Genomic DNA, 72,089 nt, shown 5'->3' on the forward strand with positions numbered 1-72,089 from the left:
TTTTAGCTACCGTTTTTAGCGTTCTGGAAAAATCACGGTAGTTTGATCTAAACTAGTCCAACCAGCCATTTAAAGTAGGAAAAGCTAACATTTGACTGTTACATGAGTGTTTTGACTCACAGGAAGCTAGGCAACCCCCCCAGCACTCTATAGGAAGATAGTGTGTGCTGGGTCTGTAAATTTAAAGAGACTAGTAAAGTCAATTTAACTTTACATGCTCTAGGAGATGGTAGTCAGTCCCAGAGAAGGTATTTAAACCTGGGGAAGTCTGAAAGACATCCCTGTGCCACTACACTGAAGGTGCTGTGTGACACTCAGAAAAAGATGATGCCTATGGAGTTGTTTTAAAACAACATAACCAACGAACACACAAGTAAAACACACATCAAAATACATGGAAGAGTGGGAAAAAAGGCTCACACTCTTCCCAGGTAAAAAATCAAATCCTAGAAATCCAGCAAAGTTGCTGGGGGTCTCAAAATGTAAGGGAAATTAGCACATTCTTGAGAATTCTCCCTATATCTTCACTTTAACATTCAGAGCACTTTGCCAGAAATCACATTGCGTCAACACCCACCGTGGGCCTTCGCAATGCTTTGTTTTAATTAAACAGTCAGATTCCCCTGGTCCGCACCAGTTCTAAGTCAGCTGCTAGGCATTGGTTGAGGCAGAACTCAGCCCCTATCTATCTATCTATCTATCTATCTATCTATCTATCTATCTATCTATCTATCTATCTATCTATCTATCTATCTATCTATCTATCTGCGTTCTTGTATTGCGCCACTAACCCAAAGGCCTCAGGGTGCACACAAAAGGAAAAGAGAAGGCAGACAACAGAAAACAATGTCAAACAGGAAAAACAAAGAAACAGGGAGACTTGAGAAACCAAACCACACAAAGGCCAGCAAGATGGGGAGATATAGCGGGAAACTTAGTTCAGTGCCAAGAGAGCTGTGCTAAGAGAACAGATGAGTCCTAACCTTTGTCAAACAGGAAGGTCTTTAATTGCTTTTTGAAGGTAGGCAAAGAATCACTATTAGCAAGATATTTGGGGAGTGCATTCCAAAGAGCCGGTGCCCAAGAGTCAAAGCTAATACCCTCAAATCTTTTCAGGGTAGATGGAGGTTGAACCAAGACTGTATTGCTACTTGAGCGCAAAGAACGGGTGACTGGTTTCTTTTTAATCCTAGTAGTAAGGTAGGATGGAACTTGACTGTATAGGCATTTAAACACAATGGTTAAACCTTTATGGTGTAAGCAGTGTTTAACTTGCAGCCAGTGAAGACTACGCCTATCGTCGGAGACGTGCATATTGCCCTTGAGGCCCATTACAGCATGTACTGCACTATTCTGTATAATCTGCAAGGCTTTAAGGTTGACCTGCAAGGTACCAATCATCAGACTATTACAATAATCCAGTTTGCAATTTACAATTGCAGCTGCGATTGAGGCAAGGTTCTCTTTAGACAGATAAGGACGAATCTGCCATAAAAGCTGGATATAATAGTGACAAGAGGATTTAAGGTAATTGGCCTGACGAGTGAAAGATAACTGTGGGTCAAAAAAGACTCCCAACGTTTTTACAGATTTAGATACAGAGATAAGATGTTGACCAATCAGAAAGTTGTCATATTTTGTGTCAAGTTTCTTTAGTCTGTGCTGGGTACCTAGGATCAACAGCTCAGTTTTGGCATTGTTGAGGGCTAGAGAATTTAGCGCCATCCACTTCTGAATTTGAGCAAAGATGGAGTTGATGTACTCTGCATCTTTTAAATACTCACCAGTGAGTTTGATAACAACCAGTGTGTTGTCAGCGTAATTGGCGAAATAAATGCCCATGGCTGACAAAAGGGCGCAGAGAAGACGAGAGTAAATGTTAAAGAGTAGAGGAGAAAGACATGAGCCCTATGGAACACCACATAATAGTAAGGAAGCCATAGAATGAGCATTATCCTTAGTAACTCTCATGTTCAGTGGGCCCAAGAATGATTTGAACCAGGCAGAGGCTTCAGGGGAACATTTACCGATTGCCATGAGTCTATCCGCCAGTAGTTGATGATCGACTAGATCAAACGCGGCGGATAGATCTAATAATAGCAACAGGGCAGTATGACCTTTGTCAACAAGACCAGCAATGTAAGATTTCAAATCTAACAGTGCAGTCTCAGTCCCATGATTGGGACGAAACCCAGATTGTTGTGAGGCTAGTATGTTGTGTTCCTCAATAAAGGTTTGGTATTGGCAGTTTGCGATTTTGTCTAGGATTTTCAACATAAAGGGAACATTGGTAATTGGGCGATAATTTCCTGCCTCTGCAGGATCCAAATTTTCCTTCTTAAGCAGAAGAGTAACCCATGCTTCCTTTATGTTCTCAGGAACATAGGATTCCTGAAAAGATCTATTAACAAAGGTAGTGATCCATGGGGCAAGAGTGATGATATGATCTTTAAATAAGGAGGCTGGAAAGACATCTCCCTTACAAGAGGTAGGTTTGAGTTTAGAGACAATGTCAATAACTTCTTCTGTTGAAACAGGTTTAAAAGTAAAAACAGGAGAACCATTAGGAGAATTCATGCTATCTAGAATGGATGTGGTATTAGTCAATAGTGTCAAGCTTAAGAACTTCCTCCCCCTCCTCCTCACCTGGCTCCTCAGAGGTATACTCTATTGGGATGGTCTCGGTCTTCTTTCTTTCCTTCCGTGAGGTGGGGGTGTCTCTCTTGGGTGTCCTGATCTTCTTTTCGTGCAAGTAGGGTCTGGCCCCTCCGGAGGCCACCTTGGCAGAGAAGAAACCCTAACCGCGGGGACCCCCAGGGGGCCAGCCCTAAACAGGGAAAAAGCACAAAGGCGGAAAAAACCCTGTAAATTCAGATGGGTTCAGTTGGCTGTGATCACTTCCTTGATGACCTGAAGGCAGCCGGTGTTGGTAGAATTCAAGGGACGGTTTGATTGTGGCAGGAGTTTGATGAATAGCTGGAAAAGGAGGGTTAACAAAAATGGAAAGGAGTAGAAGAAAAACCCGATAGTGACGGGGACAAGGGAATCGAGAGAAACAGTCAGAGCTAGTAATAAGTACCGAACAAGGAGCAGTAAGGTGCTTACGGAGCGGGAGACCGCTCAATAAACGAAATTGAGGTGCCGGGACCGGCTGCCGAAAAGGGCATAATAAAGGTAGTCTTAGCAATGTATAAAACAGGAAGACAGAAAACCAGGAAGAGTGTACAAACAACTTTAGAAAGGAACTAGAGAGAAACAGGAGGAAGTAAATAAATAGGACACAGGAAACCAAAAAAAACTATACAGGAAAGACTGGAAGTGGCAAGAATTGCAACGGATAAGGAGCAGGCAAAGGGAGGATACGAAAGGTAGAAAGGAAGTAGACGATCCGACGAGACGGACCAGGAAGGCTGAAAAAGGAAAAGACGGGAAGAGGCAATGAGAATTTCACGGACAAAGCTTCCTCACGAACCGTAGCGTTGGTAAACAGATACAACGCATCGGTCGGTGGGAGGAGTCAGCATATAAGGACTCGTCCGCCATCTTGGGTGAGGACTGAAACGCGCGTGCGACAATCAATGCCTCCAGCGTTTCCAGACCCTCCAATCCAAGTTCCTGACAGTATGCCCCCTTCTTCTCGGAGATCCCCCGGGTTTGCCCGGATGAAGTCGGTGGAATTGTCATACTAATTGTGGGGAATGAACATGGTTCACTGGTTCCCAAGTCCGCTCTTCCACTGGATAACCCTTCCAGTGGACCAGATAGTACAGTCGTCCTTTGTGGTATCTGGAATCCACTAAATGGGATACTTCATATTCGTCAGGAGCAGGAGACACTTGAGTACGCCCTCTGAATACGGGCCTCTCGAAAGGGTCCTCCTTATGTTCTTTCAAAAGGGAAACGTGGAAGACTGGGTGCACCCTTTTGAGATATTCCGGAAGCTTGAGCTTAAATGCCACAGGGTTTATTTGTTGTAAAATTGGAAATGGTCCAAGGAAGCGCGAGGAGAATTTGCCCTTATGAACCCATCTCGGCAGGAATCTGGTGGATAACCAGACCAACTGCCCTATCTTCCATGCAGGATTGCCACTCCTTCCCTTGTCTGCCCATTTCTTTTGCGAATGTTGACTTGCTTGATGTGCTTCTTTGGCCAATCTGTGTACATTTAGTAGGTCCTGTAGAACTCCCTCAAGAGCTGGGATCTTGGTAGAAGGAGGGGTAAGCCAGGGTAAGTGTTGGGGATGGTATCCATATGTACAATAGAAGGGACTCATCTGGATCGAGGTATGCAAGGCGTTATTATAGGCAAATTCTGCTTGAGGGAGAAAACGGTACCATTCTTCTTGTTGAGGACTGCAGAAGCATCAGAGATATTGTTCAAGGCTGGCGTTTAACCTTTCTGTTTGTCCATTGCTCTGCGGGTGATACCCTGAAGAGAGAGCCTTGTGAATACCCAGGATTTGGCAGAGAGAGGTCCAAAATTTGGATGTGAATTGGGGGCCTCTGTCCGACACGATGGTTCTGGGTAAACCATGTAGACGGACTATGTCCTGGAGAAAGGTTGCTGCCATCTCGGAGGCAGACGGTATCTGTTTGAAAGCAGAAAAATGGGCCAACTTGCTGAATGAGTCAATGGTCACCATGATGACTGTCATGCCATAGGATGAAGGGAGGTCTACTATAAAATCAGTGGATATGTGCTCCCAAGGGCGGTTTGGTAAGGAATGCTGCTGCAACAAACCTAGGGGTTTTCCAGTTCGGTATTTGTTCGAGGCACAGACTGAACAAGTAGAAACATACTGATTTACATCCCTTCTTAAGGTTGGCCACCAAAAACCTCTCCGTAGGAGGTCATATGTCTTCCTTATGCCTGAGTGTCCTGTTAAAGGCGTATCATGACACCAAGACAATATCTGTGCCTGTAGTTTCTTGGTCGGAATATAGAGTGCACTTTCATAGTAGTATAATCCGTCCTTGTCTCGGCTCACTTTAGATGGAAACTCCGTGCACATCTGATACTGTGGTACCAGATCTTGTAGGAAGGAAACCGTAGATGCCAACACAGTAAGTTTTGGGAAAATAAGCTCATGTCCCTTATAGGAACCAGATTCTTCTCCCAGGCTTCTTGACAAGGCATCAGCCTTCTTGTTCTCTGTTCCTGGTATGTATGTAATAACGAAATCATACTGTAAAAAGAAATAAGCCCATCTGGCATGTCTGGCGTTGGAACATTCCATCTGCTGCAAAACCCGAAGGTTGCGATGATCCGTTCGAATGGTAAATTGATGGTTAGCTCCCTGTAGTAGATGTCTCCACTCTTGACAGGCCATTTTAATCGCCAAAAGCTCCTTCTCGATGACAGAATAATTGCGTTCGCTACAGGTAAGTGTCTTAGAATAGTATGCTACAGGGTGTTCATATCCATCTTCCTGCTCTTGAAGTAGGACTGCCCCTACAGCTCCTGAAGAGGCGTCCGTCTCCAGAATGTACGGAATGGTCGGATCAGGTTGGACCAAGATGGGTGCTGTAGAAAAGCATTTCTTTAAAAATTGGAGCGCCCTTTGGGGTTCATCGCCAAAAATGAACTTAACACCCTTCTTCAATAAAGAGGTCAGAGGTAACACCTTGTTGGAGAAGTTGGGGATGAACCTCCGATAAAAATTGGCCAATCCTAAGAAGCTCTGTAGCTCCTTGATGTTAACTGGATTCTTCCACTCCGTAATGGCCCTTACCTTGTTGGCATCCATTTCGATACCTTCTTTGGACAAAATGAATCCCAAGTAGGACACAGAGGTAGATTCGAAAATGCATTTCTCTGGTTTAACCAGCAACTGATGGGATTGAAGACGTTGTAGGACCTGCTTGACCAATGATCTGTGATCTGGAAGAGTCTTGGAGAAGACGAGAATGTCATCAAGATACACTACCACGGATACAAATAGCATATCCGAAAAAACCTTGTCCATGTACCTTTGGAAGACTGCTGGAGCATTTACTAGGCCAAACGGCATCACTCTATACTCGAAGAGTCCAAAAGGGGTACGGAACGCTGTCTTCCATTCGTCCCCCTGTCTTATTCTCAGAAGGTGATAAGCTCCTCTAAGGTCAAGCTTTGTAAAGTATTCCGCTCCTTGAACCGCCTCCAGGATATCTCGAATCAAGGGCATGTGGTATCTATCCCGGATAGTGACCTTGTTCAAGCCCCGGTAATCTATACAAGGGCGAAGTTCAGCTGAGTCTTTTTTCGGAATAAAGAACAACGAAGCTCCACAAGCAGACTTAGATTCTTGGATGAGTCCGTTCTGTATGTTTGCGTCAAGGTAATCCCTTAATGCCTTCCTTTCGGTTAACGACAGTGGATACATCCTCCCAAAGGGAACCACTGCATCTGGTGTTAGGTCTATGCAGCAGTCTTCCGCTCTATGTGGTGGGAGTTGTCGGGGTATGGTATCTAGGAATACCTCAGAGAATTCCTGATAGTGGAGAGGAACAGAAGCAACAGTGATCCGTTCTGGGATTCTGCTTATGGAAGACTCCGGGTTCTTTGAAACCGAAGGTAATTCAAAACAGTGAGATTTACAAAACTTGGAGTCGAAGTGCACCTTGTTGGTGGTCCAATCTATATGAGGGTTGTGCCTCCTTAACCATGGAATACCGATAACCAAAGGAAAATGGGCTGCTCGGATCTGATCAAAGACCAGAAACTCCTCGTGGTGTTTTAACTGCATTCTCAAGGGGATTGTCTCCTTAGTTATCGGCCCAGACGACAAGGGTCTACCGTCGACCCCCTCCACGGGGATAGGTGTGGCTTTGGTTCTAGTGGATACAAGATGTTCCGCTGCCCACTTGGAGTCTATAAAGTTCCCTGCTGCTCCACAGTCAAGCATAGCTAATACTTCAGTGGGACCGGCCTCTGTCAGCCAAAGGTGAACTCGGAACACCATCAAACTGCAATCCTCCGGAGTGTTTACTGCTCTTGTATGGTTGCAAGGGTGTTGGAGACTTCCCCCGAAACTTCCCTTGCTGTAGATCGGGGGTTGTAGTTTCCCTGTCTTCTAGGAGGTACTTCAGGACAATCTCTTAATAGGTGCTTTGAAGAGCCGCAATACATACACAACCCATAGTCTCTTCTTCTCTTGCTTTCTTCCTGCGTTAACGGTCCTCGGGTAGTTCCGATCTGCATAGGTTCATCAGGGGGATGAGAAGACCTGGTGGGAGGATTAGATGAGGGTAGAGGGGTTGGTCGAGCTGTGCCTCGGCTTCTTCTTCTTTCGGACCGTCTTTCCTTCAAACTAAACTCTATCTGAAGGGACAATGTAACAAGGTCCTGAAAAGACACAGGTCGGGCTACTCGGGCTAGCTCATCCTTGATATCTTCATGAAGGCCGCGTCGATAAATGGTTTGCTGGGCGGAATCTGGCCAATCCGCCTTGGCTGCCAGTCTCTGAAAACGGGAGAGATAGGTCTGGACATCAGTGTTTCCTTGTTCGACATCTAAGATTGCTTCTAAAGAAGAGTAAAACACCTCCGGTCTGTCGAAGCGTTCCTTAAACACCTCCGTAAAACGATCATAGTCGTCCAAAATTGGTTCATTTCTGGTGACAAATGGTGTAGCCCATGAAAGTGCATTTCCCATTAGATTGGCTATTATAAACCCAACCTTTGATCGAGCAGTCTCGTAGGTGTGGCTACGAAAGGCAAAATATACCTTGCATGCATCGAGGAAATCCTTCATTCCTCCGGGGTGCCCATCATACTTGCCAAAGGATAGAGGCATCGTAGGCAAGTCTCCACGGTCGTCACGATGCATTACAACCTGTTGTCAGAGGGTGATATTTTCATTTCTTAAGGTCTGGACCTCCATCGTTAGATTCTGCATGGCTGCCACTAGTTCCTGATACTGTTCCAATGACGCCATGGTGGATTCTAGGCGTTGTATTCTGTCAAGCTTAAGAACTTCCTCCCCCTCCTCCTCACCTGGCTCCTCAGAGGTATACTCTATTGGGATGGTCTCGGTCTTCTTTCTTTCCTTCCGTGAGGTGGGGGTGTCTCTCTTGGGTGTCCTGATCTTCTTTTCGTGCAAGTAGGGTCTGGCCCCTCCGGAGGCCACCTTGGCAGAGAAGAAACCCTAACCGCGGGGACCCCCAGGGGGCCAGCCCTAAACAGGGAAAAAGCACAAAGGCGGAAAAAACCCTGTAAATTCAGATGGGTTCAGTTGGCTGTGATCACTTCCTTGATGACCTGAAGGCAGCCGGTGTTGGTAGAATTCAAGGGACGGTTTGATTGTGGCAGGAGTTTGATGAATAGCTGGAAAAGGAGGGTTAACAAAAATGGAAAGGAGTAGAAGAAAAACCCGATAGTGACGGGGACAAGGGAATCGAGAGAAACAGTCAGAGCTAGTGATAAGTACCGAACAAGGAGCAGTAAGGTGCTTACGGAGCGGGAGACCGCTCAATAAACGAAATTGAGGTGCCGGGACCGGCTGCCGAAAAGGGCATAATAAAGGTAGTCTTAGCAATGTATAAAACAGGAAGACAGAAAACCAGGAAGAGTGTACAAACAACTTTAGAAAGGAACTAGAGAGAAACAGGAGGAAGTAAATAAATAGGACACAGGAAACCAAAAAAAACTATACAGGAAAGACTGGAGGTGGCAAGAATTGCAACGGATAAGGAGCAGGCAAAGGGAGGATACGAAAGGTAGAAAGGAAGTAGACGATCCGACGAGACGGACCAGGAAGGCTGAAAAAGGAAAAGACGGGAAGAGGCAATGAGAATTTCACGGACAAAGCTTCCTCACGAACCGTAGCGTTGGTAAACAGATACAACGCATCGGTCGGTGGGAGGAGTCAGCATATAAGGACTCGTCCGCCATCTTGGGTGAGGACTGAAACGCGCGTGCGACAATCAATGCCTCCAGCGTTTCCAGACCCTCCAATCCAAGTTCCTGACAAATAGTTTGACCTGAGTGTTAATGTTATTTTGATGAGTTAGAGTTTTATTAGTGAAGCTATTATGGATGTTTTGACACCATGCGCTGTCCGCCGGAGGCAACAAAGTGGTGGTACAACCTTTAAGCTCCTGGAGGATAACAAAAAGCTCTTTAGAGCTAGATTTAGCTTTAGAAATCCTACAGTTGAGGTGCAATTCTTTAGTGGAGAGAATAAGTGACTTATAATGTAGGAGAGCCTGCTTATAAGAGGTAAGATTATACTCAGATGGTTGTTTATGCCATTGTCGTTCCAACGGACATTTTTTTAGAACGAGCCTCAGTGATTTCGACTGAAAATGGAATATAAGGTGCATTTTTTCCCCTTTTTCTGTTAGAGGGTTTAGGTGGGGCTAACATTTCCAATGCAGCATCAAGTGCGGATCTTATGTTAGCTACAAAGTCTCCAAGTGGCATGGTCATCTCTAAAGATGGTAATAGAGGTATGACCGTAGTACGAAAGGCAACTTGAGTGATTTTGCGTATATTCCTTGACATGACAGGCAAAATTGGCTGATTGTTTTTACCCATAATATGATTATAGTTTGTCTGAAAGCTTACAGAAAAATGATCTGACCAGATACATGGATCAATGTTATTAATGGGAACATTTTTAGCTATTACCCAATCCAGTATGTTGCCACCAGTATGAGTAGGGGCTTTGACATGCTGAGTAAAGGATAAAGAAGATACGGAATCAGCTAGGGAAATGGACAAACCATCCAAGGAATTATCAGCCCAGAGGTTAATATCTCCCAGTATAATGGTAGGTGAATGAGGTTTACAGGAGTTGCCAATAAAAGCCAGCAACTGTTCTTCAAAGAGAGGAGTATCAATAGGCGGTCTATAAAGCACTAAGAGGTTAAGAGAAGCTGTTGGGGTAAGGCTCAGTTTGAGAAAAAGAGTTTCACATTGGTCAAAAACTAGTTTAGCAGATTCATGTATATTAATGGTAGTTCTATAAATCACTGCCACACCTCCGCCACGTTTTTCCTGTCTATCAGAATGGAAAAAGGAATAACCAGTTGGAGTGGCCAGTTGTAAAGAGTCGAGAGCAGTGTCATGCAACCATGTTTCGGTAAGCGCACATATATCCACTTTTTTCTGAACAATGAGGTCGGCCACTTCATGACAGTGCTTGGCTGAGCAATAGATTCCAATGCTAAGGTCTGCTCACAGTGCCTATGAGTAGGGTCTGGAGTCATAAGTGTAGGAGCAGGAGCAACGCATTGTTCGATAAGGTCACGTGCGCTCTGCGAGAGCCTTATTCTACGATTACGAGCGATTGAAGAAACGAGGTCACAGCAAGATGCCATGACTGATCAATAAACAGAGATTAAATAAGCAAACAATTCAGTCAAACGGGAGGTGGCAGATACAGATACTAACCACCACGAACCGCCACAAACCGTTTCAGACGCGCCGGCGGTGACGCGCCTGACGTGTCAAGAAGTACAGGGCAAAAGAACTACAAAACTGCTGGTATTTGTAGTTCTTTGTTTCAACAGATACGACGGCTGCACTTACTCTACTGGGAGCAACAGGTTCTAGCAAGGTAAACACAACAAATTACACATTGCGGTCCTGGGAAGAATATATCATGCAGTTAGTGCTATAAGGTTCACGAAAATAAGTATTTTTCGAATGCTAAGAAATAGGCTTCCTTTAAACACGGACTAAAATTCCCTAAGTATCAGGTGAAGTCAATGTAGTCAATTAAAATTCTAAATTCATTAAAACAGACTATGGCTGGGATCATAAGAAGCGTTGGGGGCGATGCCTCGTCCAGCCGCAGTACATGCCCATCCCCGCTTCGCGCCCCCGCCCGACTGACGCAGCCCGTAGTGCCAATCCTTACCCAAAGTTACGGATCTGACTTGCCGACTTCCCTTACCTACACTGTTCCAACATGCCACAGGCTGTTCACCTTGGAAACCTGCTGCGGATATGGGTACGGCCCGGCACAAGGTTTACACTATCACCCCTGGATTTTCAAGGACCAGCGAGAGCTCACCAGATGCCATCAGGACCATGGCGCTTTCCAAGGCTCGGGCCCCTCTCTCGGGGCTAACCCATTCTAGGGTGCCCTGCCCTTCACAAAGAAAAGAGAACTCTCCCTGGGGCTCCTGCCAGCTTCTCCAGGATCGTTTGCATTACCGCAGTGGATGCCATGAGGGTGCCTGTCTCCACCACTCCAGGTTCGGGATCTGAACCCGACTCCCTTTTGATCAGCTGAGGGCAACGGAGGCCATTGCCTGTCCCTTCCGAACAGCGCTCACCCATCTCTTAGGACTGACTGACCCATGTTCAACTGCTGTTCACATGGAACCCTTCTCCACTTCAAAAGTTCTTGTTTGAATATTTGCCACTACCACCAAGAATTGCAGCTGCGGCGGCTCCACTCGGCCCCTCGCCCCGGGCTTCCATGCGCACTGCAGTGGCCCTCCCACTCGTCGCGGCTTATTCCCTGTGGCTCTCAGCGATGGCTGGCTATGGGCCCGACGCTCAAGCGCCATCCATTATCAGGGCTAGTTGATTCAGCAGGTGAGTTGTTACTCACTCCTTAGCGGATTCCAACATCCATGGCCACCGTCCTGCTGTCTATATCAACCAACACCTTTTCTGGGGTCTGATGAGTGACGGCATCAGGCGCCTTAACCCGGCATTCGGTGCATCCCACAGCGCCAGTTCTGCTTACCAAAAGGGGCCTACTGGGCACTCATATTCGATGCCTGGCTTCACGCCAGCGAGCCAGGCTTCTTACCCATTTAAAGTATAGACCACTGTATTCCTACTTATCTTAATACATTAATGTCTAATATGTATATTTTCAAACTGGAAGGGCTAGTAAGATTTAAATATGCATGTGGGTGTGTTTTCAATAAGCATTTTTATTTTTCTATTTTATTAGGCTGCTGATATGATTTAGCCCTGTGGTGACATGAAGGGAGCATTCACAAGTGATCAATTTAAAGGGGGTAAAGTCAATAAGGAGTGATGTAATTCAATATGAACACATTTATATTGAACATGAATGCACTAGCTTATTAAGATGTTGCATTTTCCCATATCAAAGTATGGATAGCCTACACATCCATGTGTTCCCAAGGGTGGACCTTGGTTTGCAGAGTTTTGATTCACAGTTGTGTTAATTTTCTGCGGTACACATCTGGATACAAGGGGACTATGTATAAGTCTCTAATAATAATATTACATAGGTGTTCAATTGATTTGTTATCTGAATGCAGTAGCAGATTAAAGGAGAAATAGGGCAGCCTTTGGCCTCTCCACCTCAACTTGATGGATCCCCCTAATCCCATGTCAGCTGAGGAACCATGTCAGACAAAACATAATCAGATGCACTAGTGGAAACAATCTGTGTGGCGCCAAAATGATGCCCTGTAGCCCAAAATGAGATTGCCTGGCCACTAAAGTCTATGACCTCTGGCTCCAAATGCATGCCTGTTATTTGTGTGTGTGTGTGTGTGTTTATGCTTAGTGTGGCAGGTATCCACATCAGAAGTATGAATGTGTGTTAAAATTCAATGGTTTGCTGATGTATTTTGGGGAGTGAAGCTTAATGAAACCGCATTGCATATGGTCCATAGATGTATTCTTGCTGCATGTCTCTTATGGCAACTCCAGCTTGGAGTGAGAAGTAGTTGTGTGCAATGTCCCCATCAGTAAGTTCAGTTGATTGGATGATAACCTGTGTCAGTTCAAGAAGAAAGATGTAGTATGGGCCCATAAACTACACACATTATTTTAATGTCATCGATTTGGATAAGCAGCACTCCAACATGTCCATGAGGATGATGAGACATTTTCTTTGTGTGTAGTCAATAGCCTGAACATAGAGTGGATATCCAGTTGCCTTGTTGCCATACATATTGAGGGAACCATCATGAAGGTATTTTCTAGTGGTGCAGACTGCAATAAAAAGTGTTTTACAGGGTTATGCTGGCATATATTGTGTGGTATTATGAACATGTACTTTACAGTTGAAATGCTGGCATATATATTGTAGAGGCCATCATGAAAGATAATTTACAGTTTTACTACTGGCACATGGTCTGGTCAGTCAGCAAGAACAAGTGCTTTAAAGTGCCATATTGGCATATATTTGTGGAGCATCATGATCATATTCTATTTATTGGAAAGTGTGGCATTATTTGTGAGCACATCCAAAAGGTGTTTTATAGTGTTAATAATGGCATATATTGGGGAGCAGTCAGCATGAACATGCACGTTGCAGAACCATACTGGCATATATTGTTGGGCAAGGCATCATGGAAATGCGCTTTACAATGTTCATGCTGGCATATATTGTGAGCACTATCATGTTCTGCAGTGGCAATATTGGCATATATATGTTTTAGAGGGCCATGCTGGCACATATTATGGATTGGTGCCACATGAAAATGCCCTTTACAGAAGAAGAACTCGCGTACATTTATTGGAACAATTGTGCATTGTATGACATGGCTTTTCACACAGTTTTCCTACAATGTTGTGCTGTAAAATGCACAATTTCAACCCATTCCTTTAAAAAATATCTGGGGGACAAAAAAAAACCAAAGCCCACTTATGTAACTTCAGGCTTCTGTGCTATGCAGGGTCACTTGCAATAATTGTGGGTAAATATTAGCACAAGACCCATACAAACAAACATTGGAAAAGCATTTTTCCAAGCACTGCCTTTGTGGCACTCCCTGGCCACAACAAGGCAAAATAAGAGTGTGATTATATAGGAACATAATAGCAGTGCCTGGCAAAAGCCTATGTAGTAAGTGAATATAACTTACAACTTTTGGGTTTGTCAGTGTTTGTTTTTAATGGGACTTCAATGCAAGGAACCCATAGAAATGAAGTGGCTGAAGGCAGACTTTGTGCCTCATTCCGAGAATGGCACTATTTGCGCCATAACTGCCTCCAATAACGGGACCGGCTGTTAGGCGGAAACCTGTGCAGTTCCCTCTGGGACCACTGCAAAAGATTTAGGACTACAGGTGTTTGGCGGTGAACCCACTTGGTAGCAGTCTGTACCACACAGATTTACTTGGTAGCTGTGGCTTAGCAGCCAGACTTCTCTCAAGAAAAGTTGAGCAGTATGTGGAGTATACAAAATAGGGCAATTCTTCACAGCAAGACAAGCAAACACGCAACGAGGCTTAGTGTAAAGATATTAAGGCATTTATTTATAACGAAACATCTATGGAAAACACTAAGGCAAATCACGGCAAACAAATCAAACACAATTACTCTACGAAGTAGAAAACGATCAATCCCCCTAGCAATACTTCGACAACTCTAGGTTCTACTGGTACCACTTATTTTCAGACAGAGGTGTATACCTCAACCTAGATGACACTCGAATATTAGTTAGGACGGAAGAGAAAAAGATAGGCAGGTTATGAAATCAACACAGTTCAATCCTATGCGGATAAAATGCAAGGCAGGAAGGCAAGAATCACAATAGATCATAAAGTTCAGAGGCCAGGCCCACTCGGAGAGAGGCAAGGCGCGATGTCCCAAAAGTCTCTAGGGAGATGCATTCAAGTCTTTGTAGCAAATTGTTATCGGCAGATTGAACCAGTTCAGAACAACAAATGAGACAAGCTTGGAGGTGACCCAACGGAACGGAGAGGATTAAGACACCTCACTCGAACCGATCGAAAAGGGAAGACAGGCGGACACGGTACCTTGTTGTGGAGGGCAGCTCCGGCGGGGGCAGTTGTTCCTGGTGGTGGATGCACGTCGGGTCTTTGCCAAGAGTAGAGATGATCTCGTCGTCGAAGAAAAGTGAAGTCCGGTGCACCACCAGGGAAGAGACCAGCCGCGGAGTGCTCCGTCACAAGGCACCACCTTTTGGTCGCGGTACAGTGGTAGTGGCTATCCGGTTGCCGAGTGCTCTGCACGGGCAATTCGACCACTGTGTCCTGAGGTGAATAAAAAGCAAAGGGGACTGGTTGTTCCCACCAGCCAGGGGAAGAGACTCTCCGGCAGGGAGATCTCCTCTGTCGTCGGGAAGTGGTGAGTCGGTTCCTCAGGGCTCCACCGGAGGTGTCGTCGTGCAGGTCGGCTCGGCATTACCCTCGTCGGATTCTTAGGTCCTGTGGCGACTTCTGAAGATCCAGTCCCAAAAGCCCTACTTTTATGCAGAAAACCCCCATTCATTCAGCCTAGCTGTCAATCAACACACGCTAAGTGGTGAGCGGGAAGGCTCACCACTTGGGCCAATCACTCCAGAGTGCGACCGGATTTGGCAAGGCAACTCGGTCCAGGGTGCCTAAACCCCCTCCCACACCCCTGTCGTAACCCAGACAGAATGGCACCACCTTGGAGGGTCTCTGTCCAGAGGCCCGCCAAAAGTGGAACAAAGGGCTCAACCTTTGGTTTAGGAGTCACAGAGACGAACACACATTTTAAAAACCGAGTTCTGGCAGAAAATACCATCCGATAAACTTATTTAAGATAAGTAGACCGGTGGTACGTTAGAGATTAACCAGGAAAAGTATCAATCTCCAACAATGGGACGAATCCCATAGGGTTATGTCCGGGGTCGAACATAATAAGTAGTTTCCACTGCCACCAGCCAAAACTCGACGAGGGGGGACGGGACAGTGCCCCCTCGAGTAACAGATCCAGGAGTAATCGAATTACCCCTACTAGTACGTCCACAATAAGATGGTTTGTACTAGTTCTGTTAGTAAATTTAGGTCTAGTAAAGCCAATGGTGACTTTACATGCCCGGGGAGACAGTAGTCAGTCCCCGGGTATGGAGTCTATGGTGGGGGTCCGCTAGGATGCTCAGTCCTCTGGCACGTAGGGTGCGGTGTAACACACATTGAAAAACATATGAGACCCTATGGAGTAAAAGACGCCATAGCCCATCAAACACATTGACATTTCAAAGGAATTACACACATACATGTCCAAGAGTGGGAAAAAAAGAGTCTCACTCTTGGCAGGATGAAAAAAACAAACTCCAGAAATCCAGCAAAGCTGCTGGGGGACTCACTAGGTTAGGAAATTCAGCCTAAACAGAGAATTCTCCCTAACACCAGCACCGGCCTCTTTCAATGGGGACTTACCGGTGTAGTCCGATCTTTGCAGGACCGGTAAGTCCCCATTGAGAAAACCATTCCCCATTCCCATTTGAGCCCCCCATAGGGCTCAATGGGAATGGGGAAGTAGCTAAAAATGGTACCGCAATTTGCGGTACCGTTATTAGCACTGAAGTCCCTTAGCGGGTCCCGTCCATAACCCCTGGTAAAACCAGGCGTTGAAGGAGGGACCCGCTAAGGGAACTCGTAGTAGGGCGGTAAGGGATTAACGGCACCGGTCTCCTTAACGGTCCGGTATCCCTTACCGCCCTACTCGTAATGATGCCCTTGGTTGCGACAATTTCATTGTACCAGTATCATATTTATGGCAGCAATTGCACAATTCACTCTCAGCGGACTGCTTAAAAATGACACTTACATGCCAAAGTGTGATGCTACTGCTTGAAAGCGTCAGTTTAAGGAGATCCCTGGAGGATTTGTTTTGGTTGGGTGAGGTAGGTGGTAGATGTGAATGGCCACAGGGAGTAGCATGGCCATGGGCACTCAATGGGTGGGTACTTAAGCAAGCAACACCCACAAGTTGTGTGTGTCTCCTTATTTGTCAGTTTGCTCCTTGATATACTCCAATGCATTTTTTATTTGTATTCATGAATTAGTTTGTTACAAACTTTTCATTCTTTCACAATCCCTACATTCTCTTGTAGAGTGAATCAAAAAAACAGCAAAACAAAGCAAAACGTAAAATATCTTTTCAATTTGAAATTTCAATCCAAAACTGCATGACTATAAAAATTAAACTCTTTTCTTCACCAATTATCAATGAAGTCCACCTTTCCTCCAATGTTAAAGGTATAGCGACTGACGGTAACACTTCTTGATATTTCCCTCTTATAGAATCAAGCGCCTCACAAACTATCAGGAGATGGACTATAGATTCTTGTTGAACACTGTTTTTACAAAATCGGCAACTATTAGGCAGACCTGTCAGTTGTTTTGTATGTGCTAGAACCTCTCTCGCTGGTAGAAAATTGAGCTTTAATCGCAAGAACAAATCTCACAGCGTTGGGCATGGAAATAGCTGCAGATAGGCAGGAAGTTGGTTTAATGCACAGGTTTCCATTGCACAATTAATGGACAGTTTGTATTATGATTTCAGCTCCTGAGTCTCAATCCAGTCCTTCCATTGGATTTTCTTCTTGATTGACAGAGGGTTGGACTTCAATAGTTCAATTGAATAGTCCAAAGTCTCTATCCATTGAATGCACTTTGCCATCCAATTATTCAGGATCGTAGTTTGACTATTGGTCGATCATGTTCTCAAAATATCGATATGGGGCACATTGTCGTCAATAACGGTTTTCTGATAGAAATCAAGTGATTTCCACAATACTTATGAGTGCATAGATTGGAGAGCAATTTTAAATCTTAACCTTTGTATCGGGAAAGATTGAGGAAGAGAGAGAACTTACTTCTAACTGGTCCCAAATATGCCATGTTAAACTGAGTATGGCTTCTGCCCCATAGGTTAGAATTGGTACCACATTTTGTCGGTAGAAGGTTTGGACTGGACGCAGAGAAAATGTTCCATATTTTTGTGCAAAATGAGGCCTTGTTGTGCTAACGATACAACTTTCACTCTCAATACTGCGTCCCATTCATGCTCACTGATACTTGAATTTAGCCATACTCCTAAGTACTTTAATGAGTGAATCTGAGTCAGTTTATTAGAATTTAAAAATAGGGAGAAGGCTTTGTTCTTAACTCCTTTCTGACAAGTGAAGATCATGATTTGGGTCTTTGCTGAGTTTATTGTAAGGCCGTTTCCATCAACATAGATTGCTAGAGCATCTACTCTTCTCTGGAGTCCAATCTGCGTTTTATCTAAAAGGAACATAGATCCACATAGATCAGCTATGGAACTGTTGTGCTATTCAAGATTGGTGGGGGAGCTCTAACCCTTTCCTGAGAAGCCGCTATGTCTTAGATATACAGGTTGAATAACATTGCCGCAAGAGGGCAACCCTATTCCAAGTTGTTCCAGGTGGCAATTATCTTTGTGGCGGCTCCTATGGAATATAGTCTCACTTGAACCGAGGTATTAGAGTACAGAGCTTGCATGGCAACTAGTAGATCAGGGGGGCATTTGCAATTCTACAGATTTTTCCACATGTTGTCACAGTCTACACCGTCAAATGCTTGCTTCAGGTCTATAAACACAGCATAGAGTTTAGTTTTGGTGCTCATCGCCTCAAGCTTTAGTACTCAATGGGTGGGTACATAACCAAGCCACACCCACAAGCATCCCTCCTTAATTTTCGGTTTGTTCCTTGATATACTCCAACTCACTCTAATAACTCACTCTAATAATCTTATTGTATGTGGTGATTGCAAAGAGGTTATAGATCATCTCCTTGATAAAAAAAAGTCCAATTTGTGCTTTAAATCTACGAAATCCCATATACAATTTAGGAATTTCGTCTCTGAATTAGGTCTCATTGATACTTGGATAATCACCCATCCATCAGATCTAGATTATACCTTTTATTCACCTCCCCAAACTTCTTTTCAAGAATTGATTATGTCTTTGTTTTTAAATCTCTAACTAATCATCTGTTAGATGCCAAAATAGAAAGTATAACGCTGTTTGATCATGCTTCTGTTCACATCAAATTATCAAATGAACAAACTGTACATCATCATAATAGATGGAGATTCAACTCAGCTCTCTTGAAAGATGAGAAATTGGTGAAATGTATCAATCAGCAACATATTCACTTCTTTGCTGAAAACTCCTCAGCAGACACATCTGTACATAACAACTGGGACTGCTATCACATTATATCATACACCACCGCCAAAAAGAAAAAACTCAAAAAGAATCTGAAGATATTCTTAAACTTATCAAGTCCCTACAACAAGAACACATTCAGACTAACACTGCCCCTATTCTTCAGAAGATTATTACATTCAGAATACAGTATAATAATTTAGCAACTGAATACTCCTGTGCAAATCTTTTACAGTACAAATCCAAGATCTATCAGTTTTCAAACAAATCTGGGAAATCTTTAGTGTGTTCTCGCAATACAAAAAAAGACAAAGCAAAAGTTATTGTTATTACAGATCATGATGGTAATAAAGTGATGAATGATAAGGATATTCTGCACGTTTTTATGAACTTTTATCAAAAGTTATACTCCTTTGAAGCATTGCCTGATAATACTAATGCAAACAATTTCCTTAAGCATTTACATCGTAATTCCTATGCATATCCTAATCTACAATCTGTAGATTCTCCTATATCCTCTAATGAAGTACATAAAGCTATTAGTGACCTTAGGAAGGGTAAAGTACCAGGCCCAGATGGTTGCTCAATAGATTATTTTGCCAATTTTAAAGATAAACCGGTCCCTAAATTTAATGTACTTTATACCTCCTTCATTGCGCATGAGGAAGCTCTTGGATCTTTCTCAGAATCAATGTTTATGTTACTCCCTAAACCCAAAAAAGATCCAGAAATGGTTGTAAATTATAGGCCCATTTCTCTAATTAACACCGACTGTAAGATTTTTGCCAAAGTCCTAGCCAATAGACTTATTCCCTTTCTTCCACACTTAACTAAAAATGATCAGGTGAGCTATGTCAAAGGTAGATCATCCTCTGCCAACATCAGACTCTTTAGCAACATTCTTAACATCATACAAAATTCCTGAAATCCATATGCGGCAATAGCGCTTGATGCTGAAAAAGCTTTTGACAGAGTAGAATGGAACTTCATGTTTGAAACTCTCACTTGGCACGTTATTCCCAGTCCATTCATATCCATGATTAAAGTACTCTAATCCCACTAAATTAGTGTTTATAAATAATCATTTATCTCCCTTTTTGTCTCTCGATAGAGGTACTCGCCAACGTTGTCCCCTATCACCCCGTTTATTCATGTTAGCTTTGGAACCCTTCCTGGAACCAATACGACAGGATGGCAACATATGTGGTATTTAATACAAAGATATCAAAATTAAAATGGCGGCCGATACAGATGATGTTTTAATTGTTTTGAATATATCAGATACTTGTCTTCACCATCTGACTCCCATCATTACACGATTCTCTCTGACATCAGGCTATATATTCAATACGGACAAATCAGAGATTCTATCACTCAACATACATTGCACCAAGCATCACATTGCAATTTTTGGAATCAAATGGTGTTCGGTAGGTATCAAGTACTTAGGTATCCACATAATGTCCACAATTAAAAATATTATTAAACAAAATACAGTCAATATTCTAACTAGGGTGAAGGAATTCTCAAATACATGGTCACCCATCTTGTTACTTTGGTGGGGTAGACTCCAAACTATTAAAATTATGATTTCCCCTATTATTCTCTATTACTTATATATGCTTCTATCAATATTCCAGCTTCTTTTTTTTAAATCATTGGATTCTTGTATCCTTACATTTCTTTGGGGGAAAAAGTAATGCAGAATATCACTATGTAAGAATATCACTATGTAAGCTTAAGAAGCTCAGAACAGAGGGAGGTGTGGGTTTCCCGGATTATAAAAAATACCACTCAGCCTTTATTTCGCGACAAGTTCAGTTATGGTTCATCCCCACTAATCCCAATGTGCCTAACTGGTATGTTACAGAGAAAATGATGGTCTTCCCCATATTCTTATGGACTGCCCATATATCAAAAATAATAATACATGTTTCAATAGTACTAGTATTAATATCTCTATTATGTATCTTTGATCCTATTTGGTTTCGCTGACCTCAAGAAGACCCCAGTTCATATCACAATATTTTGGATGAACCCCTAATAAAAATCAACAAAAGAATTGTATGTTGGAGACCATGGCTATCTATTGACATTAAATATGTGGGGCAGCTGTTCATTCAGGGTATTCCTCTCACCTTTGATGAGTTTATAGCCAAATGTAATGCACCAATATCTTTTTTACAGCAATATGCTAGTTTATTAGATGCTATTATGGAAATTATAATATGCTAATTTGTAATGCAAATAATTATTCTGCTTAAAGACTGCTTCAGCTATCCACCCCTAATGTCACAGCGGCTATGTTGTACAAAGGCAGTTCATCTTCGTCATCTGATGGAGTCCTACTTAAATATCTAGAGTCTTGGAATCAAGACTGCTTTCTAAATGACCCCCAAAGGAGTTGGCCCTATGTGTGGATCCAAGGTGATTGTCTCAGAAAGCCTGCTTCAAACAATATTTTTCTTACATCATAAGGCTTATATCACTCCATTAATGCTCTTCTATGTTTTTTTTCCCCAGGATGACAAATGTTGGAGTTGCCTTTTTAGTCAGGGAGCATTTAAACACATTAATTTTGAATGTATGCATGTTGAAGTTTTTTGGAAAGAGGTGTGGGACACTCTACAGCATATTTTCCAGATTCAGCTAGTTTTTTCCTTTACAGTTCTATTTCATGGAAGTAAAACTATCCAATCTGCCGTAGATAAGAATACATGTTATCTGTTTGATCTCTTCATAGTCATAGCAATTCAGACTATTACTTCTAATCGGAAATATCTCAAAAACGTACATTTTAAATTATGGTGAAATTCAGTATGCAACATTAATAGAATGGAGACATGTAACGCTTTGTCCCCACAACTATTGCGCAAACATGAATTGAAATGGCAACCATTTTTAGATTTCTTAGGTAATGTAATGCCATGGCAATGAGGAAGAGTACATCACTGGTTCCACTTAACTTAATAATTACTGTTCCCTCCCCTGCCACTCCTTATGTTCATGTTAATCCTGTGTGTTGGTGTTAGTATTTAATGTTTTTCATCATAATTGTTTCACACAACTAATAGTTTATGCTAATTTGCAGTTTACTGCATTTTTGCTTATTTCCTTATATTCTCTATTTAAGGTTCATATATGGTTCAATTATATTGTGGATGAACATCCTGTTATAATATATCGTAATGCTTATATTGGCCTTAATATGATGTTCTACTCATCGTACAACTCTTGTATTCTTAATAATCTTAATAAAATGTTTAAACAAAAAAAGAACAACGTTGCTTGCACTACAGATTTAACATTGTGATTAATAAAATGGCCCCATAACCACTGTCTCCTAAGATCAGACAGGAGGTTGCAGATCAAAATACAACGTAATAAGTCTTCAGTGGTCCCCAATCTACAAGGGCAAATACTAGTATTGGCTAACCAACCAATACGGCATCTTTATGGTAAAACGTTTAGTCTCGCCATTAGAATAATTTCATGTGTTCTGGAGACCTCAGTTTGGCAATAATATTTTGTGCCATTGGCAAAAGGCGAGAGACCACAACAAACTTTCAAAAGCCCAGGTTCAAATTATGCATCATTGTATAGTCATGGTCTAGATTCTTGGCTCTCTTGTTTAGGACCTGCAAATTTATTTTGCCATTGCTAAACTTCGTAAAATGCGTACCTCTGCTCTTACACTTTTTAAGCCATGGGTACGTGCAGAAGCTGGGCAGCCATTTCTCCCATTACATTTGTGATATTTAGATTTTTTTAACCGGAGGTGACTAGCTTTAGGGCAAATTATAGGATTTTTTGTTCTGCTAGGTACCTATTTCTGGTTACTCCCAGCTCCAACTACGATGCTTCCCCTGGTCTGCCAACCCCAAGAGCAAGTATCTTCCTTAAGAAGCCAATTTGGATATAGTCCAATACACTGCAGTCCGAATGGCCCATATTTTGCAGCCATAAAGCATTGCGGCATATACTTTGGCATGCAAAACCTTAAAACATTTGTCTACCCAACAACCCTAAATGTAGAATAGAATCTGGCCAAACCCCCCAAGCCCACTCACAGCATTTGTTCTTAAATTCCAAGATGGGGCTTCCAGCTACAGTTTTTCGAGAATAAAGTCCCAAATAGTTATGAGTCCATGACCTCAATGTTCACCGTTTTGATGATCCATAAATGTTTAGTAACGGTTTTACCAAAACAATTTTTCTTTTATTTTGACAGGTTTAACTTCTGGCCATGAGTCTCAAAATAGCTAACCTTATAGCCCAAGTTCCAACACAGGCCCTTAGGTGTCAAATCCAACAGAAGTGTGTTATCATCATATAGAAGGGAAGGGTAGCTGTAGCCATTTAGCACAGGTAAGAATATGATTCCCTGCTAGTGGAGGAGATACAAATCATACTAAAAGATAATGATTAGCAGGGTGGGCTAACATGCATCCGCCCCTAACACTTCTATTGATGTCAGACTCCATGGGAATACTATAACGTCCATGACTTCACACATCTGCAGAAGTTTTAGAATAAAGGCAAATAATCAACTGCAATAAGCATAGAGGGACTCCCAGTTTAAGTAATTTGCTCCAGAGGATTGCTCAATCCCTGGAGTCAAAAGCTTTAGCCTGATCTAAAAATGCTACATATACCCAAACCTGCCTAATTCCAACATACTTCTCAAGCAAAGTATTGAGAACAAAACAGTGATCTTTTGTCCTAAAACATTTCTTGATTTGGCTTGATAGATTGGCAACATATTATTCTACTTAGCCCTTTCCTCCAGTCATGGAGCAAGGCAATTTTCAAAAATCTTAGCAGCCATATCAAGAAGGGATATTGGATGGTAACAGTGGGGGTCACTAGGTGACTCCTTACTTAGAGGCTCACACTCCTGGACCATGAAGCCGGATAAGCTTGGTCCTGGGCAATCACATTAAATAAACCCAGTAAAATGGAAACCCTCCATTCATGAAACAATTTATATATATCCGACCTTACACCACCTGGACCAGGGGCTTTACCCATTTTGCTAGCAGAAATCGCCTTTGATACTTCTTCTAGGGTAAAAACGACATTGCTTGAGGCAAACCTTGTCCGTAACAGCATTTGAGACACTTCTGCTGCGACATTGAACAGGATCTGTTTATAATGCTGTGCCCACACTTTTGGAGAAACCTGGCCACACTCCTCTCTTGTCCTATTCCCTTGGCCACAAGGCCCCAAAAACATTTTGTGTTGTTCTCCCTGACCGTCTTATCCAACAAGTCCCATTGTGAATCAATGTAGACCCTTCTCTTTTCTTTTAAGAGTTTCTTTATAGGCTTTTTTTAGGTTATACTAGCAAAAAGCACCTGTTATCTGAACAGGTTCTGTGAACAGACATGACAACACTTTCATAAATTGTTCAAAATCAATGATCCTGTAGATTGCTGTTCTGATTCGCTTATCACTTAATGTGCTTTTCACTCTGAAGTTAACTGCACTGGGTAACGTGGTGGGGTGTCCAAATGTCATGTAGCCAGTATTGTCTGGAGGGTCCTAACAGGTAGCTATGCAAAAAACTGGCGCAGATTGGTCAAATGTTGTGGAATTGTATGAGGAACAACATTTCGCCAAGCCGCAACCCTGCAAACAAATGTTGACTTTTGCTGAATTCTGGGGAACAGGATGGGGTGTCCAAGTATCATGTAGCAGTATTGGCCAGAGGATCCTAACAGGTAACTATGAAACGTTGGTACAGATTGGTGAAACGGTGTGGAATTGAATAAGGAACAACGCTTCACCATGCCACAAACAAACCCACACATTTTCATTTTCAAAAAGATAGATGAATTACCTGATATTTTACCTACTTAATACATACAATAAAAGCTGTTTTGCCCTCAAGCAATCCCTGTCATAACAAGGGGCACCTTGCTGCAATGTTGCTACAGGTTTACATGTAAAGCTTACTGCTTTGCAATACTCGCAGGAAATTAGACTTCTTAACTCCTCGTATGCAGGGTTTATTGTGCCTGAAGAACTGGACAAAGAACAGATAAATTATGCTAATTTGAACACCACATGTCTTCCTTTCCCAGAATCACTGTCAGTTTATCTTTGGACAAACTTAAAAAGCGGACAGGTTTAAGAACTACCTCCTGCCGTTCAATGTTATGAGTATTAGCTACCTCTAATTTCCAGATCAAAGCAACAGGATTGTAGTCACTTTTAGATCTAGTATGGACGGTAAAGTCACATGTCAGTAAGAAAAACAATCAATCAATCAATAGTCAATAAAAGATGCTTTAGCCCCAGATCTAAAGGTTACTTTGTGGGGATGGTCCCCCATGCATCTTCCATTTAGATCTACTAAAGAGAATTGTTGCAAATAGAAGTCAAGCATATGACCACGTGAGTCCCCTTCCATCAGGATAGGTTCCGCTGCTGGATACCACAAGCTATTGTAGATGTTTTCGTCCCATATCTGGTTCCTAACATTGACACAGCTTTAAGTTAAAATTGCCAATAATAATTGTCTAGAAATAATCAATCTTGCTTAGCAACTAGTGAAGAAATGAGTAACGTTCTCTTTTGGGTGTTATACACATTAACAATTGTAAGCTTGTCATGGGAGCCATTACCAGAGGTGATGGAAATGTATATTGACTGGCCATTAATATTTGTGACTCACTTTAGGCACATAAGATTGCTTTATGTACTAAAATACCTCAATCCTGAAATACCTCAATATAACCATATCCTTAGGTTTCAGACACTTGACTGGTGCACTTTCCACCGTTCCAGAGTTGCCACATGTTATAGTCTGTGAGGCCACATTGGCATAAGAAGGACCAGACGGCTTTGCAGGATCAACTCTACCCAACATGCAAGAGAGGGAGTTTATCATGTCTAAGCATTGGTTTATTATTTCTGTGTCTCTCCATCTTATGTTCTGTAGTAATAACAACATGTGTTTAATCTCCAGGAAAGAAACATTCAGTGGATTTAAATATCTGGCAAAATAGGAAAAGTCCTACACCACACCTACACCACACCTACACCACACTGCAACTTTTGCTGACACTTTGGTTTGAAGTAAATTGATACGCAGCGGCTCTGCGGTCAGCTTGTGATGGTATGATAGATTCCGAGAGCTCACCGCCGACCTGTAGTGGGGGTCGTGGCCATGATACATAATCGTGCATACAGGACTACCAGGCATTACTTGGACATTACTTGCTTGACCATTGCTATGCAAGCTATTGAAATAATCCACAATATTAGGAAAAGATGGGAAAACTGCATATGCAAGTGTCTGCCTATGTCTAAAACTGCCACTATTATTCATTTTGTCTCTGTCCGCTACTCATTTTATCTCTATTTATGTATCATGTATCACAGAGCTTGCCATAAACATTGAAACTACATCTGCAGGAACAGCATATACAACCTCCGCTGGCAGCTTGTCTGCACTTTCCTCATGGTGGCATTTTTCTTTGAATAGACAGCCAATGGATTATTCCACCGCCTCCAGAATACACCTATCCTAGGGAACAGTGGAGACAACCATGAGGCTTTCCATCCCATCTTCTGGAGAGCATAATGCATTTATAGGAAGACCAGGACTTATACAGAAGGGAAAAGGGGCATGTAATTTCCCTATATATGCTGCTTTTATAGATTTCAGTGTGGCTTTTTAAAATGTGATATATACACTTTTATGGAATAAACTCCTACCCTTAGGAATACTGTTGGGATTATTTAAAACAGTAATATCTCTTTATAGTTATATTACTGTGGTGATCCGTATGAATAAAGACAGAGCTCTTGGCACTTCAATACCAATGCTAAAGGACTCAAACAGGGCTACGTCTTGACGCCAATGTTGTTTAATCTGTTCATATCTGATTTGATGAGCACACTTAGTTTTGAATGAAATAATTCCCCCCAAACTTGTAAATAATTACAAGGTGCAGTGGTTGAAGTACATTGACAATATTGTATTGTTGGATTGTACCACTTCTGTTTTGCAGAAACAATTGAATCTCCTCTGATTTATGCAAATACTCCTGCCTTGATTATTAACACACCAAAAACCAAGATCACGATCTATAACACTCTAGATAATGTAAGAACCACCACTAAATGAACTAGGTATATGGCAACTTCTCAAGTCAAATTTATATCAAACTACACCTATTTTGGAATGGTTTTGGATAATAAATTGACATGGAATGATCATCACAACTAAGTTATGCATTCCATTAGCCCCATATAATTGGTGTGAAGATGTTTATAAGTAATAATTGTGGTTACACCTAATTTTCTGTAATTAAAGTATATTATATGAAACTCTTTACTTTCATTTTATATGGGGTTGAAGCCTGAGGACGCACAAGGATGGCAGATATATTCAAATTGGATTATATATACTTTAAAAATAACTTTAATTACCCCTCATTTTACCAACCGAATACACATGTGCACAATTTAACATACCCTTAATTTAATTCAAGCTAATGCAGCAGTATTTGTATTATGTTAAAGTCACCTTCCTATTAATTCCTCTCCGACATTTATAGGACTGGTGGGAATCATCGAAACAGTCTAAAAAATGCTAATATCGAAAAATTGTAAGAAGACTGATCTTATTGCTTATGTATGTTAAAATTCGATAGTCTGCAATAGGTTTATGATCAATATAAGGATGATATTAAATGTAGGTTTACTCCATGGAAATCTGAGCAAAATATAGTTGACTTATCCTCTAAATCACACGCTCACATCATAGCCAGAGTGCCTTGTTCTGCAGGAAATGGAAGCTACAGGAAGGAAGAGAGCCTCAACAGAAAACCAAGATGGAGGAACCCCTTCGCAGGTCCATATTTCCTCTCTGGCTACTCTAACTTTGCCCACTTCCCAAAAATGCTGACTTTAAAGACCCTTTGGTGTGCACCACTGTGGTGTGAGGTTGCCCTTGGTCATATGAGTGCCCATTTGAAGCACGGTTCACAGGAGATCTCCAGGTGAGAGCTCCTGTGTCCTAAGGTAAAATATTATAATTCATTCTGGGGAATCAAAGAAAGGGAGTGTCCTGGCTATTGTCACAATTGGACAAGTGGAGACAGTCAGACTATCCATGAATATACATTGCCTTGAAATCCCTGACTTGGGCTCAAAACACTTGCATGATACTGATATCAGTCACCATACCAAAATCAGGTATGGCAAATTCTTAGAGATGACCCTGTCATCAGACTGATAAGGCAACAATTATTACATTTTAGTTTGCAGATGCGAAAGGTGAACTGCTATCACTGTCTGCAGGGACTTGGTGATCAAGCAGCTCTCAGGAATGAACATATGACCTTTCAACCCGCACTGCGGCACTGGGGAGCAGAGGATGCAGATGGCAGGAGACTGGTGTAGCAAAAATACACAGTGGCCCTTTGCTTTTGGTATGGAGCTTTTTTATGAAAGGGGTCTGATTAACCCCTCCCCCCCTTTCATAAACTGAATTGCCAACATAATTGTATTTATTAATAAAAATCAGAGAAGCCAGAGTTTCCACACCCTCACAAAATCTCTGTCACGGTTGAAGGACCCCAATACATACTTCTTCAATCCCGCTGTTGCTCTTAAGCCATATCCTGTAAATGGTGTAGACTAACACCAGTATTACAGAATAGGTTGTGAAAACAATAAGTGTATTCTTGAATTCGTCCACTTGCGCTTTTGTGCCACTGCGCAAGCGACAGCGTGCTCTTCTGCACCCACAGCGTGTCTGGCATACAAATGTAGCATTTTGTTCAGCATTTAACACACATGCCTTGCAATGCAGCAGAGAATAACAAGGAGTTTTAACCCTTCCCTCTTTGTTGTTGATTCCTCATTATAGAGGATCACCGGCAGCTCTTGGGTGTATGTTCGAGCATAGCTTCTCTTTGCCTCATTAGTGGGTGTCCTCGTTTATTTAGGGGGCTTCTGCTGCATTCGTCAGGACGTGTTTGGCTGCTATGGAATAACTCAGAGAGGAAGTGGCCACGAACCAGCAGGATGTGATTAGGACACCCCACAATGTATGAATCAAAGCTTTTCAGCGTGGCATAATCTCCCAAATTGTCACGTTGCCAGCGATGTAGTTGCCCAGGCAATGCAGCACATAAAAGGCAACAACGAGTTGATAATGATTGAAGCAAATGAAGGGATCTTGGCCATCCCATCTCATTTAGAATTTCACAGCGTTCCAAGGCGGACTTGGCTAAATTTCGATGATTGCTTTTGATATGAAAACAGAGCACTAATTGTCAGCCGCTAATAAGGGATGCAGAGCTGTGTCCTGGAGGCTTCAAAGGACCCTGGGAACCTCTCCATTCACGAGCCCTCGAGTGGTGCTTCGGCATGTGCCGCTCTGTGAGCGTGCACAATCTCCATATGACAACGTGCCCGTGTGAAGAAACTAATTCCGCTCTTTGTTTCTATTTTGCTGCAAAGAAAATGAATTATAATATCACCTGTATCCTTTTGTGTGCTTCGAGTAGGTGAGACGTTTAACAACCTTCACTAATTGCCTACCGACCTTAAGGTAAAGCGAAACAAACACGAGTCTTAATACTTATATTTTTTAAAGCTACTCCAATTATCCGAGAGCACGTATTTGATCAGGTTAACGAAAAGGCGAATTTGTGTGACAGAGAACATTCTGGAAGTAAGAAGACCTAAGCTGGATTCCACATTTAGAGCCATATTTAAACACTTGTGTAAGTCCTGCTTTGCGGGGCCAGGCCCGGTTTTTCACAAAGCCCACGAAGCTTCTGCAAACACTGCAATTCGCCAGTTTTAAGAAATGTCGAAAGGTACATCCTTACCAGAGCACTTTTCTGCCAAAGGAAGGTGTCTACAGGCGAAGTTGCAGCTCCAGGGAAAGCCTGCCAATATACAAGTGAGAGGCTGTGCAAATAGAAGCTGCCTGTATCGGTGCCAGAAAGATTGGGAGCTCACAAATTATAGGAAAAAACACAACAACTGGATGGAAGACATTGTAGAGATGTTCTGGAATGGAATAAAATGGAAGAACGCGTATGAATTGGCTTAAATGCATTACAGCACATTATACAACCCGACTAAATAAATAAATATGTATGATAGAGAAAAGAAGGACTAACAGGTGAGTGAAATGATGAATGTGCTCAAGGAGAGAAAACAAAGCAGTAACGCTTCCATCAGAATACGTCTTAATTTGCACCAATGCGGCAGTAAACTGCAGAAACTAAAAATATAAATCTACCTGAAAAGCATTACATCATTCCAAATGATCCTGAATTAGTTCAAAGCACCCTAGAAATAACCCCGAAACAGATTGAAGATACCCGAAATCGTGATGAAATTAAAAGAAAAATTATTTACTGATAATTTGGTGTGCTTAGCAATTGCGGTTTGTCATACACATTTTTGACTTTGCCCTTCAATGTTCTTGTTGTAGCAAGAAGCCTGCAGTCAGGACCAGCACCACCTATTACTCCTTGGTGGAATTGGGGCTCAGCTGAGGGAGATCCCTGCACTAGGACCAGACTTTGGCTTGTCTTTGCCCCTGAGGATCCATTTCGGAAACCAAGCAGCTCCCTCATACATCCTTACAGCCTGTGTAGTTGCACGCCTGCAGATCTAGTTCTTAACAGCTTCTGCATGCATGCAGCTTTATACCCGCATGAGCTTACCAGCGGCTTTACCGCCAGGATACCGTTAGCCTGTTTTGGTGGGCTTCTTTAGCCAAGCATAACATAGTCTATATTTACTTTACATATAAACAATTGGAAAATATTTGACATCAGCCTATGTAAAAAAGAACACACACCAAAAATAAAGAGATGACAGTATGACAATTTGGCCATATACTATAATTAATAAAATAGCCATATCATATGTAAAAAGAAAATGTCAAGTCACTTAAGTCTTCTATGACCTTCTATCACTCTTTGCTCCTCTACCTCTAACTTCCTCAGGGTCAATCGTTTTTTTAAGAAACAAGCTGCGGGTAGATCTCTGTCTTCGGCTGGGGCCTCCCTCTGGAGCGGCCTCCCTGCCACTCTGAAACTTGAGGAGAACCAGCTCTGGTTCCGGAAGCACATCAAGATCTTCCTCTTTGCTTCTGCCTTCGCCCAGCCTCTACCCTACTGATCTATTCTCTCTTGGCACCGTGCACCTGGCCTACCCTCTGTCTTCCAAGCGTAGGTACCTGCTCACCCTGCCACCCTGCCACCCTCTGTTATGCTTGATTTATGCTTGATTCAAAATGGAGCAGGCGCGCAATGCATTCTGGGAGCGCTCGGAGCCATGTTGGATATTTACTTCACAACGCAGTGAAAGGCTGCACACATTTTGCTGAACTGTTAGATTCGCAGTGCTGAGACAAACATGCTTTTCCAAAACCTGGTATGCGGTCAAGGCCATTTCTGCTGGGAAAGTTAACGTTGTTATGGCTTGCTACTGTTCTCCGTGGAGCGTGTTTTTAGAGCAGGGAGGCCCTGCGTTCCTTAGGGGGAGCTCTCGATTGACTCAGCTGGCAACCGACGGCTGTTCCTCAACTGCGCAGGTGCAATTTCCAGAAGGTTCGAGAATTAACTCCCCTTTGTGGAGTGCCTATATATGCAGAAACCCGGAGGGGGTCAGGTGAGACTTCAGCCAGAGAAGGGCACTCCGTCTGGCCTTCCTGTTAGCTGTGGCACTCTCGGCCTGGCTGTCCCCGGGGTCTTCCAGACGCTTCTGGACGAGATGAGGAATTATATTATGCTCACGGTGATGTATTTCTTTTTGACTTCTTCACTTCTTCTATGATCTATGTTCATATTAGTTTTATGAGTTATTTCTATGTACTTGTAATCTTTGAATAAATAGCCATAAAGAGCTGATTATCTTCTAAAGAGTGCATGGCTGTGAGTTATTGTGTCTGTCTGTTTATGGGTTGAAGTATTTGCTCTATAATTGCATTGGTGATTTATGCTTGTTCCGTGCACTTTTCAGGGGAGAGCAATACATTTTGGCGCTGTGAGCAGGGTATTTGTGATGAAGTGTTCCAAATATTCAAGAATCTGTTTGAACGTAGATATGCTTCGGTTATCTTGCAAGTGAAAGTAATTTGGCAGTGAGTGTTGAACTGTGTTAAGCTGTTTTTTGTTCTCTTTCCTTGCTGGTGTGTGCGTGCTTGTGGGAGTGATTGAAGTGAGAAAAAAAATATATAGATATAAAGAGGTTTTTGTACCATTTTGCAGTAATGAATAGTTTGTTCAGGAAAAAGAGTGTTCCCGCTAGCAGTGAATGTTCTGATGTTATCATTCCAGGCTGGACTAAGAGTCCATATGAAAAAATTGGCTCGGGCATGTGGTGCCGGTTTAAGTGAGACTTGGGATCAAGGATTGAGGGATGCCGATCCAGCTGTAATTGCATGCTTGCAACAAGTTCCAGTAGAACGTGGTAAAGAATGTGCGGCATTAGGCAGGCGAGGTTGGGTTCTTTTGCATGCTTATAGGAAAATACATCAAAGGAATTTGGACATAAAAAATGAGGTTTTGCGATTAGAAAGAGAGCTAGCTGCAGAACGGCAGACTGCATTAATGCAGCAGATTCAAATGAAACTGTTTAAAGATAAGGCCGACACATATCAGGCGGTGGCCGAGAGGGCAGCAGTCAGAGTAGCTCGTTATAAGTATAGGAAAAGACGGGGATGGGTCAACAAAAGAAAGGTGGCAACTGTAATCGCTAACGCTGATGCAGACTGGGATCCGGACAAGTGGGATGGTGATTTTTGATTCGACCAGTCTAGAAAGTAGTTCTGCAGAAGAGTCTGACCCCAAACCAGAGGTGAAACAGAAAACAGTGGCGGCGAAGCCTGTTAGAAGGCGGCGAGCCGGACCACACCCGCAGAATCCTGGTGGTGGTATGGTGGATTTAACCACTTTTGAAGATTACACACAACAGGAGGTTGGGGAAATTATTACCCTTTTGAGGCAAAAATCAGGGGAAGCTTTATTGACATGGATGGTGAGATTGCTAGATGGGGGTGCTGCAGGGTTGTTGGTAGATTCTACTGATTCACCACGTTTTTTACCCCTGTCAATTGACACCAATGTACAGGAGGTCTTAAGAGCAGGACCGCCCCCTGATGCAAATGGTCAAGATACGCACGTGTCTTTGTTGCACCTGATAGCCCAAGCATGTAACCGTAAATACCCCATTACCACAGACTGGCCTAGTGAAGAAATGAAGTGGTATACATTGAGAGAAGCAATTGAAAAAGTCAGAGAGCATGCTATGAAAGAGGCGATTCACATAGATGCTCCTGATCACATGGGAGCTGTGCCACTCTCAGTTTCAACTCGCAACATGGTGATTAGAACTTCGCCACCCGCATACAAAAGTATCATTATGACTTTGCTCGTAGGTATGATGGGCAAGGCTACTGATGAGGTAGCAGATGCCATTCGGCAACTTGCAGATTTGGGAGAGTGGGACAAGAGTGATGACAAGCCACGGGAGAGAGAAGGACGTAGTGAGAGAAGAACTGAAGGCAGGCAGCAAGATAGCAGAGTCTCCCTCGTGACCCGAAAAGACATGTTTTTGGCTTTGTTAAAAGATGGTGTGCCACACGAAGAAATTGATGGCATTGAAACCAGAGTAATGTATGAATTATACAAAAAACGAGGACTTGCAGCAAAAGAGCGCTATAAACAGGTTAAGAAGCAAGTAGTCACCACACCACAGGGGGATGCCTCACCTTCCGCTCCTTCTGAGGAAGAACAAGAAGAAGGGTCTATTGGGACACCTTCCCCGTATCAGCCAACATACTCTGATTTGAGAAAGGTGGTGAGTGCGATGCTAGAGGCAGAGACGAGTCACACTCATTCGAAGTTTGACTGGGGCTACGGCCAAGCTCCGGCAGTGTCTGCCCGCATAAAAGTTGACAGGCGGCCTCATGTTGATGTTAATATTTTTTGGGGGCCAGGAAATACACAAGGGGTGCGAGCATTGATAAACACCGGGGCGGAGGCCTCTTTGATTCATGGTATTCCGACACGATTTAAAGGCAAACAGTTTACAATTACAGGTTTAGGGGGAAAGGAGACCCCCGCAGTGCAAACGCGAGTGGAGATGAAAATAGGCAATTTAAAGAGGCAGAAATACCAAGTGTTGATTGTCCCGATACCTGAGTATATAATTGGCTTTGACATTTTGGAAGGGCTAACCTTGGGACTTGGCGGTAAAACGTACCAGTTTGGGGTGACTGCATTGATTTGTACCCCCATTACTGTAGGCAAATTGAAGATGTCCCCAGTGCAAGTGCCAGTTGCAACCAGGCGGGCAGCAATGAAACAATACCGCATTCCTGGGGGGCACAAGGAAATTATAGACACCATCAAAGAGTATGTGGAGGCGGGTGTGTTACGCCCTATCACCACCGCATGGAACAATCCTCTCTGGCCTATTAAAAAGGGAGATGGGTCGTGGAGGATGACGGTGGATTACAGGGAGTTGAATAAACATACTCCTCCCTTAGTGCTCGCAGTCCCAGATGCCATTACCTTGATTGAAAATGTCCAAACGTTCGAGGGGACTTGGTATGCAGTGATTGATTTAGCTAATGCATTTTTCTCTGTGCCAATTGCTGATGAGTGTCAAGAGCAGTTTGCATTTACGTGGGGTGGACGTCAGTACACTTTCACGAGACTACCCATGGGGTACATGCACAGTCCGACTATTTGTCACCGGCTGGTGGCAGAGCACTTAGACAAGTTACTGTGTAAACCTGACATACAAATCTCTCATTACATTGATGACATTTTGATTCAGGGCAAGGATGAGCACAGTGTGCAAAGTCAGTTAGATGTCCTTATGGAAGGATTGAAAAAGGAAGGGTGGGAGATTAATACGAGTAAAATTCAAGGTCTAGCTGAAACAGTGATATTTCTAGGGATTCAGTGGCATCATGGGCATCGGGAAATGGTCCCAAAAGCACGACAGAAAAGATTTGAATTCACCACTCCAACGAAAAGAAAGCAAGCTCAGCAGTTTATAGGACTGTTTAGGTTTTTGAGACAGCAGATTCCGCATTTAGGGCAGATATTGGCCCCACTCTACAAGGTGACACGATAGAAATATGAGTTTCAGTGGGGGTTAAGAGCAGCAGAGAGCCTTTGAGATGGCGAAAGACACCCAACAGCAAGTGCTTGATTTATGGCCCTTGAAGGAAGGCGAAGTGGAATTAAATGTGTCTGTGCAAGACAATTATGCTAACTGGAGTGTGTGGCAGAAACAAGACAGGAAACGTGTGCCATTAGGGTTTTGGAGTCGTAAGTTACCCGATGCTGGTAACTCATATACTCCGTTTGAGAAGCAATTGCTGGCATGCTATTGGGCCCTTGTTGATACTGAGCAAATGATGGTGGGCCATGATGTATTGATGAGGCCAGAAATACCAATCATGCAATGGGTACTGAGCTCTCCTAAAACACATTGGGCCTCATTACGACCCAGGCGGTAAGGGGTTTACGGCAGCGTAAACAGCGCCGACCCTTACCGCCTGAGTACGAGGTCCCTTAGCGCCATGGCGGATTTAACACCTGCTTTTAGCAGGTGTTAAAATCCATGGCGCTAAGGGACCATGGAGTTAATTACGCCACCGTAATTTACGGTGGCGTAATTAACGCCTTCCCCACTCCCATTATGCCCTATGGGGCAAAAATGGGAATGGGGAAGGGTAAATGGGGATTGGGGACTTACCGCCCCGCCAAGGTCGGAATGGGGCGGTAAGTCCGCCAACCACCATGGCGTAAACATAGTTTACGCCATGGTGGTAAAGTCACGGCCCAGGCGGTAAACTTACCGCCTGGGTCGTAATAAGGCCCATAGAATAGGACATGCTCAAGAAGCCAGCATAATTAAATGGAAATGGTACATTCAAGACAGAGCCAAATCAGGGAAGGGTGGAGTGGCAAAATTACATGAGCAAGTAGCCAACATACCGCCTTCAAATTACATACCACCAGAAGTGCCTGAAAAACGTGAGTCTCCCGTGAAATGGGGAGTACCTTACAGCGATTTGACCGTGGAACAAACAGAGCATGCTTGGTTCACGGATGGTTCAGCCCGATACGTGGGAACTGAGCGGTACTGGAAAGCAGTATCGTACAATCCCAAAACCAAAAAGATGTTGACAATGACAGGGAAAGGAAAGAGCAGTCAGTTTGCAGAACCTTACGCAGTTTACCAAGCATTGAAACAAGAAACCCATGGTCAATGTTATGTGTACACACATTCATGGTCAGTGGCGAATGGATTGGCAGTGTGGTTGCCAACTTGGCAAAATAATGGATGGAATATTCATTCAAAAGAGTTGTGGGGAAAGGAACTGTGGCAAGATATTGCAGAGATGTTGTTACAAAGTGAAGTCACTGTATATCATGTGGACGCACATTGTGCCACAGATTCATTAGAACGTTGGTTTAATTCTGTTGCAGATGAACACACCAAGATTTCCTCAGTGGATACAGAGGCTCGGGAGGACGATATGGAGGGTTTGGCAAAATGGGCCCATCAGAAATGTGGGCACCTTGGAGAAAAGCTACTATCAGGTGGGCACAAGCTTGAGGCATCAATCTTCCTCCTTTAGAAGTAGTGAAAACCATTATTTTGCAATGTCCCGTGTGCCAACACCAATTACATAGCCGATACCTCAAATTGTTCGAGGCACATTGAGAAGAGGAAAATTACCAGGTCAAATTTGGCAGATTGATTATATCGGTCCTATGCCAAACAACAGAGGTTGTCAGTATGCATGCACTATTGTAGATACATACTTGGGATATTTGATGGTTTTGCCGTGCAAACGTGCAACCCAATTGAACACCATCAGGTTGTTAGATCAGATCATATTACATTATTGAGTGCCTTTGCAGATTCAAAGTGACAATGGGTCACATTTCAAAGGCAAATTAGTCCAAGAATTGTGTCAGGAAAAGAGCATTGAGTGGGTCTACCACATCCCTTACCATTCAGCTGCGGCAGGGCTAATTGAACGAATGAATGGGTTACTGAAAGAACAGTTGTGCAAATCTGGAGACAGCAGTTTGGCAGGCTGGCGTGATCGTGTGTTTGATGCGGTGCAAGTGTTAAACAATAGGCCTGTGTATGAACATGAAACTCCTTTGATGCGATTAATGACTCCTACTTTGAAGGTTCAACCCAATTCAGTCAGATAAACACTATTATACCGGGAAATCACACCAGGTTCTTTAGCTCCCTATCGGGCAACTCCAGAGTCAGCAGGGGTAGACTTGCATTCCAACAAAGAAATCAGATTAGACCCAAGAGGAATAGTTGTAATTGAAACAGGGATTGGAGTACAGATTCCCCTAGAGCATATGGGATAGATTGCCCCTAGATCTGGCCCAACATTGAAGGGAGTTCAAGTGTTGGGAGGGGTAATTGATGCTGATTACCAAGGCGAGATTAAAGTCATCCTAATGAATAGTGGGGATCAGTTGTTATCAATCCACAAGGGTGATCGAGTGGCCCAATTGATAGTCATTCCCATTAAGTTGTCCATGATTAAGAAAGGGGAGCCTCCTACAGTGTTAACTACCCGTGGGGATCGCGGTTTTGGATCTTCAGACAGCATGGTACCGGGTGAAAAGGTGTGGGTGGAAAAGCTAAGTGGTCCACCAGTGCCAGCAGATGTCATTTCATCAGGCAAAGATCACGTGGTTTTAGTTATGGAGCTTGGTTGAAAGAAATGGCAATATGTACCCGCAGACAAATGTTACCTGAGAGAGTGATGTGCAACACTGATATCTCTTTTCTGGGTTTGCTTTGTAGATCCTGGGTCTGGTTGTTGTGACTGTGGCACTAAATGGACTCCAATTGGACGGTTTAGACGATCTTCTGTCACCAGAAACAAATGTCACATCTGTGCTAGTGATCAAGGGGATACTGATAGTGATGAATAATGTTGTCCCCAAGCAGCCCTATGCCAGTGCCAACAAGCCCACCAGACTGAAGACATGGATCCGTGAGATGCGACAAACACATCAGCAGCAAGTGAAAATGACCTTGATGCCAGTTGTGCAGGAGCCCTTTGTAGGACGGAGGAAACACTCTCCTATGATAACCCAAGAAGAAAATATGTGGATATATCTAGCACTGCAAGTACTGAATATATCACATTTTTGTCTTACGGATGTGCCCAATGCTGAAGCTTTATTGACTACATGTTTAGTAGCGGTGCCGACGCATGTTCCGGTTTTAAAGCATATTTTCGGCGTCACACATAATGATTCTTTAGTTCAAGACTCAGACAATAGACAATCTTTTTCAGTTTATGAGTATTGTAGGTTCTGCCAAGAAACCGACAAGAAGTGGAGAAATTTGACACGTGTGATTATGTACAACATAACCCAAGGTGATGTGTGCTACATTATGACGTGCAATGCACAAGAAATTGGTAAATGCAGACAAATAGAGTTGACCAATCAATACAATCATACTACGTTCGAGAGGAGACTGTGTTCACGAATGTCACGCAAATGCACTAGTGTAAATAACACTATGGCCCTCATTAAAAGTCAGGCGTTAAGGGGTTAACGGCGCCCGTAAAGAGCGTCAGCGCCGTTAAACCCTTATCGCCTGATTCACACTTTAACGCCTGTTTTTTGCAGGCGTTAAAGTCCAAGGCGCTAAGCGACCCTGGTGTTAATTACGGCACCGTAATTTACGGTGCCGTAATTAGCACCTTCCCCATCCCCATTATGCCCTATGGGGCAAAAATGGAAATGGGAATTACCGCCCCACTCACCTTGGAATGGGGCGGTAATTCCGCCATCCACCATGGCGGAATCCGGCATGGACCATGGTGCTAATAGCACCATGGTCCACCGCCTGACTTGTAATGAGGGCATATGTCTTGCACTCATACAGTGATAACTGCTAGTAATTTGAATCATGTGAAACTTCCAACAGGATGGCTCTTTTCATGTGGTAACATTACATATAATTATATTCCAGCTAACATTTCTGGAGGTCCATGTGCTTTGACTTGATTAGGACTAATGATGTTTCCTTTACACTCAGCGATAACTCGAGGTAAAAGGTCAACTTTTGAATCTGTAGGGCTATCTCCTGACTGTGATTCACATGTACATTTGCTATCAGAAGCTGAGGTTCTAGCATTAACCCTATCATTAGTAGGTGTTTGGGGTTTAGCTGCAGGAGGTTACAAATCTTTGATGAAATCAGCGTGTTTAGTAGTTAAAAGTCTTAATCATACTTCGCAGGCTTTAGAAGAATTACTCTGTGATAGTCAAGTTATTAGAAAAGCAACTTTGCAGAGCTGCTGTTGATTATCTATTGCTGAAACATAATTTAGGGTGTAATGCCTTTGAAGGTATGTGTTGTTTCAATTTAAGTGACCACTCACGATCCATTGAAAGTCATATTCGAGGTTTGAGGGATCTCATTTCTGAAGTGTCTCAAGATCGTAACAGAAACTGGTGGGATTGGTTATTTTCATGGATACCTGATATTGGGGGTACACTACGTTACATTTTTACTTGCATTTTTATTATACTGTCTATTATAATTGCTTGTTGTTGTTGCATTCAATGTATTCCCAATTTAGTTTTAACATTTCGTAGGTTTCAGAGACCGTTCCAGTGCCACCTGTTTACGGAAGATAAATATCCAAAGGGTGGAATTGTTATGCTTGATTTATGCTTAATTCAAAATGGTGCGGGCGCGCAATGCATTCTGGGAGCGCTCGGAGTCATGTAGGATATTTACTTCACACAGCAGTGAAAGGCTGCACACATTTTGCTGAAGTGTTAGATTCACAGTGCTGAGACAAACATGCTTTTCCAAAACCTGGTATGCGGTCAAGGCCATTTCTGCTGGGAAAGCTAATGTTGTTATGGCTTGCTACTGTTCTCCGTGGAGCGTGTTTTTAGAGCAGGGAGGCCCTGCGTTCCTTGGGGGGAGCTCTCGATTGACCCAGCTGGCAACCGACGGCTGTTCCTCAACTGCGCAGGTGCAATTTCCAGAAGGTTTGAGAATTAACTCCCCTTTGTGGAGTGTCTATATATGTGGAATCCCGGAGGGGGACAGGTGAGACTTCAGCCAGAGAAGGACCATCCGTCTGGCCTTCCTGTGAGCTGTGGCACTCTCGGCCTGGCTGTCCCCGGGGTCTTCCAGCCGCTTCTGGACGAGATGAGGAATTATATTACGCTCACGGTGACGTATTTCTTTTTGACTTCTTTACTTCTTCTGTGATCTATGTCCATATTAGTTTTATGAGTTATTTCTATGTACTTGTAATCTTTGAATAAATAGCCGGAAAGAGCTGATTATCTTCTAAAGAGTGTGTGGTTGTGAGTTATTGTGTCTGTCTGTTTATGGGTTGAAGTATTTGCTCTATAATTGCATTGGTGATTTATGGTTGTTCCGTGCACTTTTCAGGGGAGAGAAATACACCCTCCTGCACTGTCTCCAGGCCTCCCCTTGCACTGGGGTCTGTATTACCCATACAGCCCCCCATTTTCTTCCTGCACTTATCAGACATACCCTGTCTGCTGCCTTAACCCAGCACTTGGCACTTGCTGACTGCACTACTACTGTTTATTGCCTGTATAATTTATAATTTATTAACTTATTATTATTCATCTGTTTTTCTCCTTTGCTCCGCACTTTCAATTTCTCCCCCTTCCCATGCACTTTTCCCCTCTCCCTCTCCCATGCACTTGCACATTCTCAATATCACTGGGCCTAGTAAGATTGTTATTTTGTTCTCCCCTGTTCCCCCCCCTTGCCTTGTCATGCTCTGAAACGCTTGTGTATGAGCGTGATATAAATAACATATCAATTAAATTCCAAAAAAGAAACTCGCCCCTTGTTTCCTTTATTTGACCATGAAATACCAAAGTGACTTGCAAAATCCTTTTAACATATGTAAAGGGAGGGGTCGCATGTGATATATTATTTATCACAGGTTACAACATATATTCAGAGAGTAAGAATAAACCAACCCATCTGGTCTATTCATGCCCATGCCTTCTATCACACCAGAAATCCTACATAGACTCCAGATCCATTGTTGATAGTAGTTAATGAATTGATCTTTTATTCACTGTACAGAAAACACCAAATAGTTCATGAGAAATTAAGAATTATCATCAGCACAATGACTATCAAAACAAAATCTTATTGCATTAAGGAGTACACACTAACCCGTATTTATTATTTTTGGAATGGTCATGCTGCCTTGAGGTTTGAAGTTACACGTAGCTGTTGTAAATGCCAGGTGCAAGACCTGATGGCAAGTTTACTCGGTCAAAGTTTTGTGGCTATTGTTGGATTACCGTTTCAACCACGCTTACCTGGATAACTGGAACAGCATTCAGAGATGTTGAAGCAAGATGCCAGTTGGACAGGGTCAAGAATAGTAGAACACACAGCTGGAAGAATGGAACAAGAGCCCAGTTAGAGACCCGGGACACTGAAAGCTGAAGAAAAGCTGCAGAAAGTGCACCAGAGTCTTGTTGCTGAAGAGCCTGATAGTTGTGTCCCAATACCTCAGGTGGGGGAGTTAAGGATCAGAGCCCAATGAGTTAGGTGAGCAAACATCCCCACCTTAGGGGCCATATTGCTCTGCAAGGAGTCACATGCAATAAAGCGTCACATTCCCTGTGAAGCCTTATTGGTAAATAGTACTTTCTACTGTAAAACAGCAAGTATCTGCAAATTCAGGTTCCAGACACACATGGTGAGAAAGATTTGTTTCTACCTGAAAATGGCCACAAAGATTGAACTGGCTAACACTCCAGTGATCTATAAATAAAGCTACATCGGTCGCATATACACAGCCTGTAATAAGGTACTAGACTCCCGATGGAGTCTAAGGAGACTAATGGAAAACCTGCACTCCCAAATTATCCTATGCCTAAAGACAAAGGACCGCACTACAACTAGGCTGAGAGCCCTATGAGGGTTACACTTCAAAATTTGGGTCCAGTTCAATGTCCTTTTTCTAGCACACTCACACAGGGATCTCTGGAATATAGTACTCAAAAATATAAGCATCCTTTACTTGGGCCTCATTACGCGTTTGGCAGTAAATCAGTGGTAAATATGCCAATTTACCTCTAAATTGCCCTTCCAAAGGCAAAACAGACTCTCCATCCGTGCCAAGAAAAGGGCCCACACCCAGGCACGGTTATCTGGTGCATTCAACAACACAGTTGAACTTTAAAATCTGCAGGGAACTAGCCAACTCTTCTACAGTGTCCTCCCGTCTTCTGTCCCAGGCCCTCTCCAACGCACTGACTGTACACTTCACCACTGAAACGCTGGATACCCTGAGCGCCCTTGACACCCTCCTCCCAACCCATCCCTCACTCCCTTGCCTCCTTTGGTTTCTTCACACCCTCCATCATTCTTTCTCCTCCTTCTCCCCTGTCACACCTAAAGAAGTCACCCGCTAAATTAAGGTCTCTTCCAAACAGCTTTCCCCTTGCTCCTCCAGAACCATAAAGGACAACATTGGCTCTCCTGCTGATCTCTGCTACCACTCCTTTGACACTGGATCTTTCCCCTCTTCCCTCAAGCACTCCATTGTGCGCCTCCCCTGAAAAACACATTTAACAGACCCTACCTGTCCAGCCAACTACCACCCTATTTCCATCTCCCCCTTCCTTGGAAAACTGCTGGAGAAGTTGGCCTTTCCACAATTTACCTCACACATGGAACTTGTTGGTGGTCTCCACGACCATCATTCTGGATTCTGAGCATCCAGAGGCACGGAAAGTGCTCTTCTGAACACGCTTGAAGAACTGCTTGCATCTCTGGACTCTAACTCTCCAGCTGTCCTCATCCTACTCGATCTCCCCTCTCCCTTCGACATGGTCAACCATTCTATCCTCATAAAATGTTTCCATGATACCCTTGGTATCTCGGAGTGGGCACTAACTGGCTGACCTCCTTCCTAGCTAACCCATCATCCAAAGTCATCTTGGGTGCCTTCTCCTCACCTACTTCATTCTCCACCTGTGGCTTCCCCCAGGGCTTAAACCTCTCCCCCTGGCTCTTCAACACTTACCTTGCCCAGCTGGCACTCCTCATGTCCTCCTTCTCCACCAACTTCCAGTGCTACGCAGATGACACAACTCTTTTTCAATCTTCCTGCTGACCCTCTTCCATCTTCCATCATCCCTGACTGCTTATCTACCATCCAGTCCTGGTGCACTTCCAACTATCTCTGTCTCAATGCCAGCAAGACTGAGATTGTTCAAGCCCGCATCTCCGTGGCATCTAACAACTCAGCTGAACTCTTTAAAATCTGCAAGGACCTGGCCAATCCTGTTGCAGTTTCTATCTCTCCTGTCCCCTACCAGGCCCTCTGCACAGCCCTGGCTTCTCATTTCAGCTCTAAAACTGAGGACATCCTGTCTTCTCTCTCTTCCTCTCCCCCTCCTCCCTCTACTCCCTGCTCTTTCTCTGGCCCATCTTTGGCCACCTCTCCCCCTCTTTCTCTGCCTTTCCCCTGTTCTCCCCAGACAAGGGTTCCAGTCAAGTCCGATCTATGAAAGTCTTGTCAAAACAGGTTCACCCCTGTTCCTCAAAAACCATCAAGGACCACATTGACACCCTAGTTCCTGCTCTGGCTAACTTCTGCAACCACTCCTTCACCACTGGAGTCTTTCCTTCCCACCGAAGCACTCCCTTCTTCACCCTCTCTTAAGAAACCCTCTGTCGACCCTTCCTGCCCGGCTAACTATCGCCCAATCTCCATCAGCCCTTTCCTGGGCAAACTCCTGGAAAAGCTGGCAATCTCACATCTTAATCTTCACACATGATCTTTTGGTTGCCTCCATGACCATAAGTCTGGCTTCAGAGCTGCCAGAAGCACAGGAACTGCTCTCCTGAACATCTGTGAAGACCTGCTCTCTAACCTTGATTCCAACACCCCTGTGTCCTCACCTTACTTGATCTCTCCTCTGCCTTTGACATGGTTAAACATGCCATCCTGCTCAACTGTCTCCATGATAACCTCGGTATCAGTGATCAGGCCCTGGCTTGGCTGACTTCTTTCCTCCCAGGTCTAACTTGTGTCCTTCCTCTCCTCTATCTCTATCTCTACCTGTGGTATCCCCCAAGGGTCTAACCTCTCTCCCTGGCTGTTCAACCAATACCTGGCACTTCTTGCCCACCGCATTGCTGCTCTCTGCCCCAACTTTCAGTGCTATGCGGATGACACGCAACTCATTTTAAGGCTCTCTTCTGCCACCTTTTCTCCTTCTCTCCTCTCTGATTGTCTATCTGCTATCCAGGAGTGGTGTGCCACCAATGATTTCTGCCTTAACGCCAGTAAGACCGAGACTCTGCTCATCAGCTCACCTGCTCCCTCCTTTCCTGTCACTCTTTGGCTGGCCTCTCTTGGCCCTCTTCCTGCTGCCACCTGTGAGGTTAAAATCCTCAGGGTCATCTTTGACTCCACGTTTTCCTTCTCTCCTCACATCGCTGACGTCTCTAAGAAGTCACACTACCAGCTGCACCTCCTCAGAGGTATTCTTCCTTTAATCTCCTTCCCCCAGAAGCTCACTGTGTCCAGAGCTCTTCTTCTCTCTAGGCTGGACTATTGCAACAGCCTCTTTCTAAATCTGCCTGCCTCTACTCTCCGCCCTCTGCAACTCATCCAGAGCAGGACTGCAAGTCTTGTCCTTGGTCTCAAGCAAAAGGATCGTATGTCTCCAGGACTGAAATCTCTGCACTGGCTCCCAGTTGCAGCGAGGATTAAGTTCAAAACCCTCTGCATTGTCCACAAGGCCTTCTGGGGCCTGGGATCAAAATACCTTCAACTCTCTCTTGCTAAATATCTTCCGTCTCAAGCTCTTCGCTCCTCCGCCTCCCTCAGGGTCAGTCGCTTCTCCAAGCAGCGAGTTGGTGCTAGATCTCTTTCTTCTGCTGGGGCCTCCTTCTGAAACAGCCTCCCTGCCTCTCTGAAACTTAAGCAGAACCATCTCTGGTTCTGGAAGCACCTCACGACCTTCCTCTTTGCTTCTGCTTTCTCTCCTCCTCTCCCCTGTTGATCGCCTGGCTGTATCTAAACTGCACTGGTTACCTGGCTACCCTCTGATCTCGGGCCCAGGTCCCCTCCCCTCCAGTTGCACACCTGCACTGCCCCCCTGGCAACCCTTGCACTCGGTGACTGTTTCTTTATCCCTACAGCCCCTACTAGCACTTGACCTCTGATGTCTGCACTTACCCATCATTCTCTTATTTATTGTATTTATTGTCTTTATTTGTTTTACTGTTATCCTATGCATTGCACTGATCCCCTCCCCTTCCCGACGCACTTTTCACCTTGCCCCTCGCCTGCAATTGCGCAATCTCAATTTCACCTGGCCTAGTAGGATCGCTGTCTCTGTCTTCCCTCTGTTTCCCATCCCTTGCCTCGTCACACCTTGAGACACTTGTTTATAGGCACATTATAAATGCCATGTCATTTAATATCATATCATATCATATCATTGGGACCCTTGCTTTTTTTCCCCTCACTCTGGGCTGGGCTCTCGCCATGCTCCTTCATCTGAAGCCAGAAACCGTCATCTTCAACTCCTCTCTCTTCTTCCTCCCTCACACTAAGGACATTGCCAAGAAGTCCCACTTTCAACTCTGCCTCCTAACAGGAATTGTCCTTTTTCTCACTTTTCCCCAGAAGCTCAATGTTACCCGAGCCCTGGTTCTCTCTAGGCTTTTTAGGCTTTACTTCTGCAACATCCTTCTCCTGAATCTACCTTCTTCCACTCTACGACCCCTAAAGCCAATCCAGAATAGGGCAGCAAGACTTATCCTTGGCCTTAACCCCAGGGACTGCATCTCTCCTGCCCTAAAAACTCTTCACTGGCCCCTGGTTGCTGCACAGATTAAATTAAAATCCCTCTGCATCATCCACAATGCTGTCTGTGGCCTGGGACTACGCTATCTGCAACTTTCTCTTTCTTAATACTCTCCCTCTAGACCTCTACGATCCTCTGGCACCAACTCTTTGTGTGCAAAGTGTTTCGCTAAACAGGGCCGGAGGCAGATCACTTTCTTCAGCTGGCTCCCTCTTAAGAAACAGCCTCCAACTTCCACTTTGGTTTGAGCAGGACTTCCTCAAACTTCAGAAGCTCCTCAAGACTTTGCTCTTCACCTCCTCCTTTCCTTCTTTCCCCCTAATCTCACAGTCGCTGTGATTGGAGACCAGGGCCTTTATGTATCCTTTGGAGTCTTGGCCTCCCACACCCAATCTCCCCAGCCTCTGCCTGCCTCGCAGCACTTGCCTCTGCACCTTCCGCCCTTCGTCCTGTAGGCTTGCACTTTATACCCAATGTGGCTCCAGGTCGCATAGCACTTACCATTCTATGCACTTCACCTACGAGCATGGACATTCCAGCACATGCGCTCACTCCCACTTCCCCGCTTCTTGCTGCACTTGCACATTCTGAATACTCACAAGGCATAGTAGGATTGTCTTTATCTTCCACTGTATTTATTGTTTTCAATCCCATGTTCCCTCCCTGTTGCCCTGTGGGCGCTTTGAAACAGAATTTACTTACTGTATAAGCGCCTAAGAAATGCATAATAAATAAATAAATAAAACAAATAAAATCATTACCCCATTACCTCCACTCAGTGGCATGGCATGACCACAAGTTTATGATTGGTGAATCGTGGTGTAAATACCCATTTTTGGAGTCCCTGGGGATTTTTGCCAGATTTACCATGTGCAGTTATTCTTCATAGTAAATGTACTAAATATTGGTGGTAACGTGGAGGATTTGCCTCCATCTCGTTTGCTAGAGAGGAATCCTCCATTTTACCTCTACATTTAGAATTCTGCATTGTAGTAAAAGTGGTGGCAATTCTGCTACCACAAAAAAAATTAGTTGGCACAATAAAGCAAGGGCAGCTCACTCTGGGACATAAGGGGAGCATGATGTGATCCTCGGACCACACCTCACTCCATTGTCTCATTAACATTGACATCAGGATGGACAGGCAAACTCCATTGTCTCTCTAACATTATCATCAGGATAGACAGGCAGACTCAATCGTCTCACTAACATTGCAGCGGGATGGACAGGCATTGGAATTGCAGTGAAGTTAGAGAGAGGTGTTTCATTCTGTTCGTCCTCATCCCTTCCCAGCTCTCCAAACTTACTATCATTAAGATCAGGGCCAGTGAGAGGAGTGGGACCAAGCTCTGTGTTCCTCTGGCCACTGTGACTGTCACACGGTAATGTTCCCCTTTCCTTTGAAAGTGTGGAAGTGGATGGATGTTGGACAGCAAGCCAGTGAAGATGGTAGTGAATGAGAACTATGGCACCAGCAGGGATGAAACAATGGAGAGTAAGGACACAGTTCCCTGATCCCTCTGCTTTCAGTGCGGGAGAGAATGCATTCCGTAATTTCCCCATTTCTCGCTTAGTGCGCACACACAGGGATTAATGTAGACATTCTGTGCTCTAGAGCACTTTTGGCAGACCCAGGCAATGATTCTAAGCTTCAGATAAAAATTGTGTGGATATACAATATTCTACCCTCCAGTTTCCAGCACCATCATTCTGAGGTTCCTGGAAATATTGGAGGGGAGATGTGTTTTCCAGCAGTAAAAGCTGCTAAAATCACACATTGTGGGGGAAACATGTGCTCTACTGACATTGCAGGCATTTCTTGATAGACTGCCACTTTTCTAGTTTGAGAACGTGTTCCTAAACTTTCCTTAAACTAGAAAAGTGGGGCAGAAGTCCAAGAAATGCATTATTTGTAAAGGGAAAACGTGTGCAATGTAGTTTAACAGCACCTCAAAGGTATGCGTATTTGTACTCCTTTTTTTTCATGCTTAACCAGTGCTGCTCAGAGGGGAACTGAATTGGCGATTTGTCTGTGTGCTTCAAGGCCTACTGGCCCGCACTGCCTCCCGCTCCCTTCCTTTCACTGGTGCTGCTGAGGTGAGTGCATCCTTCCATTAGACCCTTCTGGGCCTCTACCAGTGCTTAATTTAATAATACATTTATCCCACCAGCTCCATTGTGCACCCATTTCCTCCCCGATCCCTCTTCCTGGTTGCCTTCCCCTTTCCCCGCCTCCAACCCGCCCACCGTGCCCTGATTGGTGATTTTGTCTGTGTGCTGAAAGGCCTACTGGCCTGCACTGCCTCCCGCTCCCTTCCTTTCACTGCTGCTGCTGAGGTGAGTGCATTGTTCCATTAGATGCTTCTGGGCCTTTGCCAGTGCTTAATTTAATAGTAAATTTGTGTCCCCAGCTCCGTTGTGTGCCCACTTCCTCCCCGAACCCTCTTGCTGGTTTCCTTCCCCTTTTCCCGCCTCCCGACCCGCCCACCGTGCCCTGATTGGTGATTTTGTCTGTGTGCTTCAAGGCCTACTGGCCTGCACTGTCTCCCGCTCCCTTCCTTTCATTGCTGCTGCTGAGGTGAGTGCATCGTTCCATTAGACCCTTCAGGGCCTTTGGCAGTGCTTAATTTAATAGTAAATTCGGGCCCCAGGCTCCGTTGTGCTCCCACTTCCTCGCCGATCCCTCTTCCTGGTTGCCTTCCCCTTTCCCCACCTCCCGACCTGCCCACTGTGCCATGATTGGTGATTTTCCGTGTGCTTCAAGGCCTACCGGCCCGCACTGCCTCCCGCTCCCTTCCTTTCACTGCTGCTGCTTAGGTGAGTGCATCGTTCCATTAGACCCTTCTGGGCCTCTGCCAGTGCTTAATTTAATAATTTATTCGGGCCCCCAGCTCTGTTGTGCACCCATTTCCTCCCTGATCCCTCTTCCTGGTTGCCTTCCCAATTCCCCGCCTCCCAACCCACCCACCGTGCCCTGATTGGGTGCGCTGATTGGTGATTTCTTCCGTGTGCTTCAAGGCCTACTGGCTTGCACTGCCTCCCGCTCCATTCCTTTCACTGCTGCTGCTGAGGTGGGTGCATCATTCCATTAGACCCTTCTGGGCCTTTGCCAGTGCTTAATTTAATAGTAAATTCGGGCCCCCAGATCCGTTGTGCACCCATTTCCTCCCCGATTCCTCTTCCTGGTTGGCTTCCCCTTTCCCCACCTCCCGCCCCGCTCACCGTGCCTGATTGGTGATTTTGTCAGTGTGCTTCAAGGCCTACTGGCCTGCACAGCCTCCCGCTCCCTTCCTTTCACAGCTGCTGCTGAGGTGAGTGCATTGTTCCATTAGACCCTTCTGGCCTTTGGCAGTGCTTAATTTAATAGAAAATGTGCGCCCCCAACTCCATTGTGCGCCCATTTCCTCTCTGATCCCTCTTCCTGGTTGGCTTCCCCTTTCCCCACCTCCCGCCACCGTGCCCTGATTGGTGATTTTGTCTGTGTGCTTCAAGGCCTACTGGCCTGCACAGCCTCCCGCTCCCTTCCTTTCACTGCTGCTGCTGAGGTGAGTGCATTGTTCCATTAGACCCTTCTGGGCCTTTGGCAGTGCTTAATTTAATAGTAAATTTGCGCCCTTAGCTCCGTTGTGCGCCCACTCCCCCGCCGATCCCTCTTCCTGGTTGCCTCCCCCTTTCCCCGCCAACCCAACCCGCCCACGGTGCCCTGATTGGTGATTTGTCCTTGTGCTTCAAGGCCTACCGGCCCGCCCTGCCTCCCGCTCCCTTCCTTTCACTGCTGCTGCTGAGGTGAGTGCATCCTTCCATTAGTCCCTTCTGGGCCTTTGCCAGTGCTTAATTTAATAGTAAATTCGGGCCCCCAGCTCTGTTGTGTGCCCATTTCCTCCCCGATCCCTCTTCCTGGTTGCCTTCCCCTTTCCCCACCTCCCGACCCACCCACCGTGCCTTGATTGGTGATTTGTCCGTGTGCTTCAAGGCCTACCGGCCCGCACTGCCTCCCGCTCCCTTCTTTTCACTGCTGCTGCTGAGGTGAGTGCATCGTTCCATTAGACCCTTCTGGGCCTTTGCCTATGGTTAATTTAATTCTAAATTCGGGCCCCCAGCTCTGTTGTGCGCCCGTTACTTCCCCGATTCCTCTTCCTGGTAGCCTTCCCTTTTCCTCGCCTCCCAACTCGCCCACCGTGTGCTGATTGGTGATTTTGTCTGTGTGCTTCAAGGCCTACTGGCCTGCACTGCCTCCTGCTCCCTTCCTTTCACTGCTGCTACTGAGGTGAGTGCATCATTCCATTAGACCCTTCTGGGCCTTTGCCAGTGCTTAATTTAATAGTAAATTCAGGCCCCCAGCTCCGTTGTGCGCCCATTTCCTCCCTGATCCCTCTTCCTGGTTGTCTTCCCTTTTCCCTGCCTCCCGCCCCGCCCACTGTGCCCTGATTGGTGATTTTGTCCGTGTGCTTCAAGGCCTACCGGCCCGCACTGCCTCCCGCTCCTTTCTTTTCACTGCTGCTGCTGAGGTGAGTGCATCATTCCATTAGCCCCTTCAGGGCCTTTGCCAGTGCTTAATTTAAAAGGAAATTCGGGCCCCCAGCTTAGTTGTATGCACATTTCTTTACTGATCCCTCTTCCTGGTTGCTTTCCCCTTTCCCCGCCTCCCGACCCACCCACCGTGCCCTGATTGGTGATTTGTCCGTGTTACCCTGGTCATTAATGCCTTTCCCAGGGCAGCCCTCTGCCGGTGCAGCCCCTGCAGCTAATGACCCGAGGCAAAGGACAGCTCCTACAGAGATGTCTCCAGGTCTTATCTGCAGTTATCCGCAGGAGAAGCAAGAAGCCAACAATAAGTAAGTGTGACAAGGGTGGGGACAGAAGCAATTACTTCACGCCATACTACCCTAGCACTCAACCGTCGAAGCTAAACTTTTGTAAACCCTTCATTCTGTGGTATAATTTCATTTAGAAAGTCGGCCTAATAGCATATCTGTGGTATAATTGCATTTAGAAAGTCCACCTAATAGCTTATCTGTGGTATAATTGCATTTAGAAAGTCCGCCTAATAGCATATCTTTGGTGTAGCTGCATTTAGAAAGTCGGCCTAATAGAATATCTGTGGTATAATTGCATTTAGAAAGTCCGTCTAATAGCATATCTTTGGTGTAGCTGCATTTAGAAAGTCCTCCTAATAACATATCTGTGGTATAATTGCATCTTGAAAGTCCGCCTAATAGCATATCTGTAGTATAATTGCATTTACAAAGTCAGCCTAATAGCATATTTGTGATGTAGTTGCATTTAGAAAGTCCACCTAATAGCATATCTGTGGTGTAGTTGCATCTTGAAAGTCCGCCTAATAGCATATCTGTGGTGTAGTTGCATTTAGAAAGTCCACCTAATAGCATATCTGTAGTATAATTGCATTTAGAAAGTCTGCCTAATAGCATATCTGTGGTGTAGTTGCATTTAAAAAGTCTGCCTAATAGCATATCTGTGGTGTAGTTGCATTTAGAAAGTCCACCTAATAGCATATCACTGGTATAATTGCATTTAGAAAGTCCTCCGAATAGCATATCTGCAGTATTATTGCATTTAGAGAATCTCCCTAATAGCATATTTGTGGTGTAGTTGCATTTAGAAAGTCCACCTAATAGCACATCTGCAGTATAACTGCGTTTAGAAAGTCTGCCTAATAGCATATCTGTGGTATAATTGCATTTAGAAAGCCCGCCTAATACCATATATGTGGTATAATTGCATCTTGAAAGTCCGCCTAATAGCATATCTGTAGTATAATTGCATTTAGAAAGTCCGCCTAATAGCATATCTGTGAAGTAGTTGCATTTAGAAAGTCCACCTAAAGCATATCTGTGGTGTAGTTGCATTTAGAAAGTCCACCTAATAGCATATCTGTAGTATAATTGCATTTAGAAAGTCCGCCTAATAGCATATCTGTAGTATAATTGCATTTATAAAGTCCGCCTAATAGCATATCTGTAGTATAATTGCATTTAGAAAGTTTGCCTAATAGCATATCTGTGGGTGTAGTTGCATTTAGAAAGTCCACCTAACAGCATATCTGTTGTATAATTGCATTTAGAAAGTCCTCCTAATAGCATATCTGTGGTATAATTGCATATTGAAAGTCTGCCTGATAGCATATCTGTTGTATAATTGCATTTAGAAAGTCTTTAGAAAGTCTGCATAACAGCATATCTGTGGTGTAGTTGCATTTAGAAAGTCCACCTAATAGCATATCTGTAGTATAATTGCATTTATAAAGTCCGCCTAATAGCATATCTGTAGTATAATTGCATTTAGAAAGTTTGCCTAATAGCATATCTGTGGGTGTAGTTGCATTTAGAAAGTCCACCTAATAGCATATCTGTTGTATAATTGCATTTAGAAAGTCCTCCTAATAGCATATCTGTGGTATAATTGCATATTGAAAGTCTGCCTGATAGCATATCTGTTGTATAATTGCATTTAGAAAGTCTTTAGAAAGTCTGCATAACAGCATATCTGTGGTGTAGTTGCATTTAGAAAGTCCACCTAATAGCATATCTGTGGTGTAGTTTGCATTTAGAAAGTCTGCCTAATAGCATATCTGTGATGTAGTTGCATTTAGAAAATCCACCAAATAACATATCTGCGGTGTAGTTTGCATTTAGAAAGTCTGCCTAATTGCATATCTGTGATGTAGTTGCATTTAGAAAATCCACCAAATAACATATCTGCGGTGTAGTTTGCATTTAGAAAGTCTGACTAATAGCATATTTGTGGTATAATTGCATTTAGAAAATCTGCCTAATAGCATACCTGTGGTGTAGTTGCATTTAGAAAATCCACCTAATAGCATATCTGCAGTGTAGACTGCATTTAGAAAGTCTGCCTAATAGCATATCTGTGGTATAATTGCATTTAGAAAATCTGCCTAATAGCATATCTGTGATGTAGTTGCATTTAAAAAATCCACCTAATAACATATCTGCGGTGTAGTTTGCATTTAGAAAGTCTGACTAATAGCATATTTGTGGTATAATTGCATTTAGAAAATCTGCCTAATAGCATACCTATGGTGTAGTTGCATTGAGAAAATCCACCTAATAGCATATCTGCGGTGTAGGCTGCATTTAGAAAGTCTGCCTAATAGCATATCTGTGGTATAATTGCATTTAGAAAATCTGCCTGATAACATACCTGTGGTCTAGTTGCATTTAGAAAATCCACCTAATAGCATATCTGCGGTGTAGTCTGCATTTATAAAGTCTGCCTAATAGCATATCTGTGGTATAATTGCATTTAGAAAATCTACCTAATAGCGTATCTGTGGTCTAGTTGCATTTAGAAAGTCTGCCTAATAGCTTACCCGTGGTTTAGTGCCATTTAGAAAGTCGGCCTACTAGCATACCTGCGACCTAGTTGCATTCTAAAAGTCCAAACAGAAACTATGATATAGTTGAATTTAGAAACTGTGAATAATCTCACCCTGTGGTATTGTGAACAAGAAAACGGTGAATAATCTCACCCAGTGGTATAGTTGGATTTAGAAACTGTGAATAATATAACCCTGTGATATAGTTGAACTTAGAAACTGTGAATAATCTCACCCTGCGGTATAGTTGAATATAGAAACTATGAATAATCGCACCCTATGGTGTAGTTGAATTTTAAAACTGTGATTAATCTCACCCTGTGAAAGTGTGAATAATATCACCCTCCGGTATAGTTGAATTTAGGATATGCGAATAATATCACTGTGTGGTTTAGTTAAACTTAGAAACTGTGAATAATCTCACCTGATGATTTATTTGAATTTAGAAACTGTGAATAGTCTCACCCGATGGTATAGTTGAACTTAGAAAGTGCGAATAATCGCTGTGGTACAGCCGTAGTACAGTTAATCATAGAGAGTGTGTACTATTAACATCCAGTGATATAGATGAAGTGGGAAGGTGTGAACGAAATCGTCCAACGCCAACTATGACACAGTTCAAACTAATCCAAACCATGAGTCCACCTAACCCACCAAGGTCTGCCGAAAATGACCCCCTCGCACCCGCCTCCCTTCCCGCCTGCCCTATCCCCATCCCCCCTCCCCAAACCATCCTGCTCTTCACCACATCCCCTACCCATCCCCTATCCAAACACCAAGCCAGAGGGGCACGATGGCGAGCCAACCATCCCAAGACCACTGTTCATCCCATCCCCTCCACCCACCCGCCTACTATCATCATATCCGATCCCCCGACTCACAGGCGGCCTACCCTCCCAAGCACACCCAGCCCCGCTACCATCCACCCCCCACTTCCCTCATCAACTCCCACCATCATCCCCCTTCGACCCCACTCCTTCCTCTCCCTACAAATTGCACGCCTCGCCTGGCAAGAACAGTAGCCGCATCCCTTTCCCCCTCTGACCCCCCTACCCTCTCTCACAAACCAACCGCAACAATAACTCTGAAGAGGAAAGGTACCTGGTCTCCCTCAATCTCTCAGTACTCATCACCACTTCTGTCTCGACCCACTTCCTCATCCTTCCAATCTCGATCATCACCACCCTCCCCCGCCTCACCCCACCTGAAACCCCTTTCCCTCGAATTCTCACCAACCACAACTGAATCTCCTAATCCTCCACACCCCACCTTAAAATCCTCCAACCCAAATCCAATCAACCCGTCACACCCGTCCAACCCCTCCCCCCTAACCCACCAACTCAACTGCCCGCCTACTCTTCCCATCGACCACCAACCACCCCCTTCTCGTTCCCCATTCTCCACCCCCTCCCCTCCCACCCCCCACCTCTGCAACTCCCTCATTATCCTCCATTACTGAAGTAAATTGCATCCTCTTTAATGCCCGATCTGTAGCAAAGAACAGACACAGCATCTTTGACCTCCTCACCTCTGACAAACAAGACCTGGGGCCTCATTACGACCCAGGCGGAGGACCATGGTGCTATTAGCACCATGGTCCGTGCCGGTGTCCGCCATGGCGGAATGGGGAATTACCACCCCATTCCAAGGTTGGCGGGGTGGTAATTCCCCATGCCGCCATGGCCCTTCCCCATTCCCATTTTTTCCCCTTAGGGCTCAATGGGAATAGGGAAGGCGCTAAGTACGGTGCCGCAAATTGCAGCACCGTACTTAGAACCAAGGTCCCTTTGCGGGTCCCTACTTTAACGGCTGGTAAAAACAGCCGTTAAGGTCGGGTCCCGCAAAGGGACCTCGTAATTAGGCGCTAATAGGTAAACGGCGCCGAAGCCTTTTACGGCGCCGTTAACCCATTAGCGCCTGGGTCGTAATGAGGCCCCTAGTCTTTATCACGGAAACCTGGTTCTCTGATGACTTCGCCCCTATCGCCAATGAAGCCTTCCCCCAGACTACTCCCTCATCCCACTGAACCGTCCCTCTAGAGGAGGAGGAAAAGCAATTGCCTTCAAGTCTCACTTCCACGACTCAATCATCGACAACCAGCCATCCATTCCCTGCTGCGATTCACTGCTCGTAAAACTATCCCTACCCCTGGCTACAATAGACAATTATCAAACAACCTCTGCGACTCTATTGCCACTCTCCAACTAAACCACCCTCACCCTTCTAGGAGATTTCAACATATGGCTTGACATCCCCACCAACCCTGTGACCCACTCTCTGGTTCACGGCCTAGACGCGATTAACCTCCATACCCACATAAACAGGCTGACTCACTATAAAGGACACAAACTTGATGCTATCTTCAGCTCCAACAACCTGATACATCTAAACCCCCCCAACCCCTATCATCTGGTCTGATCACTTCATTGTTTCTTTCGCCATTCGCTCACCCAACCGGCTCCCCTTACCCGAACCAGAGCCTCTGAATCTAGGCAAATGCTGGAAGAAACTAAAAATTCTTCCGGACCTAGCCGATGCACTCCTTCAGTCTCCTCCCCCTACCTGCCTACCCAATGAACACCTAACCTCTGACACCTTTGACTCATGGCTCAACACCTCACTAATCCCGCTCACCCCCTCTTGCAAACCATCAGCTTGCCATGGCCTTTTTCCTAGATGGTTCTCACCAGAACTGAAGACCACTAAACAACTATATAAATCCCTAGAACGCAAATGGCGGAAAGACAAAACAGCCCTGAGCAGATCCACCTTGGCCCGGCACCATCGCCACTACACGGCCGAAATCCAGAAAGCTAAAAAAGCCCATTACAACTCCTGAATCCTAAACTGTAAAAACCCCAGCAAAGAACTTCACAAAATCATTGCTGAATTCACAAAATCATCATGTACCACCACCCTTCCCACCCCAGATAATCACTGTGTGATTCACTCTCTCTACACTTTTACACCACAGCTCTCGAAAGAACAAACTCTCTAACCAACAAATGAGCTCCCTTACACCCACCACGCAATCCACCCACCCTACCTGCCATCCCACCACCTGCGACCGCTACCCTACTGATTTTCGACTCCTTCATTCCAATATCAACCAAGCAATTTCTCAAACTTCTCTCTGCCCGCAATGACCTATCTGCCGCCTTCGACACAATCAACCAATCAATCCTCCTTGACCGCCTCCACTCCCTGGGAATCTGTGGAAACGCTGTCAAATAGATAGCATCCTTCCTCGACAATAGGAACCAAATTACCATACTCTCCACCCCTCCTTCCCACACCCGACCAGTCAACACCGGAGTTCCACAAGGAGCATGCCTATCAGCCCTCCTGTTCAACCTCTATATGTCCACCCTCCCACGAATAATCCGCTCGTACAACATCCTATGCTACAACTACGCCGATGACACCCAACTAATCCTAAAACTCCTGAATTGAAAACCCAACTGCCAACCCAACCTCGTTTCCTGCCTCCTCAACATAGATCACTGGATGACCACAAACCACCTCTTGCTAAAACCCTCCAAAACATACATGGTATATGGCAACACCAAACTTTTTCTGCAACCGCTACCCTGGCCATCTGCCATGGGCAATTCCCTGACACCCTCAAATTCAGTAAAAAACCTTGGATGCACCCTAGACTCAGACCTAACCATCTCGCTCCAAGTCAACAACGTCTCCAAGTCTACTTTCACCTTAAAACTCTTAGGTGCATTTTTCCATACCTCTCCTTTCCCAACAGACTCTCCACGGTCCAATCAATTGTTATGTCAAGACTGGACTATGCTAACCCCCTCTACCTCAAAGTCCACGCATACCAACTGACTAAACGACAAAGAGCACAAAACGCTGCAGCCAAACTGTTGCTAGCACTTGGCCCAAGAGATCACATCTCCCCAGCCCTCAAAACTCTGCACTGGCTTCCGGTTGCCCGAAGGGTGACCTTCAAAACCTTATGCATCTCTCACCAAGCAATACATAAAACCGGACCTCAATATCTGCAAGCCAAATTAAAACTGTACCATCCTTCTCGCACTCTAAGATCAAGCTCTGCAGGCCTCCTAGTCATACCAAAAACCAACTAAGTCAGGTTAGGTGGATCATCATTCTCAGCCCTGGCCCCCACTCTGTGGAACGCACTTCCACCCAACATCCGACTCACGGAGGACCTCATGTCTTTCTGCAAATTACTAAAAACTTGGCTCTTCCCTTAAAATCGACTCTTATCTCAAACTGGATAACAGCAATCAATGACCTTAGCCCAAAACTGCCATATTCATAAATAACAATCCAGCTTCATGATCCGAGCAAGAAATCAAAAACTATAAACCACTAAGGCAATTTAAAACGTATACACTGAATAGAATGAGTGAAGTGGATGAAAGGAGTGAAATGGATGAAAGGAATAAATCGGATGAAAGCAGTGAAGTGGATGAAATTAAGAAACCGATGAAATAAATGAAATGGACGAGAGGAACAAAGTGGGCGAGAGGAATAAAGTGACGAGAGGAAGGAAAGGATGAATACATGATATGGATGGAGTGCATGGAATAGACAGAGTGCATGGAACAGATAGATGGCATGGAATGACAGAGTGCATGCCGATGAAGAGTGTGGAGCGGATGAAGAGTGTGGAGCGGAAGAAGAGTGTGGAGTGGATGAACAGTGTGGAGCGGATGAAGAGTATGGAGCGGATGAAGAGTGTGGAGCGGACGAAGAGTGTGGAGCGGACGAAGAGTGTGGAGCGGATGAAGAGTGTGGAGCAGATGAAGAGTGTGGAGGGAATGAAGAGTGTGGAGCAGACAAAGAGTGTGGAGCGGACGACGAGTGTTGAGTGGATGATGGGTGTTGAGCAGATGACGTGTGTGGAACGGATGAAGTGGGTGGAGCGGATGAAGTGGGTGGAGCGGAGGAAGAGCGTGGAGTGGATGAAGAGTGTGGAGCGGATAAAGAGTGTGGAGAGGATGAAGAGTGTGGAGCAGATGAAGAGTGTGGAGCGGATAAAGAGTGTGAAGCAGATGAAGAGTGTGGAGCGGACAAAGAGTGTGGAGCGGACGAAGAGTGTAGAGCAGAAGAAGTGGGTGGAACGGATTAAGTAGGTGGAATGGATGGAATGCATGGATCAAACACAGTGCATGGATCAGAAGGAATGCATGGAACTGAGTGAGTACATGTGACAAATGGAATGCATGGAACAAATAGAGGGCATGGAATCGACATTTTGCAAGAATGGTTGAAGTTCATGGAACGGTTGGAGTGCATGGAACGGTTGGTGTGCATGAAACGGTTGCAGTACATGGAACAGTTGGTATGCACAGAACGGTTGGAGTGCATGGAACGGTTGGAGTGCATGGAACGATTGGAGTGCATGGGACGGTTGGAGTGCAAGTAACGGTTGGAGTGCAAGTAACGGCTGGAGTACAAGTAACGGTTGGAGTGCATGGAACGGTTGGAGTGCATGGAACGGTGGAGTGCATGGGACGGTTGGAGTGCGTGGAACAGTTGGAATGCATGGAACGGTTAGAATACATGGAACTGTTGTAGTGCATGGAACCGTTGAAGTGCATGGAACCGTTGAAGTGCATGGAACGGTTGCAGTACATTGAACAGTTGATGAGCATCAAATGGTTAGAGTGCATGGAATGGTCGGAGTTCATGGAATGCATGAGCATGAAGGCGCTGGATCTCAAACACCTATTGATAACCACCATATCACATCACCACGCTTACTCTCTTCTATACACCACCACTCAACTAGAACACAGCTATACAGTGACACATTCGGTATAGCTGTTCTCATACATCACCTGCCACATACTACCCATCATCCTAACTAAACACAGCTGGCTGCACATCCGCAAGCCTAGGCATTCTCCTCAGTCCTAACTCAGCCAGAATCAGTCTGGTATCCCCCGGTCAGAACAAACACATACTCCTGATCTCCCAACCACCACACCTACCGCTAAGAAGCAGCTATCACACCTGCTGCACACATATCCGGTGTACACACGCACCTTATGGCTCTCTCTCTACTGACTTGAACTACGGTTCCCGAGGGCGTTCAACCTACCAGCTCCTTGAGATCATACCAATGGTACATAAGGCGCTATATAAATGCAAAGTAACATAACATAACATAACATAAGATATGGTTCATGTAAGAAACGTGTTCCAGATTGGATCAACACATTTCTATTTTTACATGGACCTCTGAATAACAGAATGTCCACATGTAGCCTTATATTTACTCTAGGTTGGCTTCAAGAGAAAAGAGACACAACTAAAAATAGGTTGTTCTGGGGTGTTCATTTGACTTGCCATTAAAGAGGTGCAGGCACTAGATACCCCTTCATACTGCTGACCTCCCTAATGCAGACATGCCAACATTCTTAAGCCCCTAAGAGGGAGATTTCCCCACAGAAATCGGGAGAAGGTAATTTCTCCATAGGATTACATTTGTGAAATAAATTTTATAGGCCGTAGACAGTAAACAATAGTGCTATTTTTAGTCAAAAGAAATAGGAATTTCTCACCTAAATTGGGAGGGTTGGCGTATATGCCAATGTCCTCCATAAGGTGTTATTCCAGAGCACTGCCTCATACCTACAGTAACATGGGATCTCAGGGGTGTTGCTAGGTCTGGAAAAGATCAGGGGCTAAGCTAATGTCGGGACTGGCGGGACTCGGGCTATGTAGCATTTTGGTTGTAGCACCCGAGCTTCTATCTGGGGCTACAACCAAAAGCCCCGGGTCTATAGCCCCCTCAGCCTCCTCCCCTAGCAACCCCTGTGTGGGCTATCCACACAGCAGCAAAGCTAGCATGCATTGTTCCTCTCCTTCCACTAACCTTATATTGCCTATGGCAGTGAAGCATGGTATATATCTGAGTGCCTTATCACATATTTTAGCTTAAAGTTTCTATTCAACACAGACTCCATTTTCTGAATTCAATTCTTAACCGTCTTCTGAGTAGTTTGTATTGTTGACTTACTCTTTAAAACGTCAAAACTAAGATGGCAACAGATAATGGACGTAGAAAGATGACATCAGACAGGGTCCGTTATTGAGGCTTTTGCGATAAAAAGCAACATCTGTTTCGTAAAATACTTCAGCGTTTACCCTGGGTAACAATTGGACTTGCAAGCCTGCGAGTTAATGTTTCATTCAGAACCATGCAAACCTGTTCGTAAAGTGGGCCACTCCCTTGGCTTTAGACACTGGGCCTCATTACGACCCTGGCGGAAATCGAAAAACGATGGCGGAAATGGAATACCGCCATCGAATAGCGCTCGGTGCGACTATGACCCATCACCGCAAAGTACGAAGCCATTAGCGCCATCGTAGTGAACGCCAACGCTAACTGCACCAAGTATGCGCGCGCGCCCCATGCCAAACCGTAAATACCACCATGGCGCAAGGGTACGCGAATTCCGACCAAAGCGGACATGTACCTAACGCCATCAAGCATGGCCGAAAGTACCATTCCGCCATGGTGAGAAGTACGGCATCGCGAATCAACCGTAAACGGCCCCACTGAGTGCCTGTACACCGCTCCCTGCCCACAAAGTACAACTCCCCGTAGGTGCAATGAAGTCACAATGCAACCAGTGAAAAGTACAAGTCACCCATGCATGCCAACGAACAAAAGAATCACAAGAGGGGTCAATGGGAGCTGCAGGGCACAGATGGCACGAATACAGAAGCCATTCCAATGGACATGACCACAATCCCCTCCCCCCCCCCGAAACGCATGCAAACACAGGCACCTGTGACCAGCAATATTCCGAAAAACACAACATTCCACCAGTCCACCTGGCTGACCGGCATCTGTTACACAAAACCCAATCCCCCGCCCCTGAGCATGACAACATTCAAACAGTCATATTGGCAGCCCCCATCCCTGACCTCACTCCGTAGGCAAACGCGCCCAGCACAGTACCACGCAACTAAACTCCGAAGCTGAAACCCAATGCAGATCTCCTCACAATACATCTCTCCCCAAATAGGAATATGCCACATCACTCGCAAAGAAGAACGCTACACGGCCCATATCAGAATAGAAATTTAATGCACAACAAAATCACCAAGCCCATACAGCCATTAGTCCATGAACTCCAAAACACATATCACCATTGTGGGCTGCATCCGCAAGGAATGACCAGCTACTACTTGTGTGACGCCCTGTTCCATCATGGTACACAGAGCCACATTCACGTACGAAAAGGCAACATGGAAGCGCACAGAACTGCAGGGCCTTCCCAATGGGGAGGCACTAGTCCAGCTGAAAGGCCGAAATGTTGCTCCGAGCCACTAGTACTGCGTAAGGGCATGTGGCCCATTGGCGATCATCCCATAAGATCGTAATGCTGCTCCACTGATTAACACGAAGCAGCAGGTGTCGGGAGTAAAAGCCACCTGCAGGAGTGGCATACAGATGGCAGTGGCAAAAGGGGAGGAGATACCTGTCAACCAAAAGAAAAGAAAAAGAACAGAATGGCCATCAGAACTACATTCCAACAACTCACTTCAATGATCACACTAAATCCACAGCCATATGCATGCTAGCCCACTCCAAAGGATCATCACCACCCCAAAACCACTTGCGACTCATAACCATCTATATCGAGGTGTAAACACCATCACAAACGAGTGTACCTGTGCATGCGTCTGTCAAAACAGATTCCATCAGATGGGAATGTTAACGTGCATGGACACAAGTGTCTGAAGGCGCATCGAGACAGGGAGGGCTCACCAAGGCCAGATAGACGATGGTCCCACTATGGCAGCCCTGCATCACATAGCGCAGGGGAGGCAGATAGATTCCAAGAAGCCCTGTACATGGCAAACCCTGTATCAAATCACCTGCCCATGCATCCATGCATCATTCCCTCATCCCGGTATAAAAACGCCTGAATATTTACTCACATCACATTAGAAATTTCCATTGAGTCTGTGCGTCATGCAGCCTGCAAAATCCACAGTGCCCCAGCCCGTAATTCCAGTGTTGTGAAGTAACATGTATTTGGGAACGTCCGGCCTCATCGGCCACGTCGCTATTGCGCATCCCAAACTATTCATATCAATCATTGCTTCCTCGCCATGGCCCCTGTCTCAAGGACATTGAACAATAGAACGTTATATTTGCAGTCAGACCTGTGGGCATCTCCCCGGCGCTAGCTGAAAACCGAAAGCGCCGCCCTTCGAATTCCTCATTTGCAACATCACGTCGGAAAGGCATCTGTGGCCGTTTGAAATCACAAATTAATCCATCTATTGCGGCTGTGTGTGAAAATGGCAACTCCCTTCACCCACGATTGGGACGCCCCGCCCGTCGTTGCAACTCGGTACAGTGATGCATGAGGGCCCACCGTTACTCGAGTACTACGTTCCACTGACCCATCACAAGTCTGTTCGCGACTGCAAAGATTGTATGTGAACCAATGGGACCATAGCCGAATGTACATATCAACAAATGTTACACGGCCATCGGGTACAAATACATGAATGCAATAGCAAGATGCCATTCCTCGAATTGCAGGGTTGTGTGCGGGACGTGCTCGCCCAAAGGGGAGAGCAGCTTGCACAGGTGGAATGAATCACCACAGGTGGAGCCCATACAGCCTGAAAACACATACATTGCACACCCAGTCTCCTCCCACAACCACACCCACTCCGAAATGCTCCCGGCAGTACTCGCGATGTTGGCCCTGGGGGACCTGATAGCACTGCAAGTACTCCAACTCCAAGAAGAAGACGAACACCAACTACAACCGGCCGCACGGAGGAGACGCAGGAGGAGGAGGAGGCCAAGGCAGGGCCAGCAAGGGCCGCCAGCACAGCCACTACCACCACGCAGGCAGCCCGCAATCCCACGCCTCCGAGCACATCCGTTCAACCTCACTGATGAGCAGATCCACACCCTCTACCGTTTGGACCGGGACACCATAGCCGCCATTGTGGACATGACACAGGCTGACCTTGTCAGCATGATAGATAGCCCAACCGCCATCCCACCCCTACTGAAGGTGGTGTCTGTACTACACTTCCTGGCCACAGGCACCTACCAGCACACAGTCGGACAGATGCATGGCATTTCTCAGCCACTGTTCTCACGGACACTATTGCAAGTGCTCGATGCCCTCCTGCAGCACGCAGACGACTACATCTCTCTACCACGCTCGGAGCAGGAAATTACCAACACAAAAGTGGGATTCCATGCACTTGCCGGCATACCGGGTTGCATTGGTGCCATCGACTGCACCCATGTGGAATTGGTCGTCCCACATGCCATGGAGGCCCAGTACCGCAACCGAAAACAATTTCATTCCCTGAATGTACAAATGGTGTGTGACTCCAACAGGATCATTACACATTGTTGTGCCAGATTCCCTGGATCAACCCATGATTCTATGGTCTTGAGGAACTCTACTATACCACGCTACATGGAGCGACACGCAGGGAACAGATCCTGGCTACTCGGTGAGTCTCATTTCATGCATGATGATGTGGGGTATGTGATGCGGCAATGACCTGGCAGGAAGGGGGGGGGGGGTGTGCGTACCTAGCAATGGCATTCCACATCATACGTTTATCGTCCACATACAGGTGATGCTGGGTATCCACTGAAGAGATGGCTCCTCACACCAGTCCGGAACCCACGGGACCAGCATGAGGAGGACTACAACCATGCCCACTCACGTACCCGTGTAGTCATTGAACAGGCATTCGGCCTACTGAAGACTCGTTTCCGCTGCCTCAGCAGGTCTGGCGGGGCACTCCTGTACCGCCATGAGAAGGTTGCAAAGATGGTCATGGCATGTGTCATGCTCCACAACATGTGCGTACGTAGAAATGTGCCCATGCCCCCCTGACGCAGAACTGCAAGCACCTGATGATGGTCATGATGAGGGTGGGGATGTGGCAGCACCTCAAGGAGTCTGCGAGGCACCGGAGGGCCGTGACATTCGTCAGCATGTCATTGATGCATGCTTCTAGCACTCACGCCTGGTGGCTGATACATGGACACGGGACTCGTGGCACTGTGTGTGTCTGGTACATGCACAATATGGACTGTACGCCTATGATGGCCTAGTACACAAAGATCATTGTCCACACATCTCATTGGTTGATCGTGCACTGTTTATGGCATATGTGATATCATGTTGAACACCCTATCGACCCGCCACCCAAGTGAGCCCAACACACCCCCTCCACCCTCCTACCTCCCCCCCGAACACCAGTGTCCAAAGAAGCTCATTGTCAGTGGGCTGTCGCTATTGCAGGCCCCCTCTGCGGGTATCAGGGGCACCCCTGCCTGTGGAGCGCAGGTTCCTCCCAGATCTACGTTGGGGGCTGCCCTGGACGGAACTTGCAACGGATGATGTCTCTGCCTGCTCACGTCCATGCATGTCCCTAAGGGTTTGTGAGAGCTCAGTGAGCACACGGCGCACTGCGGCAAGTTCGGCACATACGTCTTTGGACGTCGCATGCAGTTCCCCCCTCAGGCTCTCGGTGCTTCTCTCCATTTGGACTCTCAGGCTCTCGGTGCTACTCTCCATTTGTGCCCTTAGTGTCTCTGTACTTCTCTCCATTTCTGCCCTGAGTGTCTCAGTTGATGTTTCTATGTCTGCCTTAGTGCGCCCACATTCATCGGCATGGTCCTTGAGGAGCGTGGCCAGTTGCTGCTGTTGCACGATTAACTGGTCGAGGGACTGTTGCCTCTGCTGGGCCATGGCCATTTGCGGGGGTGTCACAGAGGGTTGACCTCATGTTGCCTTGCCACAGGGCTTGTGGGGGATGGCCAGTCGTCGTCTTGTGGGTGCCCCTGCGTGGTATCCTCATGTTGTACGGGATGGGACAAACAGGGGGAATGGGACAGGTCATGGATGGATCTGACTTCGACATCCCCGTCTTCTGTGTCGGAGCATGCTGCCATCAATGGGGTGTCACCTATGGTGCTGCTGCCACCAGAGGCAGTGCCTTCTGTGGCATCCGTTGGGGGGACCTGTGGTGGTGGTGTTGTGGGCATGCTGGCTGCTGGGGTGCCTGTTGATGTCCCCTCCTCTGTGCTGCCACCTGTTGTGTGCAGCTGCCGTGTCTTGATGCGTGCAGCTGAGGTGGAGGGTCTTTGGCCGTTGGTCTTGGCCCTCTTTGCAGGTGTGCTGGTAGGGGTGTCCTGATGCTCGTCGTTTGGATCGGACCCTGTGGTGGAGTAAAGGAGGGCGAGGGTTATTAATGGGTCTGTGGGTATTGGAATGGCATTGTATCACATGCATTGGGGTGGTGCCTTGGAGGTGCTTTCATTTGTGTGTGGAGTGAGGGTGCAGTTGTTTGGCAGCCTGCAGTTAGGGTGTGCCTGCTGGACGTGTGGTGGGTGTTTTAGGGGTTTTTAATTATTTATGTATTTATTGTGAGTTTTAAAGTGCGCTATCAGGGCGATGTGTGTGGACGTTCTCCTGGACATGTGTTTCTGTTGCACTATGTGGACACATGGTACTTCACATGATTGGACATTGTGGATTTAGCATTGTTTTATCTGGCCCACCTACCTGAATCTTCGGATGTCTGCACTCCTTTCTCCATCCCTCCGACTCCCTCTATGCTCTCCATTCCGATGGTGGAGGCACAGATTTCTTCCCAGGGGGTCAACTTGATGGGTGATTCAGGACCTCCCCCGGTGGCTGTGGCAATGTTGCGGTTGGCAGAGAGTATGCTGCGGACGCGTATCCGCAGGTCGTCCCATCGCTTTCTGCATTGCTGTGGGTTGCGGGGTGCGGTCCCCACCGCACTTACCCGCTGTGCCACCAGAGCCCATATGGCCTTCTTGTTCGCAAGTGCCGTCCTGGTCATTTGCGTGGAGAAGACGACGGCAGCATTCTCCTGGAGGGTCTCTGTTAGCACGGTGAGTTCCTCACGGGAGAAGTGGACCTGCCGCTTGCGGTCGCACGCTTTCTTCGCTACTTTTCCCATTTTTCTTGGTTTCGCTAGGGTGGATGACGGGTTGGGGTGTGTCTCGGGGTAGTGTTTTTAGTGGTTGTGTGGTTTTAGTGGTTTTATAGGTGTACGGCGGGATGTTTCCCGTTCCGGGCCCATGTTTTTACTTCCGTTTCCGTATATTTACGGTCACCGTACTTTCCGGTAGGCGCACACTGCGGTGTCCGCTGTGATGGGTGGCGGTATTGCACCTAGGGCGCCGTACGGCGGCGGTGTGGGCCGTTTTGGGGTCATTTCCGCCATCGCGGACTTTGCACTTCCGCCATGCCGTGGTGCTCGTGCCCGATGGGTCGGAATGGGCTGCACTTTGCTCCTTCGTGCAATGGCGGAAACGCTATTTACGCTGTGGCGGTCCGGTCAGTCACTTTCCGCCAGGGTCGTAATGAGGGCCACTGTCTTCTTGTTCTAATGTTGGGAGGGAGGTTTGCTTGTCGGTGCCCGGTACAAGATGTTTTCTTACAAAAGAATGTGGGGGAGACTTCACTGGATAGCATCTCCTTGGACTCAGCGGAACTTTGAGTTTCGCTGCATGTTTGAAAACAACCACCCACTTCTCTTCTCTTCAGATCAAAGCAGGAAGTTGTGTGTTTGTTGTACGCAATCTTCTGTTCATCGTGTGTTGTTCTAGACGGCGAGATGTTGTTTTCATCTCAGATCAATCTTCTTAGGAGCCCGCTGTGCATAGCTCTGCCACTTTCCCCATCCAGAAGTTTAACCCACCCACAAACAATTCCGTGACTTTATAGATAGACAGATTGTTCTTTATTTTCAACACGCAGATACGTGGAATCGTTTTGGCATTTTTCAGAGTGTTTTGTTTTATGGGGTCACTGCTAGGGAGAATTCTCAAAATGTGCTAATTCCCCTTACCTTCTGAGACCCCCAGCAACTTTACTGGATTTCTAGGATTATATTTTTTACCTGGGAAGAGTGTAAGCCTTTTTTTCCCACTCTTCCCTGTATTTTGAAGTGTTTTTTACTTTTGTGTTCTTTGGTTATGGAGTTTTAAAACAAATCCATAGGCATCATCTTTTTCTGTGTACCACACAGCACCTTCAGTGCAGTAACACAGGGATGTCGTTCAGACTTCCTAAGGTTTAAATACCTTCTCTGGGACTGACTACTGTCTCCCATAGCATGTAAAGTTAAATTGACTTTACTAGTCTCTTTTAATTTACAGACCCAGCACACACTATCTTCCTATAGAGTGCTGGAGGGGTTGCTTAGCTTCCACTGAGTCGAAACAGTCAAATGTTACCCTTTCCTACTTTAAATGGTTGGCAGCAGTGGTTTAGATCAAACTACCATGATTTTTCCCGACCGCGAACAACGGTAGCTAAAATCGGGTCAGCCATGTTTTTCAATATGGTGCCCAAGGCCTATCTGTAAAAACAGACTCCGGTCAACTTTTTTCGGCATTTCTTTTAGGAAAGGTCCTTCTTGTGTTTGTCTCTGCGCACCAAACCAGGTTTGGTCCCTTTGTTCGTTGGCCTTTGGCGGGCTTCAGCGCTGAAGTCCTCCTTTGACGCCTGAGTGTCTGGGATGGACAGGATGTGAGGGAGGTGCCCGAAACTCCCTGTGTTTAGTATCCTAGGAGACCTGAATGCACTCTGGCGTGATTGGCCAGCTGGCTGTCCGGCAAGGACAGCCACCCTGCTGTGTGAGTGAGAGCCAGGCTGGAATGAATGGGGGAAAACTGTTTAAAAGCAGGTCTGTGGGACATGGAAAGCAGAGTCGACCACTGGAACGAAAGAACCGAAGATGAGCTGAAGGAATACGACTGCGGCAACTCCTGGACGACCGCTGAAGCCCTGCTGCAGATCCAAATTGGCTGAAACTCCATTGACAGAGAAGCCCTTCAAGGTTAACTTCTTCCCTTGTGTTTGGTGGGAACAACCAACTCGTAAGTCGCCTGGACACCATCCCCTCCTGGTTGAATTTTCTGCAGAGTGCTGTGGAACACCGGATAGCCAGTGGGAAGGATACCAGTTTGTGGTCTTTAAGGCACTCACACCTTAAACCAACGTTTTTACCAAGCTTGTGGCTTCATCCCTGGGCAGTGCAGGAACCTCCCGACATCCTCCTTCTTGTCCCCACAACAGAAGCTCAGGAACAGCGACATCTGCTCGAACTGCCAGGAACAACTGCCTCAGCTACAGCTCTTCTTCACTTTAAAGGTACTGTGTAAATGCGGTCCGGAAATCTTTTCGGCCATGGTCAAGGTTTGTGAAACTTTCCCAACAAAAGGGTTGTCCTTCCCTAAACATTCGTCAAACTTTTCACCTAGCCAAATTCTCCTAAGATCTGTGGCAAAGACTTAACCGTTTACTACCAGAACTGTGCTATCCTATACAAAGACTCTGAACCATTGACTTCGGCCCAGGCCTATAAACTGAATTGCTGGTTGTAGTTTACTGAAACCCTTTGCCCTGCCTATGAAAGTATGTTTGCTATTGATTCTTACAACCTTGGGCCTCATTCCGAGTATGGAGGTAATCATGGTGCTATTTGCGCCATGACTACCTCCAATACCGGTACCGAGTCCGCCCTGGTTCAATGGGGACTTACCGGTCTATTCCGACCTTTGTAGGACCGGTAAGCCCCCATTGAAAAAGCCATTCCCCATTCCCATTCCCATTTGAGCCCCCATAGGGCTCAATGGGAAGGGTCGGAATAGACTGGTAAGTCCCCATTGAACCAATATAGCGCCATGATTACCTCCATACTCGGAATGAGGCCCTATGTAAATAAATGTATATTCTTTTACCAAGAAACCTTGAGTAAGTGTTTGTTTGAACCACTGTATTTGTTGGTCCTTTGTGTAACTTGTTCTACTGCTCCCTCAACTCTTGAGGTAAGTCTGGCTGCTCAGCCACTGCTACCACATAACTGTGTAGTAGAGGCGTGTACCAAAGGTGAAATTGTACTGACACTTGCAGTCTTAATTGCATGTAGTGTTCCCAAAGGGTACTTAATGCATTTGTGATTCTGCCTAACAGTCACTTAAGCAGTTTGAAGTTACATCATCTCTCTACATCACTATTAACCAGTGGTCGAAGTGAGCGGGAGCGGTTGGGAGCGGTGCTCCTCTACTTTTTTAAATTAAGTTTTACTGTTCCTATACTTTTATTATAAAAAGAAACCCTTCCTGAGTGGTTTCGTTTTAAAATAAAAGTGTAGGAAGAAGTTGAAATTTGCACTTTCAGTGTATATCACTGAACGTTCCCTTAAAAAGCAGGTGCAAGTGTTTGGGGATTTGTATTGTATGTGGGAGGGGGCGTGGTGATGGGGTTTGTGGGGAGTGGGTGCAGGCCAGCAGGGAACATCATTCCACTACTTCTTTTCGTACACTTCGACCACTGCATTAACTAACAAATAATGTGTCCATCAGGCCAGTAGTGAACTCCTTGTTTCACAGTCCAAATGCTCTCTATGTGAGACTGCCTTTATTAGTTCACCTGGGGCCTAATTCACAGAAAAAAACGCTAAATCAGTGCAAAGTAGTTAACGCAAGCAAAAACATTGCAGGCTCAAATGTACTGCTCCGGGAGCTGATTCACAGAATGACAAGCACGCGGAAAACGACAGCGCAAAAAAATAATTAGCGAGCACCATGCCCACAACAACCCCCGCCCCCAGGGCAAAATGAATATGCTCTATCTCACAATGTGAAGTGTGACATTGGCTGAAACAATGGGAAAGAAGTAATCAAGGATTATTTACCAGCATTCACCATTACTTCCACACCTCTTCAGCATCCGACAAGTCCTTGTCCCAGTACATCTACCAATTTGCGCTCCCCAGTCCTACATGAAGGCTGCACCTACAAGTCCTCATCCCAGTACATCCATTAATCTGTGCTCCTAATCCTACATTAAGGCCGCACCCACATGTCCAAGTCCCAGTACCTCTACTAATCTGCGCCGCCCAATCCTACATTAAGGCAGCACCCACAAATCCTCATCCCAGTACCTCCATTAATATTCGCCACTCCAATCCTACATTAAGGATTTACCCACATGTCCTCGTCCCAATATGCCCACTACCCTTCTTCACAGTCCTTGCCCCAACAAGGTGCAAACTGACATTCATGCACCCCAAATACACATCACCCCAATGGCCAGTCTTCTATTGCACAGTACTGACACTAGATGTCAGATGAAATTTCAAATGTCAAAGTGAAATCCTTCTGATTCGGCTTGCTGCAGAGGTCCATGATGAAGCCCCAGTCCACTTTAGTAGGCCTCTTCCACTCCCATGTAATCTGAGTACAACACTCTCTTGATAACAGTGCACTGGATATCCCCTCCATAACGTTTGCACTTAGTAACAAAACAAATGGGCTCCCACTGATACACTAATCTTGTTAGATCGTGAACACACAGAACTGTATGTTGGCCCACACTCAGGATCTGTTGTCAAAAGGGTACAGTCACATACCCAACAGTAATGGATCTCCAAACCCACTCACAGACCCTAAAAGGTGCTTAACAGGCTTGTGGGCCTTGATCAGTACGATGGTGGTGTCAGCCATACAATGGCAGTCATTATGAGTATGCCAGTAAAACAGCATTAATACAGTGGTGTTACTGTTACCAGCACAAGTATCGCTGTATTATATCCTTGCACGGGCGCGTGCACTGCCCCTTCGGTAACGGAATTACCACCAACAATATGCATTTGCCAGATATTACCATTGCCGGTGTCACTGTTGCCGTATTAATAATACCGGCAGCAGAAATAACGTCACTGCCAGAAAGGGAAGCGCAGCAGCGGCTATCTTTAAAAACTCAATCCATTCTGAATCCCCCATTTCCTGCTGCCATCCAGTTCCCATTCCTATGGCAGAATCATGGCACAAGAAATAAAAAAGGGATGTCTCACAGAACTGTGGCTGTGGAAGCCCAGGTTCATACAGGCAGAGCTGACTGCAATTGCTGATGCAGTCATGGAGCATGCAGAGGATCTTTTTGGGTACAGACAGTGCAAGACCTCTGCACAGAGGAAGATGTCCATATGGGCCAACATCATGTCAAAGGTGACAGCAGTGGGCACTGTTCCCTACACTGCAATGCACTGCCACAAGTTGTGGGATGATATGAAGGGGAGTGTGCCCAGCCTCATAGCCTGACACAGGGGGAAAGTGCTGCCACAGGAGGTTGCATGGTGGAAACCCTGAAACTCATGCCTTGGAATGAGACAGCCAACTCCATCCTCCGCTTAGAGGGCATTGAAGGGATTGGCATCACAGAGGCTGGAGCAGGGTCCCACAGTGATGCAGGTAAATCCATCCCACTCCATGTGCATGTGAATGCAGTGACCAGAAGCATGCATTCCCCACGTGAGGTGTACAACATGGGCAAGGGTATTGGTCACCACCTGGCCATCACAGCAAATACACAGTCAGGACACACATGTGCCAGTTGAGGCGGGAAAACGTTGCCATGTACATGCACTGTACGTTGAACGTGTATGCCAAATAATGGACATATGAGAAGCACCCATGAGTGCTATGAAAGTCCATGTCACCAAGTGAGCATGTGCCACACACACAACAACATGCCACCTTGGCAGGCCAACAGACAGTGTGCACATGCATGCACCGTGTACACACACAGCAGGCACTACTACCACGTAGAAGTAGTAGCACTCATTGCATCGATACTACCCATGCCAATCATGCAAAATGTGCATCCCTGAAAAACACAGAATGTTGCATGAGTATCTTGCAAGCCCACAGACATGACTGGAAGATGACTGACAGCATGACATTCTATTCCCTATAGGTACACAGTCCACGGACAGTGATGAGACCAGACCCTCTACTTCAGGCCCATCAGCTGCCTCCATCCCTGCACAGGCCAGACCCTTTGACAGTGGGAGCAATCAGCAAAGCAGGGCTACAAGACCACAACCACAACCACCACCCAACACTGCTGTGGAATCACCAGCAA

The sequence above is a fragment of the Ambystoma mexicanum genome, chromosome 5q (assembly GCF_040938575.1).
Source record: "Ambystoma mexicanum isolate Mex_15411 chromosome 5q, UKY_AmexF1_1, whole genome shotgun sequence".
Classification (NCBI taxonomy): domain Eukaryota; kingdom Metazoa; phylum Chordata; class Amphibia; order Caudata; family Ambystomatidae; genus Ambystoma; species Ambystoma mexicanum.